This window comes from Hemicordylus capensis, chromosome 4, assembly GCF_027244095.1.
Source record: "Hemicordylus capensis ecotype Gifberg chromosome 4, rHemCap1.1.pri, whole genome shotgun sequence".
NCBI classification, from domain to species: domain Eukaryota; kingdom Metazoa; phylum Chordata; class Lepidosauria; order Squamata; family Cordylidae; genus Hemicordylus; species Hemicordylus capensis.
Window position 1 is genome coordinate 210,165,339 of NC_069660.1, and position 72,089 is coordinate 210,237,427.

At 44.3% G+C, this 72,089-nt stretch overlaps 3 long non-coding RNA genes across 3 annotated transcripts; 2 read left to right on the top strand and 1 right to left on the bottom strand.

Annotated features, from left to right (window-relative positions):
* Positions 1-4,264: 4,264 nt before the first annotated feature.
* LOC128324228 (uncharacterized) lies at positions 4,265-25,936 on the top strand. The gene is made up of 4 exons (XR_008306736.1): positions 4,265-4,394; positions 5,353-5,471; positions 23,799-24,167; positions 25,622-25,936. It is a non-coding gene; the product is annotated as an uncharacterized LOC128324228 (long non-coding RNA).
* Positions 25,937-26,587: 651 nt separating this feature from the next.
* Positions 26,588-42,025, top strand: LOC128352828 (uncharacterized). The gene is made up of 3 exons (XR_008320647.1): positions 26,588-26,698; positions 41,166-41,330; positions 41,786-42,025. It is a non-coding gene; the product is annotated as an uncharacterized LOC128352828 (long non-coding RNA).
* On the bottom strand, positions 37,032-44,641 carry LOC128352827 (uncharacterized). Its single transcript, XR_008320646.1, has 4 exons — positions 44,447-44,641; positions 42,452-42,606; positions 40,547-40,609; positions 37,032-39,272 (listed from the first exon to the last, which is right to left on the bottom strand). It is a non-coding gene; the product is annotated as an uncharacterized LOC128352827 (long non-coding RNA).
* Positions 44,642-72,089: the final 27,448 nt, after the last annotated feature.

A 72,089-nucleotide genomic window follows, 5' to 3' on the forward strand; every position in this document is an offset into this window, starting at 1 on the left:
TTTTGCCCAGTTTGTGAGCTTTCCACATTGCTTTCATGGCATCATGACCCACAGCCCCAAGGAGGGACTTGAAGGTTATAAAACAATAAAAAATATTTATCTTACTATTTTATTTCCATACCTAAAAGGAAACACAGAGGTAGTAAAAATAAGTTCTTTTAAAAACTAGCTTTTGAGGGCAAAAGAAGAATGAAGACACTTGAGGCTTTTTATTTTGAAATGGAGCCATTCTACAGCTGTGCAAAAAACAAAGCACCTGTCCAAACTCAATAGTCTATAAGGTCATTCAAATGACCAAACTTACCCAGCCTTCCCAACCTTCCTCCACATGACCGGTGGAGATCCCAGGCTTCTCAGTGCCACACAACTACACGACCAGTGAGTGAGAGCTCTGGGAGCGGCAAGGGGGCAGGGGGAAAGTAGGCTGTGGCTTCTTGCATCCCACAATGCACCACACAAGGAGCGTGGTGCATTGGGGGATTTCCCTGCTGCCAGGCACTCTTCCCACCTGGCTCTATGGATGCCTGGGCTGCAAGCAGTCCAAGTGTTCACATGACCAGGGAGTGGGGTAGAAGGGTGCACCCGTGCCCTTCTACCTCACTAGTAGACCAGGTAAAAAGGCCCGGGTCGGGCTGTACAAGCCTGGTCATGTGAATGGCATTTATTTATTTATTTGTTTGTTTCTTATTTTATTTTATTTTATTTTATTATGTATGCATGCATTTATTTATTTGTCAAATTTGGACATTCCCCAAACTTTCGTCTCTGGGGGTTGATTACAGTGATTCTTTATTGCAGTGATTCTTCCAAAGAAGAGGCTAGAGTTCAGTGATGGATATGTAGGGGAGATTTTTTGCAGTGGTTCAGTTTGCACTAGCTGTAGTTCATATGATGCTCTTGCTACCATGATTAGCTCATATGGTTTGCATCACATCATTGTTATATTCTATCTAGTAATACTTTATGTTTTGTTGTTGAGAAGTTTGTCCTAGTGGGGATCCTGTAGAGAGTATGTAGGTGGAGTCAGAAAGGAAAAGGGGGAAATGGAGTTGTTGCAGAATAAACTTATAGGTAAATCTGTGAGATTACTTTGTGTTTATGAGGGAAGCAGCTATAAAACATTTGGTAATAAGATTTTGAACCAGCTAAGTGTGTGAGCCTGCAAAGCTTGTGAATGCTCCTGCAACTTCATTGCATTGCATCGCATTACTGGGCCTATATTCCTGAATTGCTTTCTCTTATAGCTGCTGCTGATTGTTTCTCCAGCTTCCTGACTTCCACAACCTCTGAGGGTATTTTCCCTTATCCATCCTGGATTCTGTTGTTCACTGGATGCCCACTGCACCATGGCTCAAATCCCAGGCTTTTCAGACAGCAGGCTTTACTCTGGGTTTACCATGAGGCTTTACTGCAAGTTCTTATCTTAAGAAAATCTTAAGAAAATTCTGACAACATAGACTTACTATCTCTGCAGAGAAATGTCAGTTTTGCCCATCCTCGGTGATGTACTTGGGACACACAATATCTCAGAGTGGCATACATCCCAAAACAGACCTGGTGAAAGCTATTTGGGAAGTGTCAGAGCCACACAACAAGGATGCCAAACTCATTTTTAGGACTCTGTGAGCATTACTCTAAATTTGTAAGACAGTTTGCCTTCAAAGTTGCTCCATTGCATCTTTTAAAAAAGAATGTAGCATTTAACTGAGAGGCATCCTGTAAGACTAATTTTCAGACTATCATTCAGACTATCATTGCTGAAAGCTCTGCTCTCATTTCTTTTGACACCGGAGGGCACACTGTTGTAATCACTGATGCTTCTGAATATGGTTTGGATGCTGTCTTGACCCAGCAAAAAGGGGACAGGGAAGTTACAAAAGCCTTTGCTTCCAGAGTGCTTACTGCTTCTGAGAAGATGTATTTTAATAATAATAATAATAATAATAATAATTAATAATAAATAAAGAAGCAGATGAAACCGTGGACCACCTAATCAGCTGTTGTAAAAAGATCACACAGACTGACTACAAACAAAGGCATGACAAGGTAGCAGGGATGATACACTGAAACATCTGCAAAAAATACAAGCTACCTGTAGCCAAACATTGGTGGGACCATAAAATTGAAAAAGTTGAAGAAAATGAAGATGTAAAAATATTATGGGACTTCTGACTACAAACAGATAAACATCTGCCACACAATACACCAGATATAACTGTAGTCAAGAAGAAAGAAAAACAAGCTAAAATAATCGATATAGCAATACCAGGGGATAGCAGAATAGAAGAAAAAGAAATAGAAAAAATCACCAAATACAAAGATCTACACATTGAAATTGAAAGGCTGTGGCAGAAGAAGACCCAAATAATCCCAGTGGTCACTGGGGCCCTGGGTGCAGTTCCAAAAGACCTTGAAGAGCACCTCAACATCATAGGGGCCACAGAAATCACCATCAGCCAATTACAAAAAGCAGCTTTACTGGGAACAGCCTATATTCTGCGACGATATCTATAACAACTGATAATAAAATTCAGCCATCCCAGGTCCTTGGGAAGGACTCGATGTCTGGATAAAACAAACCAGTCAATAACACCTGTCTGACTGTGTAAACAAGAAATAATAATAATAATAATAATAATTAATAATTCGATTTCTATACCGCCCTTCCAAAAATGGCTCAGGGCGGTTTACAAAGAGAAATAACAAACAAATAAGATGACTCCCTGTCCCCAAAGGGCTCACATTCTAAAAAGAAGCATAAGACACACACCAGCAACAGTCACTGGAAGTACTGTGCTGGGGGTGAATAGGGCCAGTTACTCTCCCCCTGCTAAAAAAAGGGAATCACCACGGTAAAAGGTGCCTCTTTGCCCAGTTAGCAGGGGTTTTGTTTTTGTTCAATTTTGTCATGGAATAAGAGGCTCTAGAATGTTTCTGGGTAGTGAGGCACTTCAGGACTTACTTCTGGGGCAGAAAATTTACTTTACGGTCAGAACATAAACCCCTATCTGCTTTATTTACTACTCGGGGATCAAGTCGAGTGACTCCAAAAATAGCCAATTGGATCACCAGACTCAACTTCCAGGCCAAGAGGAGCTCCCAGTAGATGAGGATGAAGGAGTCATAATTGTGCAAATAGCTTCATCCACTCATGGAGTGATCACATCTTCTGAATGGAAAGCTGCCCTCAGTGCTGATCAAGTGCTTACAGAACTTAAACAGAACTTAAATTAATGGATGGCTATGCAAAAACAAGGTACCTGAACATCTACAATCATACATGCATGTAGCAAGTGAGCTGTCTCTTCTCAATGGCTGGTGCTGAGGAATGAGCATTTGGCAGTGCCAAACTGCTTACAAGCAGAAGTGCTCAAAATTGCCCTTGGTCACCTGGGCATGAGCTTGATTAAAAGGCAAATCAGAGAAGGTTTTTGGAGGCCAGGTATGGAGAAACACACTGAAAATGTAATCAGGCTCTGTATGGCTTGTGCCGTATGTGACAAATCGCAGAAGACCACCTCCTTGATTCCAGCTGAGTATCCCAGTGGTCCCTGGGAAAAACATGCCCAGGATATAACAGAGCCATTTGATAACCAACCCACAAATCAAAGATTTGCTATAGTGATGATAGATTACTGTTCAGGAGGCCAGAAATTTCATTTGCTGACAACATCACAGTACTACAAACAAGGTGATCCAGTTCTTGGCTGCCATTATTGCAAGAGTAGGTCATCTTAAAGATTAATGATTGATAATGGGACACAGCTTTCCTCATTTGAAATGAAGCAATAGTTGCATAACCATGGGATAAAACACAAGACTATTTCCTTGTACCATCCTCGAAGGATGGCTTAGAGCAGGGATTCTCAACGTTGGGTCCCCAGATGTTATTGAACTTCAACTCCCATAATCCCCAGCCCCAGTGGCCTTTGGTTGGGGATTGTGGGAGTTGAAGTCCAAGAACATCTGGGGACCCAACGCTGAGAATCCCTGGCTTAGAGGAAAGAATCAGGGGCGTAACTACCATTAGGCAGGGGGAGGCAGTCGTCTCGGGGCCCCGCTGCCTTGAGGGGCCCCCCAGAGACACCTCACATGACTCCCCATTGCCCCCTGCCCAGCCCCAAGACCCTTCAGCCACTTGCGCTGTTTGCCCTCTCTCCTGCTTGTCGTCCTGGTCGGAAATCAAAGCAGCAGGCCAGCTGCTTTTCTCCCTGGCGCCTCTCAGCTGATCGGCGGGTGGGCGGGGCTTCCAGGGAGGCCTCCGTGTAGGCCTCAGTAAAGTCTGAATTTGAGTAGGCTGGCAAGCCCCAGGAAGAAGGCTGGCAGTCAGAGTGGCCACTACAGCTCTCTGCAGCAGACCCTCCTCCCAGGCCAGACAGCTCAGCCTTTGCCAGGTAGAATATGAATTCCTTTTTGTGGTTACACTCCCCCTACCCCCTATATAGGGATCTACTTGCCATAGGGCTTTGATGGGGGCGGGGAGACTGAGAAGTCTCTGAATATTTATATTTAATTTAAAACTGATTGGAAAATTTGCTGGCTTAAAAAAATCCCTCTAAAAAGTCCTATAAGTGGCTTGTTTCATGGCAGGAAATTACAAAAACTTCTGGAACAAATTTATTTATGTATTTAATTCATTCATTCATTCATAAATACACTTATGTTCAAGTTGTTTTGCAACCCAGGTCTGAGTGAGAACTGAGACATGAGTGAGAACTGTGACGCATGTGTTGTGCTTTTATATTTCCCCCCCCTTAGGGTAAATCTGGCCAACATGTGAATGCAGCACCTCCATTCCAGAGGAGATGTGTGTTAAAGGGCTTTAAAAGCCTCTTGTGAAAAACCTCCTGGAATCAAACTTGACTGAATTTGTTCAGAATTCTGAGAAAACAAACATAGGCTCACCCTGCATGGTTGAAAGTCTCCTTTGCTAATCTGCAGCAAGGGGCCCATTTTAATAGTTAGTGTTTCTAGTGTCTTCTCATTTGCTCAATTTTGTACATCTGTTTTTTGTATGTTTTGAATGAGGACAGAAATGTGAGAATAAAAGTCCCCTGCTAACTGGGCAAAGAGGCACCTTTTTCTCTTTGTAAACCGCCCTGAGCCATTTTTGGAAGGGCGGTATAGAAATCGAATTATTATTATTATTATTATTATTAAAAAATTTCTCGGCGGGGGGGCCCATTTAAGAATCTTGTCTCAGGGCCCACTCCAACCTAGTTACACCCCTGGAAAGAATGAATAGATTAGTGAAAGAAAGTTTACAGCTAACCACTACACAACAAAAACCCTGCAAATAGGCAACCTGCAAAATTCTATTTGCTTATTGAACTACTCCTCATTCTACTACAGGAAAATCACCTTTTGAACTACTGAGAGGATGCAAAGCTACCATGAAATTTACCCAGTGGAAACAACTGATAGGGCTTTCCATGCCATCTCACTCTGAGGATGCAGAGATTCTTGATCAGGTAAGGGAGAAGCAATAAACATACACATTGTATGTGAATCAGAAATGGGATGCAAAACAGCAAACATTTCAGGTGGTAGACTTTGTCTAAGTATAGCTTATAAAGTGAGAAAGGGATGTTCCCGATATTCTGGACCAAAACCAAATAAAAATCCAATAAACAAATAAAAATCCACAATCAAAGTCCAAGGAGATTCTGTCATATTGGATAATGGATAGAAACGGAACAGTTCGAGACTTTCCAGCATGCATACTATGAGACAAGAGGGAAAGGAGTCTGATCTGGAGAGGAATTTGATCTTGGTACTTAAGGTACCAAGAGAGGTACTGGAGAGAAATTTGATCCTGCCTTCAGTTTTGACCTCACAGAGAAGGCTGATGAAAGTAATCAACAATCCTCTGTAGCAGAAAAAACCTCACTAATCGCTCCTGTGCCAGAGAAGAACCCAAGACTTAGGAGAAATGTGTGTGACAGGAGACCACCTAAAAGACTTCAAGACTTTGGGGCTATTCTCACAATCTGCAAAAATCGGGCTAGGAGAGCCTAGCCCGATTTTTGCAGATTGTAAGAACCACCAGGCTCGGCTGCAAGCAGGTAACCCACTCAAGAACCCCTGCCCTAAAACTAGTTTTGTAGATCATGAGTAGCTGCGGTGCGATCTCCGCGCCATGCTACTCACTAGGAGACCCCCGGAGGGGAGGTGAAAAGCCGCCTCCTGGCTTCGGGGGTCTCGCCAGCATGCCCTGCGTGATCGTGCAGGGCATGCTGGAGCTTGTGGGGGCCAATCAGCCCCCGCTCCCCCCAGCCCCCGCTGGCTCCATCACAGAGCCAGCAATCGTGTGGGCAGCCGATCCGGCCACCCAGGGCTCCCTCCCCGCTTGTGTGCGGGGAGAGCGGGCTTAGCCCGTTCTCCCCGTGCACTCAAAGAAACCGGGTCTCACTGATTGTGAGACCAGGTCCTTTGTCACTGAATTTTAAATGAATTAAATTATGTTTGTTTTAGGGGGGGGGTGATGTGCTGTATTCTGTCTAGTAATCTTTTATGTTTTGTTGTTGAGAAGTTTGTCCCAGGGGGATCATGTAGAGAGTGTGTGTGGGGCGGGGGGAGTCAGAAAGCAAAAGAGAGGGAAAGGAGAAGGAGAAAAATGAGTTGCTTCAGAATAAACCTTTAGTTAAATCTACAAAATATTTATTTGCGTCTATGAGGGAAGCAGTTATAAAACAAGCACGTGTCTAGTCTTTTCCTACTCCTGTACTCCTAGTTTTTTTCTTTTCTTTTGCAGACTGTTTTTATTTAAAGAGGAAAGGGGATATTATTAGGTGGTTGACCTGCAGGCAGGCAGAGATTCTTGTGAACTTTATCTACTATAAAGTGCCTAGTACATGCTAAGAAACAATAAAGGATCATATTATTTCATGTGTCACTCTTGCAGATATTCGTGACATACGACTGGCGGGTGGGATGGAGGGAGGGCTGAAGGGAAGTCACTTTCCCTCCAGACGATCCAGTCCCGTTGGTGGGATGCACATATCACGCTCCCACACGATCCACGCTGCTTGCATCCTGGCCCCCAAATGTCCCACAATGCACTGCACGATAAGCATGGTGCATTGGGAAGATCTCTCAGGAGTCGGGCGCTCTAGGCATCCAACTCTGTGTATGCTCGGGCTACATGCAGCCCGAGCATACACACAACCCCATGCCTGGAGGGCATGCTTATGCCTTTTAACCCAGGTAAAAGCCCAGGTACAAAGCCTGGGCTTGCAGGGGAGGCAGCACCGAGATTGTGCTCAATCCCGGCGCTGTACATGAGCAGCCCTACCCAGGTAGGGCTTCCCTAACTTGCTTAGGGCTGCTCGTGTGCATAGCCTTAGTATTTTCTACTCTGGCCAGGCCAGAGTGCAGCAGAGAAACCTGCTTTTGAACTATCATTCTGAATCTATCCCATCTTCCCTGCAAATGAAGTTCTGCATAAGATGAAGTTGTGCTGAGCCTCATTTATCCTTTAAAAGCCCCCCTTTTCAGCAATGTACTTGTGCAGTAGTGTACTCCATTGCACCAGAGGAAGTCAACAGCAATTTTTCACCTGACAGATGCTTGGTGCAAATACTGTGAGTGGACATGTGCTGTCTTGGTGCTTGGCTAGAATGTGCTTTTGTAAGGATTCTCTAATCATAAAGGATTCTCTAATCATCTTATATCTATTTCTGAAGGAGCTGGAAATGTTATGATATTTATCGACACATAACCAGAGCACCTGAGGGTGAGAGGAAGGTACCAGCAGACTTGGGGTAACCCACAGATATGCTGGCTTCACAACAATCTGAAGGGACAAAGAAAGGAGCAAAAAAACCAAAACCACAGCTCTCACATATGGAAACAGGAAGTGCTTGTATACATCCTGCACAGGCAGAGGAGGATAAGGAGGAGAGGGAATGAGGAGGCCTGTGGGCAGGGAGAAGAGAGGCAGCAACGGGGGGAGGCAGAGGCAAGCACGCACCATTCCTGGGCCCACACTGCTGTGGGTGGCTCGCATACACCGCACAAAACCATGCCAGTGGTTTGCCGTGGAGTTAACAGAATTTTAGCCCCAAAAGTCTTTCATTAAAAATGAAGTGCTTGTTTATGTAATCAAAATTCAGTCATTACCATCCTTAAGAGGGTCATTGTAAATTCAGATTCGGATAAATACGAGCAATCTCTGCTCATACGAGCCACCTGTCAGAGAGAACTATCATGCTCCTGCTTACATGATAACTTATCCTGAGAAATGAACAAAGAGCTCCAGATCTGGCTGTGACTGCTGGGCGAAGTGGCTCTTAGATCACTTAAGCAAGTAAGCCAAGCTGTGTGTTACCCAGGTCAAATCCCCCAGGATCAGAATTAGACTGAGGGAAAATTCTTTTCTTCAGTTGTAGTGAGCTTAATGGTGATGACACTTCTTGAGTTCCTTCATAGCTTCATAATTCTATATTTGGTCAGATCTGCTATAGAAGGATCTCTGCATTTGGGTCCTAATTTTCTTGTGCAGTAAGGCTTTACACTCCCCCCCCCATTTTTTTATTTTTTTATTTTTTACAGCTGCTTGAATCCACTTGAATTCATTGCCATAGAATTGCAGAGAGGGGATGCTAGGCTAGCTTGGTTAAATAGGTAGAAACGTCTTCCTTAGTCAGTCAGCCACAGCAGCAGCTCTGCATTCCAGTGAACTAAATAATAAAATTGCCCGAGGTAAGATACAGGAAAGGTACGCTTGGGTTTGACAGAGATTGGGCTGTTAGGATTTCACTTCAGAGAATCCAGTCCAAGAGCGACCATCCTTTGTGACCTCAGCTCTCCCCTGAGACACATACTGTGTCTTTGAATTTAGCAATCCCTTTAAAGGATAAGATAAAATAAAGCAAGGGTTAAGTGGCAGAGGCACTCATGGGCTCCCCATGTCAAAGCAGCAATGAGTCTGGCATGTGAAGCCGGGCAGAAGCCTTTAAGTAAAATCATTTTTCAAATTAAAGAAAACAATAAAGGTTCTTCTAGCTCACCTTCTCTGGTAGGCTGCTATTAGCAGAGCTAAACTTCTCCGGTGCTTTAAAAAAAGAAAAAAGAAAAAGACCTACATAATTGTCCCAGTTATGAGCTTTTGTGCACCAAGGTGGAAAACATGGATGGCCCTAATGATCCCCTATCACTGATCAGAGGCTAGGCCACATGAATCTCTGCGGCACTCCAGGCAAATGAGGCTTTTAATGAGAAGCTGTGTTCCCTAAACATGCATACTAACTCAGAAGGGAGGGGAGGAAAATGCACCCATGGACTTTTGCCAAGATAATCACCCCTCCACCCACCCCGCTTATGCAATTGTTGGTTCATCTCAGTTGCCTGGTTGTCTTCAGTTTTCCGTGACTTCTAGTAATGAAGAGCACAGTTCAATGATACATCTGTGACTAAATAGCTCTTCAGTCAAAATCACATGTTCCGCTGCAATTACAGCTAGTTTGGTCATATAAAAAGAGAAATCTGTGCAGTGCAGAAAGGAGAGGGGACATCACTACAAAAGGCACATTTGGAAGGAAAACTTTGAGGCCTGCTTTTTTCAGATGTTCTAATTACTGCCGTTGGGAGCCAACAACTGGAATTCCATGAAAGGTTTGCCATGGAGTTAACTAAGAAACGCAACAACAAAAGCCCTTGATTAAAAAGAAAAACCATCTCCCCCCCCCCACCCGGTCAAACAATACACATCTAAATAGCAGTCGATGCAAGGGCTATCCAGATTAGGACCATATCACAAGAGAACAGGCCCCCCCCTTATGGTCATTATCCAGATCACCCACACGAAGTTGCTATTTAGATAATATAAATCAGGCATTTCAGGGTCAAGTACATTATTTATAATGCATGCTCTCTCTCTGGCTGCATTTACATGTAACACAGAGCTGTGGGGCCAATGGACAAGAAAAGGGCATGTACCACAGAAGTGGGAACCTTGGATAATCAGAATTCCCACTTCCATAGTTACTCGGGTATGATCCCTTCCTTATTAAAACTGAATATATGGCTGCTATGTGTGGCCACTGGGTGTAGAGAAGGATTTTGTGAGGACAGGGCTTATGTGAGTTCTCATAAAGTACCTACTCATGAAGTCAGGGCCGTCCTTAGCCCTGGTGGGGTGAGGGGCCTGGGGCAAATCAGCCAGTGTGTGGCCCCCTTCCAGTTAATTCTAATGGGGGTTAAAAGAGTGGGGCCCAGGGTGCTTGCCCTGCCTGCCCTGCCCTGAGGACAGCCCTGCATGAAGTGGTAGAGCCCAGCAACATGCTTACCACCTCACTTTGTCTGCCAGACAGCACCAATGACTTACCATGTTCCTCTCCAGGTCCACCTCTGGTTCTGGCTGTGTTGTCCGTGTCATTCGCTCCTGCTCAGGTGAGCACTATTTTTAAAATCAAAAGCAGGCAGCCCCAGTATTTTATTCTGCAATGTCGCCACAGATAGGAACATAGGAAGCTGCCATATACGGAGTCAGACCATTGGTCCATCTAGCTCAGTATTGTCTTCACAGACTGGCAGCGGCTTCTCCAAGCTTGCAGGCAGGAATCTCTCTCAGCCCTATCTTGATGCTGCCAGAGAGGGAACTTGGAACCTTCTGCTTTTCCCAGAGGGGCTCCATCCCCTGAGGGGAATATCTTCCAGTGCTCACACTTCAGATCTCCCTTTCATATGCAACCAGGGCAGACCCTGCTTAGCTAAGGGGACAAGTCATGCTTGCTACCACAAGACCAGCTCTCCTCTCTGATAACTCCTTGGAATTGTTACTTCCAAAGATGTTTGAAGTCTTGATTTATGAGGAATGCTAGGCCTCAAGCCTTACTGGGAGTAATATATTCTCATCACTCAGTCCCTCCCCCCAATTCCGTGTATGTGTGGGATGCTTGTGGTCTCTCGATCCTGAGAGAAAGGCATTCTGCACCTGTCTCCAAAGGGCTTGCAATCTGAAAAAGAAACATAAGATAGACACCAGCAACAGCCACTGTAGGGATGCTGTGCTGGGGATAGACAGGGCCAGTTGCTCTCCCTCTGCTAAATAAAGAGAATAACCACTTCAAAAAGGTCCCTCTTTTGTTCAGTTAGCAAGGAAACTGGGCGGGTCATCCAATAATCAGGGTCCTACAACTCAAATAGGATTATTTGATCAAATAATCCTATGTTGAAAGAAATGTCCCTCATTTGCAATGGGCAGTGGTCTTTACACGTCTTGTGTTAACTATATAAAAGCATTCACTAAATGCTTTTTACGCTACAGGGTTTTTTTCTGGCATGAAAGGATACTGCCATACCTAAAAATAATAATGTCATACCTATAAAATAGTAGCAAAATGTGTAGCAAAGATTCTCAATCAAATGCTCAGATGTTAAATTTTGAAGAGGGCTAGGCTGTGCAATGCTGACCTGCCCTAGGGTTACCCAGTGAGCTTCATGGCTGAGTGGGGATTTTGATCAGACCCCCTTCCAACCTCCCACATCCAAACCCAATGCTCTAGCCAGATTTCTAGCCATCCAAACCCACGTACATCTCGCCAGATTTCTAAAAAGAAACTGCTTAGCATAAGCATCCCTGTCCAGGTTACCCACAAGGCAAGGCAAAGCTGAGACAAAGCAAGGCAGAAACAAGGCCACACAAAGACAAGCCTGCTGGACCTTGGAAGGGTCCGAGGAAACAAGTCAACAGTGCCTGGGAGAGGACTGAACCCCAAGTACTCTTGAGTCTAGACTGCCCTTCCCAGGCTCTGCCTCGCTGCCTAGGGAGTTGCAGGCTTAAAGAGGTAGCCCTCTGGAGCCTGGCACCACTGTGACTCTGTGCTACCTGCTCCTCCTGAGCTTCTTGGCAGTGCTGGCGTGCAGACACTGAGAGGTGTGATGGTGCAGAAGAATCACTGGTGGCCTGGGGTTCCAGGGATGCTTCCCCAGGGAGCCCAGGTCCCAAGGAAGCCTCCTCAGGGGACCCCAGACTGGAGGCTTCCCCAGGCATGGTGGGGTGGCTAGAGTATTGGGTTTGGAAGTGGGAGGTTGGAAGGGGGTCTGATCAAAATCCCCACTCAGCCATGAAGCTCATTGGGTAACCCTAGGGCAGGTCAGCATCGCACAGCCTAGCCCTCCTCAAAATTTAACATCTGAGCATTTGATTGAGAACCTTTGCTACACATTTTGCTACTATTTTATAGGTGTGACATTATTTTTTAGGTATGGCAGTATCCTTTCATGCCAGAAAAAAACCCTATAGTGTAAAAAGCATATAGTGAATGCTTTTATATAGTTAACACAAGACGTGTAAAGACCACTGCCCATTGCAAATGAGGGACATTTCTTTCAACATAGGATTATTTGATCAAATAATTTACTTGTATTGTTTTTATGTCTGTTTTTTAATATGTCTTTATATTTTTTAGCTTGGTGTTTTTATTGCTTTTTTATTGTGTGTTTTTAATTTTTGTAAACCGCCTTGGGGTTTTCTTTTAACGAAAGGCGGTATAGAAATGTAACAATAAATAAATAAAATAATCCTATTTGAGTTGTAGGACCCTGATTATTGGATGACCCGCCCCACGTTTCCTTGCTAACTGAACAAAAGAGGGACCTTTTTGAAGTGGTTATTCTCTTTATTTAGCAGGGGGAGAGCAACCGGCCCTGTCTATCCCCAGCACAGCATCCCTACAGTGGCTGTTGCTGGTGTCTATCTTATGTTTCTTTTTTAGATTGCAAGCCATTTGGGGACAGGCAGCCATTCTATCTATCTATCTATCTATCTATCTATCTATCTATCTATCCTGCTTAATAAAGTTTTTTTAAAAAGTGGTATATAAATATTTGTCGTATTCGTATTCCCTAAGCAGGTTTACCTTCGATTGTCTGGTGACTTTGTGAATTTATGTTCTGTGTCCCAGTGAAACTTTCATGAATTATATTAAATCGATCTCATTGATTTCACATTTCTAGAAGGAAGGAAAAGCTGATTTTTATTTTTATTTTTTGGTTAAGGTTTAGAAAATAATGCTCTCAACCATTTTTTGACATAAATCTTGATGTTAAGCTGGTCTTTCTCTTGTTTTGCCGCTTGAATCATTTATTTAAGTGGTCATAATAAAAGGTGTCAGCAATTCAGTTGTAAGCTCTGGAAGATTTCTGTGCGCATTGACCTTTAAGTGTTTGGATCTTGACAGGTGAGCTGTTCTTAACGTCTCTCATGAGATATGGTGGGGGCAAAGGGTCAGGCACGCTAATGATAAAATTACCATTTACCTTTTACCTCACCAGCCTCAGTGCCTGACATTATAAATGTAGGTAACCTTTAACCTGAAGGCTCTCTTTCTTCTGCACTGCTGGAGATTATGGTGAATGGAACATACCTGCAGCTGCAAAAGATGTCTTAAGAGAGAGGGATTAAGTGTATCCACTGAATTAAGTGTATTCCCCTCGAACGTATTGCATATCTAGAGGACAAGTGCACATTTTAGCAAAAGGCAATACATATAGAAGCCCTTCTTTTCAACTTCCAACTTCCTGATTACTTAGGGCCACTTTGTACTTCTGTGTAGGACATTTTGTGAAGAAATGAACATTAAAACCATGTGTTATATATAGAAGCCCTTCTTTTTAATTTGTAATATGATCTTACATATATTGTGTGTGTGTGTGTGTATACTGAGAAGCTTTGGCTTGTCCGAGGCTTACTGCTTAAGTATGCCATGTATGTACATGTATCATCATAGGTAAGAAGAGGTCCTTGCACACCAACACAATGAAACTGGTCATTTCCCCATTTCCAGTACAGTATATTAAGTAAACAGTGATAAAGTTTATCAGTTACATACATGCTAGCTAAACTCACATCCCTGAATAGTCATACTACTATTTACTGCTTATTAGTCATAACACTGTCCTACTGACCAGGGGCGTAACTATAATAGGGCAAGGGGAGACAGTTGTCTGGGGGCCCACTGCCTTGGGGGGGACCCCAGAGGCAAGTCACATGACTGTCTCCCCCAGCCACACACCCGCCCGGGCTTCCTTCAGTTGGATTCATCCTCCGAAACTGCTGTGAGTGTTAAGACCTGGAGCTACCAGAACAGCATGTCTTTCTCTAGTACCATTCAGTGACTTGCATCGTCCACAATTTATGAAACCTTAAAAAAAATAATTTTGGATGTTCTATTGTGACACATAGGTGTGTGTGTGTGTGTGTGTGTGTGTGTGTGTGTGTGTGTATTACTATGCTTTTTGTTACCACTATTCAGCCTCATTTAAGATTTCTTTACTTCATGAGCTGAGCTTCGGGGGGGGGGGGCATTTTAAAATCTTGTCTCTGGGCCCACTCCAACCTTGCTATGCCCCTGCTACTGACTATGCAGAAGTGACATGGTCCTGGGCTCTGATTATTCAGTCATCAGTAATATTTAATGGCTGACACCCTAACACTGCATCTGTTCTGCAAAAGGATGCCTGGCCACAGTGGTAGTATCCCTACTTCAGAAACGTGGATGCTAATGCACACGGATGTGTGGTGTTCATAAGGGATATATTCCTTGATCCAGGCTAGCACGGGGTGGGGGTGGATTTTTGCCATCTCCCCTTCTCCCAGAAGTACCCTTTGCAATCTGAAAATACAACGTGTGCCCTCAAAAATATGCCCTCAGGGAGATATTTCCAGGTTGCAAAGAGTAGTTCTGGAAGACTTTTAAAGTCTTTAAAGACGCATCTTTTCACCCAGGCTTTTAACTTTTAACTGATATTGTTTTGATTGTTTTAATGTTGTTTTTGGAATAGTGTTATTAAAATGTTAAATTGTTGTGTTTTAAATGTCTTGTTTTTGTTTTTAACGAATGTTTTACTTTTGTTTTTATCTTGTTGTAAACCGCCCAGAGACGTAAGTTTTGGGCGGTATAAAAATATGTTAAATAAATAAAATAAATAAAAAAGAAGGGGAGATCAATAAAAAGCTCTTCCTCCCCATGCAAGCATCTATGCTTCTGAAGCAGGGATGGTAGAGGCCAGGTATCCTTTCGCTGTACAGAAGTGGTGTTAGTCAGGATGTAGGTCACTCAATCCAATGGGAAGTGTGGAAGTGTAACATCAGGCAGCAAAGGCCACATAAATATAGAAAGAGCACATAAAATGCCATCTATTAGAGCTGGGGAGAGGATGTTCTTTATCTCCAGTGGCCATGGAAATTAATACATGCATAGGAACACTAAGTTATCTAGCAGTGCAAAGCCTACCATGGCTGCTGCTGAGGTACATTTTAAACTGTTGGTGATTATGCATTGCAAGAAAAGTAATGTTATTGGGTATTTCCAAAGCAGAGTATATTTTAGAGGAGATGCTCCTTCTCTCTAAACAGGCTACTACAGGGCTAGAGTCAGGGGTTGGCTTCATTCGGCATCTGCCATGACTCAGGACTCTCAGAAGGGCTGACTGCTGATCCCCAAGACCACCTCTGTGCATGTAGCTTTTGTGTGATGGTGGTGGTGGAGCAACTCTCTGAAGGCCCAGCTAGGTAGGAAGGGGGCCATGGTGGGCAGTTTGCTGAGGGCCTCCTAAAACCTGGATCCAGCTTGGCTTGCCAAAGCTTTCTCCCAGGTCCCTGAAGCTCTAAGATGTTGCTTGTGAGATGAGTCACCCATTGAACACCCGCTGTGCTGCAGGGATTAAAAAATGGCCTCCAAAACACTTGTATGGTCCCCAGTAGACCTACCAAATTTTCATCAAGGTATGATAAAACATTTGCGCACTGTTTGGCTTGGAAGGAAAAGAATAATAAGAAAGAAAGAAAGAAAGAAAGACTTCAGGTTGTAAGAAACAGAGATATTCTATACTTCGGTATTGTATTTATCTTATTTTGCGTGTAACTAATGTACGTATTTCTGTATGCAATGTGATGCCTGAGCCTCCTACTGTTTTCACAGCCTGCTACTGTTCCTCATTACCAGGGGCAATTTCTGTTTTCTGTCCCTGTCCCAGTAAATTATTGTCCCTCGTTTGTTCCTAATTTTGTCTTTTGAGGGATGTCTTGCTACAGTTCTGTAAGTGTGAGTTGCTAGTGTTATCATTCTTCAGGGGTCGGCTCCCTCCCCAGGCCTCTAGAGGTTGAATCTTTGAACTGGTGAGTGGATGTACTTTATCTCCAGTGGCCATGTAAATTAATGCATACACAGGAACACTTAAGGTGTTTCGCAGTGCATAGCCTGCTGCTACAGCTGCTGAGATGCATTTTGAACTGTTCTTGATTATGCATTGCACAAAAAGTGCATTCTCCTAGTATATCTTTGTTCTTTTGATAATCAGCTTCTTGGCTTTGAAATCAATTAAAGCAGGCTGTTGCAGAGTAAATGACTGCAGCACACAGCAAGCAGTGAAGAGGAACCTCAACAAGGTGTAGTAGCGGAGCTTGCAAAGTGATCCCTGGCACTGGTATTCTCCAGATTTGTAAGTCCCTTGGGGCAGGGACTTGTCCTCTGATTCTTTCTAAAGTGTAATGAACATGGATGGCACATACAACACATACATACACACAAACACATACATACATACACACAAACAAACACATACATACATATTGAGTGCACTGGTGCAGTGAGAGAGCAGCCTAACATAATTTCCCAACGAACTGCATGATGCTCAGCATTTCAGCAACAGTGCAATCCATGCCTGGGCTGCTGCTATTCACAACTGTTAAAATAACGGTGCTAGTGCTGCTTGTACAACCACTCATTGGCTGTATTCTCACGTAATGTGAAACTGGAGTTTAAGGGGCTAGAGGTTGCCAAACCTGCATGTCTGAATGCAGGAAGCTCCAGTTCCATGAGGTGACCAACCTCCATGAGGAGGTTTTCTTTTTGGAACTCCTATTCAAACCCTTGGGTTGTAGTGAGTTTCATTGCCCTAACCCGAGGTTAAATGCAGCCTGTGTGACGTCTAAATTTGGAACTGCAAGCTGCATTCCCTGTGTCTGGAGTTGAGGGAGGAAGCAAGAAGGAAGCCTGCACAGCCAGTTTCTTCTCCTGCCTGACTGCAGAGAGCCTGCTTTTTGTTATGTCTGAATGCAGACAGGAGAACAGGGTGGGGATGGGGAGTGGTTCCGCATTCAGGATCCACAGCTCTGCATTATGTATGAATGTAGCCATTCTCAACAGGGTTGGAGTTGCCTTATGAGTCCAGAGCAAACCCGGCACAGATTGCTCTGTTTCCAAAATGTTCCACATCATGCCATCCACTGAATATAATGGCCCTGAAAATACAGAAGTTGGCCATATTTGCTCTACACAGATAATGTTTTTCCAGGGTTAAAAGCCACATTTGCCCAGCTATGACTTGTGGACCAAATGTTATCCATCCCTGTTTTATAGTATTTTACTAAAAGGTGTTCTCGTGGGAGCAGGAACAACTGGGAGCAGGGGTTAATTTTGTATGGTTTTTTTTGCTGAACAGAGCTCTGTGTCCTTTTTTACCCTAAAAATACAGGGGGGGAGGGGAACCATTTATTGCAGAACAATTCAGTGTCCAGGAGCCAAAAATCATTGGCTTTCTGTAAAACCACTTACCATGAAGAAGCAGCACAGTTAAGCCAAATGTATAATTTTAATGGCGTTCATATAACGACTAGGGCTGCTTCATAAATCATGGTAATTTAAGACTAAAAATGAATAGTCTGAACATAAATCTTCATATTAGAATTTTTGAAATTTTGCAGAGCATAAATGTTATCAGTTTCTGGCTGTGGGTAAATGGATTTGAAGTCACAAATCTTGCTGCAGTTACACTGCTATATATAATAAGATTCTCTCCTTTAAGAAAGAAGAAGGTAGAATTGGTATTGAAATGGGCCTTGGATGCAATAAAATATTCTCTTATAATTAGATAGCTACGAAGAAATTGTCCTGTATTAGCCTAATTAGAAGACTTGAGTAGGGCCAGAATATTATCAGTCCTTGGACAGATACAGAGCTATCAAAGCCATAAATAGCTGAAGCATCTTTTTAAAAAAGCAGCCGAGTGTTTTAGTGATTTTAGTGCCTTTTTATTGCATTAAATGTGATTGACAAGGAGCTAGTACAGAAAAAAAAGAAGGGCTAAATATATAGGGGGGAAAACCCAGAATAGCATTGCTTCTTTAAGAAAAGTGAATATATGCTTCCCCTTCCCTTCCGCCTTCTTCAGTCACCCCCCTTCACCCATCATTGAATTTGGTAGGGCAGCGAACCAGGACAGAGTGCACAGGGAAACCTCTTCCCCTGGGAAGCTTCTGCTCAAATCAAATGTGTTGAAAGGGCACTGGCAGAGATGTCATTCAGGCTGGATGAATTGGCAGAGTCATTTCCAGGCTTATCAGATCATGTTCCACTTGTCTGAATACTCTTGTTTTACTTCTGTGCATTAACACAAACTCAGCTGCCAGCATGGAAAGAAAACAAGACTTCCAGACCCCCAGTACAAAGGACTCAACTGTGCATTGGAAAATGCACCACTCCTCTTACAGTACCTCTGCCCCTCTTTTTTGTCTGAAAGGAATGTCCATTCTCAGAAGTGCTCCTAGGAAATTTTGGAACCTGGGCCCCACTGCCGCCACCCCCACTGCCACCAGATAAGCTGCAATACACTATTTATTTTACATCAGAAAATGTTCAGGGAAAGCTGAAAACTCTTTAAAAAATATTATTTATTTTTAGAAGAGATTCTGAATAAGATACTTCCCACTGACTTGCAGAGAGATACCACATTTTGCGTGAACAATCCTGCCACTTAAATTAGCCGAATGCTAATTTAAGTGGCATTATTTAAGTGGCATTATTTGATTAAATTATTATTTAATTTAAGTGGCATTATTTGTTACACCAGAATATGCTCAGGGAAAGGTGGGGTTTGGGGGGGTATTTTTAGAATGCATTCTGAACAAGAAACCTCCCACTGCACATACCACATTTTCCCTTTTCCAAATTGCCCACATTTCCTTTACAAAGTAAGTAAACTCTTAAAAAGGCAGGGGCAGCACTGCTGTTCTGTGCTACTAACGGTGGAGTGTAGAGCTTCAGGTGTCAAGGCTTGGGGAAGTGGCCTTGGGTTCCTTAGAAAGTCAGAGATCACCAGTTGGAGCAGTGCTTCTTCATAAGGGGTGCTTGTTGCCTGACTTGTCAAAGACACAGAGGTGATCCCGTGAGTCACTACAGTGTCCAAAAACCCGTGAGTAGTTTGGTTGAATGACAAAGACATATGATTGGCCCAGAGATGGAGCCACCTTTTGGCTCATGGGTCTGTCTCAAAACTGGTTGTGTAGCTTACACAATGATGAGTCATTCAGATGACAAGGCAGGGGCAGTGGGAGAAATGTGCCAGAGGTGGCAGGGACCAGCTTACCAGGAAGCAAGTCTTCTTCCAAATCTTCTGGCTGTATTGGGCAGGGCAGGCAGCACCGCAGCCAGCGCTCACTGCCAGCCTGGCCGTCACTCGCTCAACTTCCGCTGGCAGGCTCGGCCCCCTGGCATGGCACAGGCAGGCCACTCAGCATTTGGAGGCCGCCCAGTCTTGTGGGGGACTGGAGCTCCGCCCAGAAGTCCAGTTCAAAATGTGCCACTGTCAGTTCTGCAATCACATCATCTACTGTATACATGCTGCTATGCAATCCAAATTAAAGTTTATCCGTCCTGTTTTTTAAATTAGTGTTATTGTTTATCATTTTTATAGCACTTCTGCACTTCTGCAATCTTTAGCACTTTTGCAATTATTTGTCCGCTTAACCGTCCTATAAGGTAAGTAACTATTCAGGGAAGGATGGCATTTTAGGTGGAGGGAGAGGATTACAGTAGTCATATTTTTCAGGGGCAGACTGAGAAACAGTGCCCTGAGGCTGTCCAGTGAATTCATAGCTGAACTTCAAGATGGGGCCAAGTTCAACATAGTACAAAGCAGGATGTCGTTCTATCACATTGCAGGCAGTTATCGTGCCGCTGCCTCTGGCCTTTGGGGAGTACATGGGGGTGTTTCTGGGTTTGCAACTTAGCTGTGATTGCATGGATTATATGAATCAGTGCATCATCCACAAAGGGACAGACAAGCAGATGCTGATTAGCTTTGCTGAAAAAGGACTGGGCCAACTGCTTCTGCGGGCCTACTGTTTTGGTGGTGGAAAGATTCCTCTTCAGTATCCATATTGGCAGCCGCCATCTTCCTTTACCCAGAATTCGATGCCCTGCCTTTGTGTCGCAGGATACAACAAAGGGGGTGGGGACACTGCATTATAGAGAAAACAGCATGCCAGCCACCAGCATAGCTGCTGAAGAGCATTTCTAGCTACTGCCATTGCCACTAAGGTAACCCCCACAGGAGTTTAGCAGTGATGGCCTGCAGATCTCTTGAGCAGCCCCCTTTAGCAACAGGGAGGCAATGCAGCCACCTTTCTTTATCTATAATGCAATGCCCCATCATTGTTGTTGTGTCCATTAACACGTGGCAGGGCTGTTGCATTTTAAGGAAAGGAAGATGGTGGTCACAAGCCCAGCTGCTCTGCCGCCCTTGATTCGGAAGGTGGTGGGGAGACACAAAAGCACTTGGCTGAGGACCCTAACAAATTTGATGCTGTTGCTGGCAGCGACCAGCATGTATTGTACTCTCCAACATTAATGGAAAATATTTATTTATGAATCATTTCTTTAAAAATTCATTTTTCCCTTTGTTGCCTGAACACTAGATTGAGTGTAAAAAAAATTAATACAATTTTAAGGCCTCTGTCCTACCTCACAATGTTTGAACATGTCAGGAGGTTTATATGACAGCCTATTGACTACTTTTCAGGAATCTGTTGACCTAAATCTTGCTATTAAAAACAAACCAGAACCCTTCTATTTCTTTGCTTGCATGTCAGCTGTCTGAAGTTTTGCATGATTAATGTTCTTTTGAAATCTCACAAAATCAATAAACAGGTTCTAAAGCAGAAGGTATTTATATCTAGGTTCCAAAAGCTATCCTTTTAAGGGATGTTTTTTTAAAAAATTGTTCAGATGTTGACTTTTCTAGTGCAAATGGAGATTTTGACATGGAGTTGGGTTTGCTGCTGAATTCTATAATCTTCTGGAATCCAGTGACTGAGTTGGTTATCTGGCCTCTCACTCCCTGCGTACTTACCCCAACTTATCCCAACAGTTTGCTTCTATGTCTTGGCCCTCAGGCCAAATGTTATCTTTTCTGACTTAGGGAAAATATGCTTGTCCAATATGTCCCCGAGACTTGCAGGAGCCTTAAACTTCCTGGTACTACGTAATTCCTGTTATAGATCAATACAAACAAATCAACTGAAAAAATCTAGGGCAGGAGCTAAATTTTCAGAACCAGGCGTAGTAACCTTAAAGCAAGTGACTGTTTTAAATGCTGTTCTCTTTCCTATAATATAACGAGGCTCTTCTCACACACAGCCAAGACCAGGCTAAGGCAGCCAAGCCAGGGCTTGGTAATGCGTGAAAACCGCTGGCAGCTGTGCGGCTTCCGGCAGCACCTCAGCAGCAAACCCGCCTGCAGATCCAGCCTCCTAAATGAGGCTAAGGGAGCGAGCATCCCTTACAGAGGCGTAACTATAGGGGGGGCAGGGGGGGCACGTGCCCTGGGCGCCATCTTTTCTGGTCACATGGGGGGCGCCGACATGACAAAATTTTTTTTTAAATTTTTTTTAATTTTTTGTTAATACAAATGTTTCCTGCTCAGTGCAGCAGCGCTGCAGCAGTCAAGGGAGCGCGTCGGCAGCCCATCCCCCACGAGCGGTCCCTTCCGCACTGCCTGCGCCCCCCCCATTGCTTTGCTGGCGCCTGGCGGCCAGTCAGTGGCCTGGCTTGGCGGCGGCGGCGGGCGCTTGTGAGGAAAAACCTAAGTATAATGTAGTATGTTGTGGTGCGGGGGGGGGTGCGCGGGGGGCTCCATTTCAGTGCTTGCCCCGGGCGCCATTTTCCCTAGTTACGCCTCTGATCCCTTAGCACTGTTTTCCTGATCGTCTGCCAGTGCCAGCTGCTTTTAGCCACCACTGGGGGGGATCCCCACACTTGCACGGTGCATTATGGGATTTCCAGGGGCCGGGATGTGTCCTGGCCCCCAACCCTCTGCACTTCCGGGGCAGCTCAGGGGTGTGCGATCTGCCTGCCCAACACGGATCCAACGGTCATCTGTAGGGGAAGTAAGTTTCAGCAGCCTTCCTCCCCGTGTGACCAGTAGCCTTTCTCACTGATCGTGAGAAAGGGCCCAATGTCTGGAAAGTAGCTCTTGATGCATTTACAATTATGCTTGCCAATTTTAAATATATTTTTTGCTGGCTAGCCCTGGAACTGTGTCTCAACCTACAGACTTTAGAAAGCAGAAAATCATATCTCCATGGCATGAACACCTTCACTGGTTATTTCTGCAGATCAAGCTGCTTTTAATAATTTAGAGGTAGACCAGGCTCTTCTTTTCTGGCCAGTTGGCAATCTGATTTACATTTGAGACCTGTTTGTTGTGGAATTCCATTTAAGATCTGCTTAGTATTTCTTCTCAAATGAGAAGTATTTCTTCTTCTCATTTAGTATTTCTTCTCACTTAAAGTCAAGATCATTAGGCACACTGCAGGCAGATGCACAGAGTCAGTGAGGTCATCCACACAATCAAAAACTGTGTTCTACCCAGGTTTGGGAGCTGTGTGTGCTTCCAATTTTCAGCTGTGTGGAAGCAAAACCTGAGTAGAAATGAATGTGTGGAAGCAAGGTCAGAGGAAATACTACTCAGGTTTTCCTCCTGCCTTGCTTCCACACAATCACTTCTACCAAGGTTTTCTTCTAACTTGCTTCCAGTTCCTCTTTGGCATGCCTCCTGCACACCCACATGGGCAGCCCTGCTCCATGCAGGTCCCGTGAAGCATAGAGCAGGGCCAAGGGATCTGGGGCCAGAACCTTTTGTTCCGGCCTCTGGGTATCCCTCAATGCAATGCGCAGCACGTGCATTGCATTGGGGATTCCCTCTTCAGACGGGCACTCTATGTGCACTCTATGCGCAATCCTTCTACTGCAATATGGCAGGTGATGGACTCACAACCGATCACATTTATGGGCAGTCAGTGCTAGCACCCTAATGTGTATGCATTTCAGTGTTCTTTGCCTGCAGAATCAAGGCACTGGAGTCAGCGTAGTACTGGGATTCTTAGGTTTAGCCTCTTCCCTTGTAGCAGCCTTGTTTATTGTGAGCTGATTTCATTTCTACACGTGCACTGCAGTGTGCAAGCCTAAACAGGTTTACTTGGGAGTAAGTCCCACAGAGGTCAGCAGGGCTTATTCCCAAGAAAATGTTCAGAGATTGCAGCCTTAATCAAAACAATTTTCTCATCCCAATCTTAAATTGATTTACTTGGAAAGAAACTCCAACTGATTTTAATTAGACTTACTTGCAGGTAAGTATGTTTTAGTATTTTAGATACAAATTAGATAGATTTTACAGAGCTTCTTATTGCTCTGCATTTTTAGAGCTGGGAATAATCAACATTATTTTTTAAAAATGAACTTTATTCCAAAACTTTAAACGCTGGACTCCTTTCTTAGAAAAATAAAATGTAGTGACAACTTCCCCCCCTGGCATATGCAGAACAATCTGCTTTCCTAAATTCCCCTGTGCCTAGCAGACAACAGTGCTTTGAAAAGACGCCATTTGTGCTGTGCAGACCTGTTAATATTTAGTCACAGAATTTTAGGCACACGTGTGCAGGTTTTCGTTTTCTTGTTCCCCTGGGGATGAACATTCTTGTAATCAGCCTTTGTTTGTTTGTTCTCTTGCTGTAGTTTCAGTGACAGTCACCTCTTAAATTCAACAGGCAACATGCTCTCTTCTACTCTGAGAGGATTCAAACTGGGGCAGGAGGCAAAAAAAAGCAAAGTTGGCAGAATAGCAGAAGCTAAAGTGAAGAAGGTCAATAGCAAAACCTGCAAAATCAAGGAAAATAGCCTTTCCTGCCTCATGCCTCTAGGCATTATGGGAGCTTTTCACTGAAATATGGGTACATCTTGAGTGCCAGGAAATGAAGAGTGAATTATGATAGAGTGGGCAGGTCCAGATTGGCAGAAAGAGGACATGCATCACCAAAAAAGAAGATACAGAGGACATTCAGCACCAGAAAGAGGACAAAAGAGGATGAAAAGAGGACACAAATGGTAACCTTAAAAAATACAAATGGGCATCAATGCAGAAAATGTCTGGGAAATCCTTCCCCCTGCCCTCACTAATTGGGGAGACAGACCTTTTTAAGCAGACACAAAATTGTTTTACAATAATTACAGTTATTTTCAGTGCCTCTGAGTAAACAGCTTATAGAGGGTTTGCAGCCAACTTTGTCCACTGGAACAAACAAACAAAACATCAAAACAATAGTCAGATAGTTAGCAATAGCACTTACATTTATATACCGCTCTATAGCCGGAGCTCTCTAAGCGGTTTTTTACAATGATTTAGCATATTGCCCTCAACATTCTGGGTACTCATTTTACCGACCTCAGAAGGATGGAAGGCTGAGTCAACCTTGAGCTCCTGGTCAGGATTGAACTTGTAACCTTCTGGTTACAGGGCAGCAGTTTCACCACTGCGCCACCAGGGGCTCTTGGTAGTTAGTTAGATAGTTAGATAGTTAGTTTATCTGTATAGCCAACGGCCATTACAAAAACATCAATGGATGATTATCAACCAACAAGCCAAATGTTCCAAAATAGATAGAACATAAAATATTATAATTTTCAGTTTTTAGCTTTTTATTAATAACTTTTGTTGTGTGTGTTTTTTTTAATTGTTGTGTGTAAGTGGGATGGTTGTATATGGGAGGGGGTCCATCTTATGTTTGTATTGCCCCCCCAAAAGAAACCCCATAGTTGAGCCCTGCTGAGAAGACTGACTGTTATCTCACCAATTCAGTTAGGACTATGCTATGCTTTGCAGATGACCTATGGTAGGTTTTGACCATAGGTAGATGACTTATGGTTTTGCAAGTCAAACTCATTCCCACTGAATTTAATAGGTTATTTATAGTGTAGTTATTTTTAGGATTAATATTTTCATTATACTACTTTAATTATACTTCATTTTACTACTAAGTAACAGATACAATCAAAGAAAAGAATAGCTTGTATCTGTTCTGATTAATGGGCCTTAGTCTATATCAGATTTTAATCTGCAGATGTCTGTTTTTTTCTTGAGTCACTGAGGCTGCAATTAACCCTGTTTGAAGTGTATCTTTCTATACTTGGGAGGTCTCCTTTTGTAGCACGATATCAAATCCCTATGCCATTTATTGACCTATGTCTGAACAATAAGCACACAATTAGAACCTAATGATGAAATCAAATAATGACGGAGAAATGAAGAGAATCAGTGTGGGTGGAAGATTCCATTCCAGTGTGGGCCAATCAATAATGATATGAATTACAGTTTAAAAATTAGATGTGTTAGATAGTTATTAAGAGTGTAATTATTCATAAATGTGCCTAATTATTCATAATTATTCAGAAACCTTATTACTTCCCTGATTGCCATAAGTGATCTCCAAGGCCAATTACTATTTGATTATGGCCATAGGACTCTTATGTTAATATTCTTTGTTCTTTTCTTTTTGTCCTAGAAATGAAAGCAGAAAAAAACTAGAAGAAAATTGTCTATGTTGACTGGTCCCCTGAAAAACGATAGAGACCTCTGAAAACCACAGGGAGAGCAGTCTGTTGTACATAAACACATAAAACAAAAACCAACCTTAAAGGACACATTTATTTTACCATAAACTCTTGTGGACTACTGCCCACTTCACCCATGCAAGAAGTTTCATTTCCACATCTGTTCTTTCTTAGGGTGAAGACAGACATAACATTTTAAGAGAAGTAGGAGTGGTGTGAAATTACCCTCATCATATTAAATTCAAACATACTCGTTTTAGTCTTGTGATTATTTTGAAAAACAAGGTTCTGAAAGATTTTAGCACAGTTCAATTTGACCTGAGGAAAAGACAGCCGTGGAGAGAACCTATTGGTTCATGCATGTGCCATCACCAACACAAACATACTTCCTCTTAAGAGCATAAGAAAAACCCTGCTGGATCAGGCCCAAGACCTATCTAGTAGGGGTGTGCGCAAAACTGTTTTTTCCAGTTTGGTTTTGTCCCCCTCCAGACCAGGGCCTGACTCGGCTAGAATTCAAACCTGTTTGGACCCAGTTTGAGGGGGGCAGGGGGCTTCCCTAAGTGTTATATCCTCTATAATAAAACCCTTGTGTGATCCCGTGCCACCTGTGTCTTTCTCGGCGGTTCTGGGCATGCACTCCGCACATGCCCAGAACTGCCGAGAAAGATACAGCCGCCCAGACATGGGCGGCCATGTTGGCCAAATTGTTCCAAACAATTGCCGATGCGGCCGCCGCCCGCCCGTCCTCCCAGCTGCCCGAGTCCTCCTCAACCCCGGCCCGCGTCAGTCGGGCGATCTAAGACCATATTCTGAGAAGGAGAGAGGAGCTCGCAAACAGAGCTTCTCTCTCTGCAAAGCCTCTGCCCGAACTGGCGCTTTGGGCGCAAAGGACTCCTGTTGCGTCCTTTGCGTCCATAGCGGCAGTTCGGGCAGAGGCTTTGCACAGAGAGGAGCTCTGTTTGTGAGCTCCTCTCTCCTTCTCAGAATATGGTTTTTCATCGCCCGACTGACATGGGCCTAACCGGGTGAGGAGGACTCGGGCAGCTGGGAGGGCGGGCGGCGGCCACGGCAGCAATTGTTTGGGCCGATTTGGCCCTTAATCATGTGGGGGGGGGCGGAAGAGGAGGACTCGGGCAGCTGGGAGGGCGGTCGGTTGGCGGCGGCTGCGGCGGCAATTGTTTGGGCCGATTTGGCCCTTAATCATGTGGGGGGGGCGGAAGAGGAGGACTCAGGCAGCAGGGAGGGCGGGCGGGCGGCGGCGGCAATTGTTTGGGCCGATTTGGCCCTTAATCATGTGGGGGGGGGGGCGGAAGAGGAGGACTCGGGCAGCTGGGAGGGTGGGCGGTTGGTCGGCGGCGGCGGCCATTGTTTGGGTCGATTTGGCCCTTAATCATGTGGGGGGGGCGGAAGAGGAGGACTCGGGCAGCTGGGAGGGCAGGCGGCCGGTGGCGGCCATTGTTTGGGCCGATTTGGCCCTTAATCATGGGGGGGGCGGAAGAGGAGGACTCGGGCAGCTGGGAGGGCGGGCGGCCGGTGGCGGCAATTGTTTGGGCCGATTTGGCCCTTAATCATGGGGGGGGCGGGTGAGGAGGACTCTGGCAGCTGGGAGGGCGGTCGGTTGGCGGTGGCTGCGGCGGCAATTGTTTGGGCCGATTTGGCCCTTAATCATGTGGGGGGGGCGGAAGAGGAGGACTCAGGCAGCAGGGAGGGTGGGCGGGCGGCGGCGGCAATTGTTTGGGCCGATTTGGCCCTTAATCATGTGAGGGGGGCCGAAGAGGAGGACTCGGGCAGCTGGGAGGTTGGGCGGTTGGTCGTCGTCGTCGGCCATTGTTTGGGTCGATTTGGCCTTTAATCATGTGGGGGGGCGGAAGAGGAGGACTCGGGCAGCTGGGAGGGTGGGCGGTTGGTCGGCGGCGGCCATTGTTTGGGTCGATTTGGCCCTTAATCATGTGGGGGGGCGGAAGAGGAGGACTCGGGCAGCTGGGAGGGCGGGCGGCCGGTGGCGGCAATTGTTTGGGCCGATTTGGCCCTTAATCATGGGGGGGCGGGTGAGGAGGACTCAGGCAGCTGGGAGGGCGGGCGGGCAGTCGGCGGCGGCGGCCACGGCGGCAATTGTTTGGGCCGATTTGGCCCTTAATCAGGTGGGGGGGCGGGGGCAACTGGTGGCGGCAAGTGAGAGAGCGGCGGGAGGGGTAAGTAAACCCTCCTGCCGCTCTTAAAGGTACCCCCCACCCAGAGCCACTAGCGCCCGTTATTATAACGGGCTGAAAAATACTAGTTAGTTAATAAAATTGAAGTACTTATTCCCAGCAGCGGCCACATCTGCCATGAGGGGGTACTGTGGCAGCCATATGGGGAGCTGTGGTGTCTCCCCCTACCCCTGCTGACCTCTCCCTGAGTTTCCCAGGCACATTTCAGTCAGTTTTGGGCCAGTTTTGACCCTCTGTGAGTGTATGGTGGCCTTCGGGCATTCGCACGGGCCATTTGCGTGACCATGCAATTGCGTGATCATGCAAATGGCCTGTGTGCATGCATGGAGGCCAAAAACATGGCCACACGTGTGTGCAGAAGGCCAAAATAGGCCGCTGGCGTTGCTAGTGAGAGTAAGTACTTGGATTTTACTAACTAATATAATACTTAGGGAAGCCCCTACCCCCCTTGAAGTGGGCCCAAACTGTCCTGAGCAGTTTGGCTCGATCTCAGACCGAACCTGGTTCAGTCCAAGGTTGAGCCTTCGAACCAAACCAATTCGTGTGTGGTTTTGGGCCTCTGCTTGTGCGATTTCAAGCTGGTTCACAAATCTCTATAATCTAGTCGAAACTGTTTTCCACAGTTGCCCACCAGATGCCTCTGAGAAGTCTACAGGCAAGAGGTGAGGGCATGCCCTCCTGCTGTTGCTCCCCTGCTGCTGGTATTTAGAGGCATCTTGCCTCCGAGGCTAGAGGTCACTTATAGCCATCAGACTAGTAGCCATTGATAGACCTGACCTTCATGAATTTGTGTAGGCCCCTTTGAAAGCCATCCAAGCTAGTGGCCATCATCACATCCCGTGGCAGAGAATTCTATAGATTAATTATGTGCTGTTTTATTTACTTAGCATAAACGTAACCCCCAGACTACTTTTGTAACTGCTTTAAAAGTTTTTGCTATGTTTTTGATCAAATGAAGGATGAACAGATCTGCTGCCCTAAAATATTAAACAGAGGCTGCTTGTTGCCTGTTGCTGCTTGAGGCTACTTGCAACAAGCTGCCCGGCCCCACCTCATCTTCCTGGCCCCTTCCTGGAGGAAGGGATCAAGTGGTGTCCCACAGGGCTGGCCTGTCCATCCCCAGCACAGCATCACTTAAGTCGCTGGTATCAGTCTTATGCTTGTTTGTTAGAGTTTGAGCCCTTTGGGGACAGGGAGTCATTTTATTTATTTATCTGTATGTTTGGGAACTTTTGTTGAAAAGCAGTCTATTCATCGTATTGTTATCCTGGGCAATATTGTCATAAATTAGGAGGAGGATGTAGAGGGGACGTTTATCAAATCTGCAGATGACACAAAGCTGGGGGCTGGGGATAGCTAACACTTTATAAGACAGAATCAATATTCAATTGAATTTGGACAGGCTCAGTAACTGGGCATAAAAACATAAGAACAGCCCTGCTGGATCAGGCGCAAAGCCTATCTAGTCCAGCATCCTGTTTCCCACAGTGGCCCACCAGATGCCTCTGAGAAGCCCACAGGCAAGAGGTGAAGGCATGCCCTGCTGTTGCTCCCCTGCAAATGGTATTTAGAGGCATCTTGCCTCTTAGGCTGGAAGATGAAGTTCAATGTAGACAAATTTAAAGTCCTAAATTTGGGTTTTACATAAGAACATACAGTAATCCCTCGACCTACGAACTACTCAACTTACGTTGTTTTCGAGTTACGAGCGACAAAAAGACTGGAAGTAGTTGCTTACCGGAAGTAGTTGCTTACTCGACCTACGAATGTTTAGATGCGGCTTCCTCGAATTACGAGTGCTTTGAGACTTCCGTGGTGCACTCCTCGACTTACGAAAATTTCGACCTCCGAACTTGCGTTCGGAATGGATTATTTACGTAAGTCGAGGGACCACTGTAATAAGAACATAAGAACAGCCCTGCTGGATCAGGCCCAAGGCCCATCTAGTCCAGCATCCTGTTTCGCACAGTGGCCCACCAGATGCCGCTGGAAGCCACAGACAGGAGTTGAGGGCATGCCCTCTCTCCTGCTGTTACTCCCCTGCAACTGGTACTCAGAGGCACCCTGCCCTTGATGCTGGAGGTGGCCCACAGCCCTCCGACTAGTAGCCATTGATAGACCTCTCCTCCATGAAGTCATCCAAACCCCTCTTAAAGCCATCCAGGTTGTTAGCTGTCACCAAGTCCTGTGGCAAAGTGTTCCACAAGTGGATCACACGTTGTGTGAAAAAGTAATCAAAGGAGTACAGCATCTGGGTGACCTGGCTAGGCAGCAGTACATGTGAAAGGATCTAGGTGGACAGAAAGTTGAACATGAGCCAGCAGTGTAATATAGCTGCTAGAAAACGGAATGAAATCTTAGGCTGCATTAAGAGAAGCATAGTGTCCAGATCACGATAAGTAATCATTCCACTCTATTCTGTGCTGGGTGCTTTTCAGATTAGACCCTACAACGGGGTCAGGATGAATCTTGGAAGTGTGCTTCCACACTTCATACGTCATGACTGTGCTGTCCCTACACAGACAACAGGGTACTGTTCACATTTCCAATGCCTTGTTGCAAATTTAATCACTGCAATATAGAGCACGAACGTCATATATCTCATCTGACTCTTGCTGGTCTGACTCTTGCTGCCACCGCTGCAGTGACATGCGCTTTATCTCTTGCTCTCTCTTTCTCTTCCCCACCTTCCACCAAACTTGTCCACTTGGTCTCCTCTTGAAATAGAGGAAGTGAAGTGGTCAAATTTGCTGGAGGGAAGAAAGAGAGCATGAGCTGCAGCAGTGGCAGTGGCAGTGAGAGACAGACAAGCTGGTGAAGGTGGATGCTTGCTGCTTGCTGAAAGAAGCAGTGGGCACTGAGTGGATGGCACAGCACATAATTGAAGAGGCCAGTGAAGGGAAGAAGGGCAGCAATCAGCACTGGGCTTTGGGCCCAAGAGACAGGGTGGTGAATTGGGTGGCGGGGGGGCCAGGGCTAGTGAGGTGGGGGTAGGGCCAGCAAGGGGGGGACAGAATCCAAGAGCCAGACGTCAGCAGTAGAGATGAGGCAGGGTAGTGGCAGCAGGCAGGTGGGATGACACCTGGGGGGCGGTGGGTCCACACCCCATGGCACACTTGCCCCGTTATTTCACTTGGACTCATGGAGGAGCTGCCCCTGATAAAGGTGGACAGCATTCCTGAACCTGAAGGTGAAGGATAGGACTGATGGCTGAAACAGCATTGAACTTGCTGGTATCTATGTGTATATTTATGTGCAGAAGGGGCTAGATTATAGCTGTTCTGTGCATTACCAGTATATTCCTATAAAGTGGAGGTGGTTTAAGTGCAGAAAGATTGGGTGAACCTTTTCCCCACCTGCATTTTCATCCCAAACTGCCTTTGTCCATCTGTTTATCTCCTGTTTGGGGTCAGAGGCCAGAAGTAACCTCCATAGAGAAAATAGAGGTGAGGTAGAGGAATGTGGGTTTTTTGGGTGGTGCGGTGTGTGTGTGTGTGTGTGTGTGTGTGTGTGTGTGTGTGTGTGTGTGTGTGAATGAGCATATGCAGGGAAACCTCCTTTTAGCACCCCTTTCTGCATGCTTCTTTTGCACTTTAAATTGCTCTCTAGCTGATGCTTTATAGGAATTTGGCATGACCCCCATCTTAACTGCTAGTTCCTTCTGCCATACCATGTAGTTAGAGCCTAAGGCAAGCTGCAAAGCTGGGATCACTGCAGGTGAAGAATCCACTGTGACCACTGTTAAAACGTTCCATCTATCTTTTTCACCTATAATAATATCAGAGGTTGAAGAAGGACAGAGAAACTATAAATACATGTGTTTGTGAAGAAGTCAAGAAGTTCCTTAGGCTGTGGCATGACCACGGGACTGTAAAATAGATCTGGATTCTCTGGTAGATGCCAACCTGGTCACAGTCTGCACCTGTATTTAATACATGTTCTGGTTGCCGTTAATTCCATACATATAGACAAGCTTTGTAAAGAAAGGAAGCACCATTTTCTTTTCACATTCTCCTTCCATTAGCATCATTAAATTTCAGGACAGTATTAGCCACTGATAAATTAGCATATAGATGAGTTTTTGGGAGCAGGGAGGAGGAGGTGATGGGTTATGAGAACTCAGTGCTACAATGTAGAAATATTTGAGTTTATATGCACCCCAAACACATGGCATCCTGAACTTAGGAGAACTGAGGACTCTATCATTTCCAGGCATTGGAGGACCTGGGTTTCAGTTTTCATAGTAATCATAATTGCTTGGAGTAAACTGCACTGAAGAGTACAGGGAATTACAACAGAAAATGAGTTTCTATAAGACGTGATTCTGTTAGGAACAAGGCAGAATACAAGATAGCAATAGTCCTGGAAAGTGTAGAGCATGTTGAATTTTGATATGGGAGGGGATGTGTATTATGCATACATTACATCAGTGCACAACTTTCCTATAACTCCAGATGGGGACGCTCTACTCTTGCTGACTTTAGGATCATGGCCAACATTAATCAGACACATATGCTATATACAGGGGCATAGGGAGCTCGCTGGTAGCCAAGGGACAAGGTTCTGCTAGTGGCTCCTGCTGAGTGTTGATCACATTTGCGCTTGCGTGCACCCAAGCCACACCCCTTGCATCGACTTCAGAAGCAGGGGGCATGGTCAGTGCTGGGAACAGGGCCACTCAGCCCCGCTGTGGAGATTATCCAGTTAGTGGTTAACTGAATCGCTGGCAGGGAGCTCCTTATGAGGAGGCAGAGAAAGATGCTCCCTGCCAGCTATTCAGCAAACTGCTGACTGGGGAAACTCTGCAGCAGGTCTGAGTGGCCCCATTCCCAGTACTGATCACACTCCCTGCATTCTATGAAGGGGGGCGTGGCCACTCCCCTCCTAATCCTCCCCAGTCAGCATGTCATTGAAATGCTGACTGGATGCGCGCACACACACACACACACACACACACACACACACACACACACACCGGACACCCCAAGCCTGCCAGTGTTTCAATGCAACACTGGCTTCAAGGAGAGAGCTGAGCCTCCTGCTCCCATCTGGCGAGCGCTTCGTTCAGTGATTGGGTGTGGGAGGGGGCAAGGGGGGTGCCTTGGCTGCCCCCCCAGACCCTGGCGGCCAAGGACACTTGTCCCCTCTTGCTCCATTGTCCCCACACCTCTGGTTACATAAACTGATACATTGCCAATTTGTCATTTTAGATTCATCTCAAGGCTAGCTAGGACTGGGACTGGGAAAGCAGACATGTTTCTGATATAATTCTTGTTGGCCGAGGAGGAATCGCTACATACAGGCACTACATTTGCAGTTCTTAGGGCTGCTCTTCTGGTGCTTAGTGATAGTGCTGGCCATCTCATCAAGGGAAAACGAGGGAGGAAAACTGAACTCAGACATCCTCCTCCTACTTCCTGAAGAGATGATGGATATCAGTGCTATGCTGTTTCATTTGCAAAAGTGCAGACTGCTTGGCAAGGAGGGGCAGGGGTGACCCAAGGTACTGTAGTGTCTCTGAGGCAAGCACTAAATGCTGCCTTGATCCACAACCTAGGTGGGGGCCAAGATATAACCTTAGCCATCAGCATCTTTGGCCAGTTATATGTGAAGCTCTTTCCATGGAATTTGGTACCAGTGTAGTTCAATTTTATAAATTCAGTACATCTGTGTGCAGATCAACTTGCACATAGATGAACAAAGTATACTTTTGCATACCTTATTCTAATTTTCCATATAGGTTGGAATGTGGAATATTTTGGACAGGAGAGAAGGAAGGAAGGAGGGAGGGAGAACTGACTGTAGTGACAGACACCAAGGACATGTAACTATGGGGAAAAGACAAGAAGCAGTGCAGAGAATGAGGGACATACATCTTCACCCAACCCAATGGAATCTATAGGCTTTAGCATGCTTAACTCTGTCAGATTGTGATCCTTGCTCCTGCAAGTCCTGCTAGGTTCAATTTATATGATTTCAAGCTTTTAATAATACTACACATCCAAAATATTAATCATATTAAATTATGTCAAGTTTTCTTTTTAGTATATAAACAAACTTATTTTCAAGATGGTAGATGGACTGCCACCTAATAGCGCAGCGGGGAAGTCACTTGCCAAGGGAGCAAGAGGTTGTTGGTTCGAATCCCCACTGGTATGTTACCCATACTATGGACATACATACTATGGACATACTATGGGAAACACCTATATTGGGCAGCAGCGATACAGGAAGATGCTGAAAGGCATCATCTCATACTGCATGGGGAGGCAATGGTAATCCCCTCCTGTATTCTACCAAAGACAACTGCAGGGCTCTGTGAGTGACAGGAGTCGAAATCGACTTGATGGCATACTTGGATGGACTGCAGCATGCAGCTTTCCATTGGTCCTGTGCATGAGCCCGAACACAATAAAGTACATTCAGCCCTTAAAAACTGGTAATGGTGGTGAGAAAATGAAACCTAAGACATGAAACAGAAATAGCCAGCAGACCAGCTTTTCAGCAGAAGTCTATCTGAGCAGTGAGAGTTTGGAACATAAGCAGCAGTATCCTTAAAGATCCACAAATGCTGGTCTATAGTTGCAGAGGATGTAGAATTTCAATTTGCCCTGAGTGTAAAAATTACTGTTTATGGTCCTGTTTCAAAGTCATATTTTTACATTGCACCTATTCTTAGTTCCTTGTTTTAGCTTCCCAGCTTTATAAAGCTGTTATCTTAAGGGAGTCCAGATGTGACATGAGACGCATTGAATCCCATGCTTGGGATTCCCAATTTATTTTAATTTTTTTACCAAAAGCACCCACGGGACTCCTTGATCTGGATTGGGACTGTGGTGCCATGGGAGGAGGGCTTCCCATGTGCTATTTTCCCACTGAAAATTGCAACCTCAAAGCTGCTATTTGCTGTGAGTAGCATCTTCAGAGCTAAATAGCAGCTTCAGAGAGATTCTTGGCAGTAAAATGGTGCAAAGGAAGGGGTTAAACCTCCTGCTTCGGTCCTGATCAGACCTGGGGGCCCTCCAGGGGTGTAGCTAGAGGAGAGGGGACCTGTGTTTGCCCCTCTCCTTGGAGGCCCCTTGGAGTGAGGGAAATAATGAAGAAACTAGGAGGGGTGGTGCTGGGGCCCCTCAGGAGCTGTCCCCCCCCGCCCCCGGTTCTTTGAACCCATCTGCTCTATTATTTGCGCTATACCCCTGGGGTCCTCCAGTTGCTTTTGGTGAAAACAAAAACTCTCACACATTGGGAATCCCACACATAGAATTCAGCAGTGCAGGGGCGTAATGAGGCTGGAGTGGGCCCAGAGACAAAATTTTAAAATTGGCCCCTCGCTGATACACACACACTTCACATGTGACTTGCCTCTGGGGGGCCCCTCGAGGCGTGGGGGCCCCCAGGCAGCCGCCTCCCCTTGCCTAATGGTAGTTACGCCCCTGCAGCAGTGCATTTAATGATACATCTAATAATAAGGCCAACTTACTGGAGGGATTTGAGTTGACTGATCATTTGGGAGCCACTCTCTTAGAAACCCTTATGGATGCTGGTGAATAGACAAAGCTGTTATTTTTTGTTACTTCTATTATCAAAGCTGCCTGTGCGAAGTCTGGTTTCTTTTTTCTTATATCCTACCCACTGTAATCCAGGTTCTCCCCAAACAATTATTCTCCTGGAAGAACTGTAATTTATAGTTCTGTTACCTTCTTTTCTTATATTAATAACTGTTTTACAGATAACATTACAAACAACGTAAGGAGTCCTGTACCTTACAAGCAATTGCAAAGAGAATCAGACTGAATAGTGAGGCTGTAATTCAGTCTCAAGGCTGAGAGATTCACTACCACATACCCAAACCCTTAAGCTATATTCTTACAGTGTGGGACATTAGCAGGATCCCTCAATTGAATTACAGTATTGTATTCCACCTGGGACTCAGCATTGTAGTGTACTTAACATTGTACTACATAAAGAGGTCTGGGAGTAATGGCTTTTTATAGTAATAAGATTTTTTTTTGTTAAATCAAAAGTAGGATAATAAAATGCCAATATCTATGACATAAATGGAGCTTTAAAATATAGCTTTGGGGGGGAAATATACCTGGGTAAGGCAACATTGTTATGTCTTTTTGTTAACAATTACAAATATGTAAAAAACAAACACAGAGATATTTTGTGTGTGGAGGGGTGCAAGTTTTTCCAGCACAACTTTGGAATTATTATTCCCTGCCCTTAAGTGGACAGTGGCTGACATCCTAACTAACAAAGTGTGCACTTTAGAAGGTTCTCAGGGGATGTGGTGGGAGCCTGCACATCACTCCACACACACTGTTGTGTCAGAGGGTGAAACTTCTCAGCTCTGCCCGCACTCCAGAAGTGCTGTGTGTGAGAGGAAACATGCCACTGCAGAGTGCCATATGCTGCACTGGTGACTTAAAGGGGTCTGATCTTACTTTTGGCTCAGCCCGCTCTCCCCGCAGACGAGCGCCCACATGACTGCCGGCTCCGTCACGGAGCCAGTGGGGGCTTTGGGAGTTTGGGGGCCGCGCGGCCCCCGGTAGCAAGCACGCAGGGCATGCTGGAGAGACCCCCGAGCCAGGAAGCTGCATTTTAGCCTCTCGGTGGGGGATCTACGGTGGAGTTGCTGCGGTGTGGAGCCGCACCGTGGCAACACACAATCCAAAAGCCACGGTTAGCGGAGTGCTCGCTAACCTCGGCTAAGGGGAGGGAGAATTAGTGGAGTCTGTTGCCGGGAGCCGCACGGCTCCTGTCGCAGCACACAATCCACTAAAAGTGGGCTAGGCTCCCTTAGCCCGCTTTTAGTGGATCATGAGAATCTTCTCACTGTTGTGGATTTTCTAAACAAATGAGCAAGGACTCAAGGATTCCATGTGGAATACATCTAAGTAAAGAAACACAAATGGGTGTTTGATTGTGAAAACTTGCACTGAGTGCTGTGCTTGATTTTTCCAGAGTGAATATTTTCTTGTTGGTTCCAAGAAACCACTTCTCCAGTAGTGTAAGACCCCTATTGAACCACTGTCCACCACAGTGGTTTGGGGTGGTGTGTTGCCCTTTTTTTTCTGCTCACGAGCAGTCTTTATGTTAAAGAGAAGATTGGTGGGGAAAGCCAGACACAACAGAAATAACTCCCTCCCATATATTTTTCTTTTTAATTAATATTTCATGATCAGTTAACCAGCAGTCTGTTATCTTCCTAATAAAGCAAAGGTATTACAGCCAATAAAAAAATATTTATGGCCACATTTTTATGTTTTAATCAAGGGCAAACCTCTCAACATATTCTTTTTTAGCTGCTTGACATTGCACATGATTAAGTTAAAAAAATAGCTTTTTATGCTAAAAAGGAAATGCTCATTGAGGTTAGTTAATTAACACATTGTCCTTTAGAAATGCAATAAATCCAATGCGGTGGAAAAAGAGCTGGAAAGAATAGCTGGATAATCTTACTTATAAAGTCTGAACTGGACACAAATTCTACTTGGTTCCTGGCACTCCCCCACCTCCATACTAACAGGGTTCCTATGCCCTAGCAGGCAGAAATAAATTCAACAGGTTCTTCTTTCCTAGCATGAATGGATATATATTTTGCAAGGTAAAAATAGTATTTTTCATAGTTTTTGTCTTATACAAGACAGCTCTGTTCATTCTACACAATGAGTAATTTTACCAACTGTGTTTTTCTGAGTTTCTTTCTCTAATGTTAGCTTATATATTGTATAATATAAAGCATATATAATATATTATATATTATATACACTTATATTATATCATTACCTCAGCCCAGAATGGGAGATATGCATTTGGAAACAGCACACGAGTTTTAAAAAAATTATAAAGATAAGAGCTTCTTCGTAAATATGCATCATTCAATGGTCCTGAAGAGATCCAACCATCCTGTAGTGCAAAGTGTTTCCTCACGTCAAATGGTACAAAAAAGGGGGCTGATTTCTGTGGCATTTTCACTACTGAAAAACAGATGAAATAGGGACAGAATTCCTGCCATCTAGTGGTGCCTCCTCTTGTAAATACTGATAGGTTTCTGGAACTCTTTCATTATGTCCTTATTGCAACTCTCCCCACAATAAATACCTCCCCCAGTTCATTAGACTTCTTTCTGTTTTATTACTAGATGAGGATTAAGCAATAAGGCATGGCTACTGTATCTCCATCTTACTCTGCTTGTGAGCATCCTAGTAGTGTCTAGATGTCCACTGCAGGACACAAGTGCTGGACTATATCTAGAACCCCTGGACTGATTCAGCATAGGTGGTTCTTAATGTTCTTATTAATAACTTGTCTGTAACTGGTACACATTTCAGCATGAGGGTTTGAGAATGATTGGGTTTGATTCCCATTTGCTCTCATCTTTGCTACCTGTGGGATTTTATGGATTTAAGGTTGCAATTCCATTATAATAAGTTGTTACCTGCAAGATTGCATCACTGGCCAATTGTTTGCCAAAAGGCCTTTAGAAGGGTGTCCATGTAAGTAATCTCCAGCTATATTACTGCCCTATATATAGTCCATATATAGTCCATATGCTTTACAAACTGTGATGGTTGCTGTTATAACAATGTCAGCGTACCATACTGGATTGCCACAAAATCCTGAACTTGCTTATGTCACTGCTGTGTTGCACCAGTCCTCAGATCCACACAGTTGTATGCCTGAGCAACAGCTCAAAGGATAGGCCTTTTAGTCCCTTCTTGCCTAGCCTGGTTTAGAATCATGATGATCACTTTCAAAGACCACTGATTTGAGAAATGGTCCATATAATAAGTGCTGACTGCATAATTACTAGACTAGCAGGCTAGTTGTGTAGATGTTTGCTCTGCTAATTGTACTTAATTTACTGTGACTTTCCCCCAGAGGTTCCTGTTGATTTGAGTGTATTAGAATACTGTGCTGAGATATTCCAGTGGGAGAATGTATCAATTAAAGCACCCATGAGAATCATTACCAGAATGCTCTTTACAATGAGCTGCTGATCGGCACAGCCCACACTATGGAAACTCTGAGCTTTCAGTAGGGACTTTGGAAATCATTATGATTCTGGAAGGTACCTTGGGATCAGGGCCACTGCTTATAGGAAAGCTAGCATTATCCCAGTTCCTGAAAATAGAAAAGGGGTAGTTATGCCCTGTTACTGGGGCTCTGTAAAAGTGGAATTTGGGTATAGTGCAACACTGCAGCTTGAAGTCCACAGGATAGCTTCCAACCATCTGCTGATGTCAGTACATAATATCACCATCTTTGCCCCCAGTGAAGGGAAAGTGTCCTCCTAATTGGAAGTATGGAATATTCCAGAAGGCCTTCAAGTCATGGAAACTGTTCTGTGCCCTTTTCATCTTCTTTCCTCTAGCTTTCATGCCTGAAAAAGAGGAAGAGAAAAAAGATACTGTCATCAGGCACTGGAGAGTATTGTTGTCTTAAGTCCTGTGAACATGTTTGGTTCTCTCTTGCTGCCACCTTCTCTTCCCCTTCTGCAAGTGGAGCTCTGCATTGCCACCCATCTGCAAGAAGCAGTAGCAAGCTAGCAATGGCAGTGTAACCAATCACACAGAGCAGCGGGATTCTGGAACCTTCCTGTAGCTATCATATGTTTGCTGGCGGGATAGGCATTCAACAATGAAGGGGAGCATTCTTCACATATCTTTGCGATCTTAATTTCAAGTGGCATAAATGTGCCAAGGAGAAAGAGAGAAAGATGTATATATTTATTACATTTCTGTGCTGCAGTGCTTTTCAACCAAGGTCCACAAGGGTACTTTACAAAAACATAGTTTTATTTAAAACAATTCCTTTCTGGCAGTGGCAGGGCTTAAATTCCCCACCTCTCTGCCCTCACTCGCCACTACGCAGTGATGGCTCAATGCTGCTTTTAACTCCAACCATCACTGATTATTTGCATCCAGTCTGATCATATGAAGCTGCCTTATAATGCCATCGGTGCATCCATTGTAGCACCATTTACTTTGATTGGCAGCAGCTCCCCAAAATCTCAGGCAAAGGGCATTTTCAGCTTTGTTACACAAGATCGTTTTAAAACTGGAGATCCCGAGGAATGAACCTGGGACATGGACAGAATTAATATGATTTAGCTTAGAGCTCATGGTCAATCAAATGATTGTAATGAGATGTAGAGGAGAGGGTCTCTTGGATACATTTATGTCCAAGCTATTTAGAGTTTATTGATCAAAATCAGCACCTTAAATTCTGCCTGGGGAAAAAGAAGAAGTAATAATAATAATAATAATTTGATTTCTATACCGCCCTTCCAAAAATGGCTCAGGGCGGTTTACATAGACAAATAACAAACAAATAAGATGAAACCCTGTCCCCAAAGGGCTCACATTCTAAAAAGAAACATAAGATAGACACCAGCAACAGTCACTGGAAGTACTGTGCTGGGGGTGGATAGGGCCAGATGCAATAGTAGATGCAATAGTAGATAATAGTAGATGCAATAGTAGATGCAATAATATGCATCTACTATCTTGCTTAGTGAAAAAACATACTTAAGTATTATTTAGTTTAAATGTTAAAATGGCGTCTGCAAAATAGCATCAATACAAATTTTCTGCAGCAACTGAAGTTTCAGAGTCATAAGGTCTACCACACGGAATTCAGGGACAGTAATTTTACCTTACTCTTAACTGATGGACTTGATGGTTGATATGATGAGGAAAATTACTCAAAGAAGTCCCACTGAAATTAAAAGAAAAAGTTAGGCATTACTTAAATTGTCCTTTTAATTGCAATGGAATGACTTTGTGCAATTTTACTCATCATGTCCGTCAATGAATTTAAATTAACCTCACTGAAATTCACCTGGTGCCTTATGGCACCAGGTGAATTTTAATTTGTGGAATATTGACCAAGTCTAGGTCATTGTTAAAAAGGCTTCTTTTTCACACTTTGAGGTAGATGTCAAAAGTCATTAAACTGGTTTGTAAAGCTATGCCTTTTGCTTCTCTGCCTACTGCCCGGTTCATATTAATTCTCACTGCCCAACAATATAGAGGCAGATTACCTGCCTGTTATGCTTTGTGCCTGTGTCCTTGCAATAGAGATCAGTATAAGCAAGGGAAAGAAAGAAGATGGATTTTAGGTGGGCTTGTGAAAGGCATTTTGATGTGAAACCAGGTGTCTTTAATGCCTGCCATAAGATTTATTACAGTCCTCTTCAAGCAACTCATGCTGAGCATTCCTGAGTAATTAGAATTCAGCATATCAGTTGATGGGTACTGACCTCTCCTTGCAGGTCTCTCTGAAGTGTTGGAGTGTCTGTGTTCCACCCCTCCACCCACTCAGCCCTATCTTTGCTGTCATATCCTTCCTGGTAGATATTTTATGACAATTTGCCATGGCATGAAGACTGCACAAACTGCATTACACTATATCAAGCCTGGGGCTACCGTAAGAAACAGTAAGTATTTGAAGTTTAAGCTAAATAATATGGCCTTAATGAGATCATGTGGACGCACATCAAAAGCACAAGCGAAAGGTAAAAAGTTCATCTTGTGTAAACAATATGGATGACCAAAACAAACCTTCCAGAGATTCTCTTTTCATTAGGTCTACTTAAGACCCTTTTTAAAGTTTCACTTTTAGATTTAGATTAGGGTTGAGACAAAACTACTCACTATTTTCCATTTTCAACAATGGCAAAAAACCACAACCCTAACTTTGCTCATTACTTCTTTGCACACCTTGTGAAGATGTTTGTTTATTTGCTCACAGTGCCCTCACTTTCCCTCAATCTCAGTTTCCCTCACTTGCCATCAGAAATGGAATAACTGATTGGTTGTATAGTATCATAACATAATTTTATTCACTATGTGCTTTCTGATTAAATGGGATTAACTATCTGAACTAATTCAGGAGGAGAAAGAAGCAGCAGCCAAGGGAATCAATGCCATAGAACAGGATTGAAAATAAAAGATGAAAAATCACATAGGATAAATTTCCACGCCATTCAATCAAAAGTTTGAATCTGAAGATCAAATGAAGACTATTCATCACAGCATCCTCTAAGTAACACTATATTAGGCAAATTGGATCTCTTGCATATACTGTCTTGATTTGCAGCACTTATTTTAAATTGGATAATTTGCTTTTGTAGATCTTTTACTTTTCTTCCTGGTTTTATTTATCACGGACTACAGACAGAACATTGGAGAACACTGGATACATAGATATAAATGGATGCAGACTGGAGGCCATGAGAAAGGACAGGGACCTAGGCAAGTGAAGTAGTTTTGATTACATGAAACCCATATATATATGGGTCAAGGCTAGTGATGGACTCAAGGCTAGTGATGGACTCAGTGTTTAGTCTATGAGTATTTAGTCTAAAGATTATATATATATATATATATATATATATATATATATATATATATATATATATAATCTTTAGACTAAATACTCATAGACTAAACACTGAGTCCATCACTAGCCTTGAGGGTTACAAACTTGTTCCTTTGAAATAAAGGATTTGGGAATGCATAAACCATCAGGTTGTTATATAACTGCAGTGTTCTTTACCTTGAATTATGAATGTCATTCACCCTTGAGATTAAACACTGAAACATGTCAGTGGGGTTGGACTTCCCTTCTCACTTTGGATGGTGTACACTGTCCTTTTCAGCTAACATAAGAAGAGGGCTAAGGTCTCGTATAAAAATGAATGTGTTGATTTTCTGTGAAAATGCATAAAATTGAAGAATTAGCATAAGCTGCAGGATCAACAGTTTTATCAACAGTTGGAAACCATGAAAATTACTTTTTTGAGAACTGTGAAAATCCCCTTCTGCTGTCTTTACCAAATGGTTCTTCTGTATAGAGGTTGACCATGATCTTTAGGACTGTCATGCCAAAAGACTAAAAAATCATGATGTGCATCCTCTCAAATTATCATATAGCCTTTAAAATATTATGTTAAAATATATTTAAGAGCTTCTCTCCCTATCAGATTTTGAATTCCCTGGATTTGGGGAGGATAGATGTGATGGTGAAAACTAAGCTGTTTGAAAACAAACTAAGCAGGCAGCCTATTCACACTGAATTTTGAACTAAAGGAGTGTAAAGGTAAAGAAGGCTGAAAGCTGGCAGTGAATAAACCACAGCGAAGGTAGCAGCTTCAACCGTTTTCACTAAAGGCAGAACTACACATTGTGAGACAGAATGGCTGCATTGTGGCGAAGTCATTTGCCTAGGAGTGTCAGCTTAACCCCTCTTCCACCTGCTAATTCTCCCTCAAAAATGCACCCTTGATCATTTTCAGCCTGATTCCCCCCCCCAAAACTGGGATCCAAAATTAAGCTTAGCTGGAGTTAAAACAAACAGGGGGCATTTGCAGGGGGTGGGTGGGGAATCTATGGTCACAGAAAGTGTTAAGCATCTCTTTCCCACATGCCAGTATACAAATGCAACTACCATGTGTTATACCAGCAAACACAGGTCTGGGGACACATGTTTGATGAGCAAATACATAGTTCCACCCTTGGCAGAAATACAGAAAGTGAGCATTTGAGCATTGTTGTTCAAGTTCAAATGATTAGAACAAAACAAGGGATGGGGAGGGGGGACAGATTGTGTCAGTAGCTTTGAAAGGGAGACTCTCAGCAAGAGAAAGGACATTCAAAGAGTAAGTTAGGTGATAAGCTAATTAAGAACATTATTATATTGGTTGCATTTGCTAAAGAATACAATCCAGTCAAATAGGGCATGTTGTGGTTCAAAGGCAGGCCAGTTTTCCTAAACAATTATTTTAGCTTGCTAAGCAAAACATTATTATAACATGCAGATATGTGTGAGAAATGGAAAGTGCATATTGGTACAAAATCTGCTGTTGGTATCTACTCATTCTTCTTCCTGTCAGCTGTAAAACAAGTTTGCTAATTACTCTCTTGCTGTCTTCTGTGTGAATGTCAAAGGCATTTAACTTTGAAGGGTAAAGGAGGTTCTTAAACACTTCATTGAGCTCAGGATTCCACACAGTCAGATTCAGATGTGCTAATTTACCTGCTACAACTCATTAACATTGGGATCAGGCAGGTGTCTGATGACTGAGTTCAAACTGGTGAAAGGAATTGTGTGCTGAATCTGAACTTTTCTTGTTTATAGTGAATTTAATTGAACTTGTTTTCTTTGAATTAAAAAAATGTTCAAAAAAAGAATGAGCAGCAACAATATACATCCCTCTTAGTGCTATTCTGGATGAGCTTACTTGGGACATGTAGAGCAGAATGTAGCTGCAGAAAGCACTAAGGAACAGCCCACATTAGGATGTTGATTGTTTATCATTAATAACTGATATGTGGGCTTTAAAGTGTTCTCTTATAACTTCCCGCCCATTTTGATGGTGTATTTTTACAGATAAAACTTCACCAATAAAACCTTCATATCACCTCAGACACAATGACCACATTCAGACATAACAGCTAACCACAGTTAAACCTTGCCAAGGTTGTAACTCCATTATTCCCAAACATGTGAAACCGTGATTACAGCCCGAAAGCTAAATCTGGTTTGCCTCACCAAACTCCAGTTGTAACCTTCAGTTATCTCTAAGGTCCGCCACCGCTAACTGTGGCTTTGCCGCTGAGGCATTACATTTGATTTCTAGCACAACTATAACTGCGGTTTTGCTCCAATTTCAAACTCCAATCATAGAGGTGGCTGCTCTATGCATGCTGCAACTTCTTCTGGCCGGCTCTTGGAGAACAAGCCACGCCCACAGAATCCTCCCCTACCTTCCCCGTTCTGCCTGGCAACAGTGACACATGCAGGCAACTTTAAAGAGACAGTACTCTTTCCACTCCCGGCTGCAGGCCACTGCCAGGGGGGAAGATGTTTCCTTGGGGCATGACTGGGAGGTTTCGGGATGGGGGCAGTGCATGGTGGGGAGGCACTGGTGACCACAACTACATAGCTCTTGCTGCCTGACCCAAGCTGGCCGCAGTGTGTACAGAGACATGAGTGGGGTGGGGTGGAGTGGCCAGCAGGCCAAAATACACAATACCCTCGCAAGGTATTGCCATGCATTTTTCTTGCTATCAGCCAGCAAGGATGGCCTGGCATGTGAAGGAGCTGCAACCACAGCAGGCACAGGGCATATATGAGGTAGCGGGCAGGGGGTGACAATGCACCCACACCGAGGGCTCTCTGCTCAAGAGCAAGATCTGGAGGAGATGCACATCGCTCCTGCTGTGCTGACACCTCTTCTTCTCCTAACTGGTGTTATGCCCCCCAGACTGCCACCTTGCAAAAGTGAGGATGCATAGCATACACAAATTTCCACAGTGGAGATGTACAGCCCAATAAGAGCGCACCTGTCCTTTACCCTGTGAGCAAACGTGACAATGGAGTACATTAGATTGATCCTGCGTGAAAATGGAGTACATTAGTTTGATTCTGCGAACAAAGTGACAGGGATGGTTTGTGTAAATATTGAGAGGATGCTTGTTTTGAAGCACTGTCCTCCACATGAAGCAGCCCTAGCCATTGTCTGCAAGGTTAATCATTCACTCCACAGCCACAGAGGATGCTTTTGTGAGGGAGGGAGGGGAGCAGATGGAGCTTATCCTGCCACAAGAACTGCCCAGAGACCTGCAGATGGAGTCCATCCTAGGCCCTTCTTGGCCCTAGTACCCTTCACCCGCTTGTTTCCAAGGAACAAAAGATGAATCTGTCAGTGATGCCCACTCCATCCATAATTGCCCTTATCTACTGCCCTGCAGACGGCATATTTTCTGATGTGCCCCAGACCCCAGTGTGCTATCAATTAATGTTTCAAGTTGAAAACTCTTGCTTGATCCTCGAGGCCATGAGCCTCCTATGTCCCTACAGCTGGCCCTATGCCCACACGTGAGGACTGCCTGCCCAGACACCCACACATCCAGTTCTGCACAAGTGTGCACAAGTCATTCATCCCCAATACATACACCCACCCCTGCCCACAGTCATGTGCTGTTTGGTTGCCAATGACCTCAAGTTTGGAGCTGAGGCCTAGCTATGCGAATGGATTCTCAGCTGCCTTTTTCCCCTGGCCCTTCAGCATCTGTGGGTGCCAGTGTGATGGGTGGCAGCCAAACTGCTGATCCATCCAAGAAGGTCAGGGTGAGGTCCTAGAGCCATGCAGAGACGGGGACGTTTGTCAACTCTGGACTAGCAAGAGGGTCCAGGCCCAGTTGCAGAACAGCTTCTGAAACAAAGCTTCTGCCATTGGACCAGCCAGCTGAGCCAGCCCTGTCCAGTGAGCTGCTGGATGAGCCAGCTCCCACACCTTATGCCTCACACAGGCCCCTGACAAATGCGGAGTGTGTGGCCCGGCTGCATAACTGGAGGAAGATTGACCAGCTCCAGCTGGTGAAGGACCTAGTGGTGCAGCATGCTGAGACCTCACAGGACACATGTGAGGTGTTGCACGAATTGGATGAGAGGGAGGGGGGATGGTGGGAGGAGGACCAGTGGTTCTTCAAGACAGCCATATAAATGACTGTGCGCACCCATAACAACATAGTGAGGAGCTCTGACAAAGCTGCAGAGAAGTGTTTTGAGCGCTACATTCGGTATCTGGAACATATGGTTGCAACCATAGAGCTGCTTGCAAGCCAGCCACAAGCCTTTATCCCCCAGCAGCCAACATACCCACACCAGATGATGGTACCAGGTAGATACTTGACCGCACTCCTGGTGCTCCCCCCACACAGAACTGGGGTAGGGGATTCCTCCCCACTAAGAGTTTGCAGCAGCCTTACCCAAGCCTTACCTTTACGCCCCCATCCCAAGGAACCCCAAGGGAACAGCAGGAGGGATGTGTCTTGTCCCCGCCTGAAAATCCCCTTCAACGCCACTCACCGGGCACACATGCCAGCCCTGGTTTTGTTTCTGGGCAGCTGACTTCTACCCCCCACCCCCCCACATGCACTGTGGGCCGGTCCCTGATGCAAGATCCTCTTGTCCAGGCACCTCTGGGCATGGGTGGAACTGGGAGGGGCAGCCAGGGCACCTGCCCTAGGCGCCACTGAGGAGGGGGGGCGCCACACCAATTCCTGCCACTCCCACCCCATTGCCCACCTGCCCAGTCCCAGGGCCCCTCAGCCACTTGCCATCCTGCTTGCCTCGCCCTCGGGCTCTGGCCTAGGATTGGAGTGGCCTGCAAACTGCAGAGATCTCTTCTTCTCTCCCTGCCTCTCAGCTGATTGGTGGGTGGGCCAGGCTTCCAGAGAGGCCTCCCTGTAGGCCTCCCTGAAGCCTGCCTGAACTTGGCACAGTAGTCCCCAAGCAAGCCAGGAAGGAGGCAGGAAGAGTTCTCTGCAGCAGACTCTCTGCCCAGACCATCCAGCATAGCTTTTGCAAGGTAGACTGTCAATTCCTTTTTGTGGTTACCCCACCCCCACCCCGGGTATATAGGGATCTGCTTGCCATAGGGCTTTGATATGGGGGTGGGGGAGAGACTGAGAAGTCTCTGAATATTTAATTTAAAACAGATTGAAAAATTTCTGGCTTTAAATTTCTGTCCTTTTACTATCTAAAAAGGCCTATGTGTCTTGTTTCATGGCAGAAAATTACAAAAACTTCTGGCACAACAGTATTATATTCATTCATTCATGTATAAATGCACTTATGTTCAAGTTGCTTTGCAACCCAGAAGGTCTGAGTGAGAACTGTGAAGCATGTTTTGTGCTTTTATTTTATTTTATTTTATTTTATTTTATTTTTCTTGTGTGTGAACTGCTCTCCAATAACTCACAGGGACTTCAGGGTAAATCTGGCCAACATGTGAATGCAGCACCTCCATTCCAGAGGAGATGTGTGTTAAAGCGCTTTAAAAGCCTCGTGTGAAAAACCTCCTGGAATCAAACTTTACTGAATTTGTTCAGAATTCTGAGAAAACAAACATAGGCTCACCAAGCATGGTTGAAAGTCTCCTTTGCTAATCTGCAGCAAGGGGGCCATTTTAATAGTTAGTGTTTCTAGTGTGTTCTAGGCATTAAAAGTAGCACAAATATATAGTACTCAATGTATATCACTATATATTGTGAAGTGTGCGTGTGTGTATTCAGTGAAATGTGTTTCCAGGCAGCAGACTTATTTTGAAATATCAGACTTAAATCCTTGGGGGCCTGGGGTGTGTGGAGGCCCTGGACTTTGAGGGGCTGGGGGCCCATTTAAAATCTCATCTTGGCCCATTCCAACCTTGCTATGCCCCTGGCGGTCATTACACATGGGTTTCTGCACAACACCTGCACAGAAGAAACTCCCATGTAGAAAATGTGTCTCTTATAAATTGACCCTGAATTTTCCATCCATGACTGGGATAGCTGAGATTTAGAGTCAATAATAAAAGAACAGCACACTGCTTGTGATGGGAAGGGGCAAATTACAATGATTTCTTAGTCTGGCAGGGGCTGGTTTTGGCCCTGGCAGAACTTGGCTGTCTGCTCCTGTTGCAAATTCCTCTGTCTAGTGTGGCAAACTAATGTATCCTCCTCCCTCCTGGTGTCAAAGTAAGCACTAGAATGGTGAATGCACATACCGTATTTTATGGACTATAAGACGCTACAGACTATAAGACGCACCTTAATTTTAATCCAGTTTTTCAGAGTTTTAACATATTAAACTGTTATCAAAACTGTACCGAAAAGTCCTGCTAGCTCCAGGAAAGGACTCTCAGCCTTGCTTCAGTTTGTTCTCCTTTCTTCTTGCCTCAGATAAGTCCTCTTTCAATTGCTCCTACTCCACTCCTTGTTTTCTCTTCAGCCTCGCTTCTGACCCTATTAAAAAAAAAAAACCTCTTTCGTTTTTGAGCTTTCCTTCTCCTCACCGGAATGCACATACCAGAGGAGGGAGCAGCCACCACGTCGGCTTTCCTACTTCTTTGCATTTTCTTCAGCTGAACATGTTTGCAGAAAGGCAGCTGAACATGCTTGCAGAAAGTAAAACAGGAGGGAGAGCTGATAACAATGGTGTTGCTGGTGGTTATGTAAAACTTGCACGATCGGGGAGGAGGAGTCCACAGCCCAAGCGGTGGAGGGTGAGCTGGAGCGGCAGTCCCCAGGCTGCACGGGGTTAATAGAGGGTTGCCCCCAACCCCCTCCTTTAGCATCGGTACAGGCTTTGCCAGGGGATAGCCCCCCCCCAAACCTGTGGGGCAGGCTTACGAGTAAAAGACGCACCTGAATTTTGGTGGATATTTTTCGAGGAAAAAAGTGCGTCTTATAGTCCATAAAATACGGTATATCCCATCATGAGCCAACAGTCATCACAAGACAAAGGCTGGCAGGAATCATTCACTGGTTTATAGATTCCCCCGCCACCTTCTTCTTCCTCTATTTTGCTAGTGGCTATTTGGGCAGGTGATCCTCTAGTCTAGGACAAAGTCATGTTTTTTTCTAGACAGAGAAAATGACACTTGGAATCCTTGCATAACTCCTGACTGTTGTTCTAAGTCTTTTACAGAGATGGCTCATGTTTTCAGGTTTTGATCAACAACTATGTCCAGATGGCACAGTGTTCCTTTTAACAGGGATTTCCAAATATTGTTGACTACAAGTCCCATCATTCCTGTTTGGACAGGGGTGCAATTTCAGTGCTTGCCCTAGGAGCTATTTTCTCTATATACACCTCTGCCTCTGGGCATGGGGGAAGGGACCTCAACAGTGGTCCAGATGCCCCCTGCATGGAAAGCTGCAGCAAATATTAAGCACCAGCAGAACACACCGCTGTGAACCAGGAACCATACATACAAGGTTCTCCCTGGATGTGGATGGGGAGAAGGGGGTTCCTGCAGACATGCGCCACCACCCAGCACTTTTCCTCTAGAAAGAGGAAGCTAACAGTGGAGGATATTCAGGAAACATCATGCCTGGACTGCCCTGGCGAAAAGGTGGGGGGAAGGGGAGGCTGAGGGATCTAGCCATGCACAGGCCACTGCTGAAGAAGGAGAGGCTTCGGCTGGGGATACAGAGGACTACCAAAGACTAGATTAGCCATAGTGCCTCTGACACAATGGCACAGGCCCCAGCAGGTTGCAAAGCTGCGGACACTGTGAAAGCCAAAGTATCAGGTGCCCTCTTTGCTTAAATGTAGTTCCCGAGCACCAGACACCTGCTAGACTGAGCACAACCCCACAACTCTGCCTCTCCAGACTCCACCGAGCACGTTTTTCAACACACATGAACCCAAGTTTGAAACCCCTCTGAGGCTTTCCTCCTCTGAGAATTTTGAAAAGAGGATGCTGTTCTTTTGCCTGCTGTTCTTTTTACCCTCTATTAATAAAACCTTTCTTTTCGTTGTTCAATCTGGTGTTTGACCCCTTCATTGAAACTCCGTGGTTTGTAAACGCAGGCCAAAGAGAGGGTGGCAGGAGGTGGGTGATTGACACTCAGTGGGAGAGGGGAGGCACAAACCCACACCTCCATGCAAGTTACCTGGGTGCGCCCAGGAACAAATAGATGAATGGGGGAGTAAAGCCTTAGACAGCCTTGCAAGGTTTTAAACAAGGCGTAAATGTGCGAGAAACCTTGCCCATCCATCCCCCCCCCCATTTCTCAAAGGGCTTGATTGTTGGAGAGGAGTAGCAATGCCCATTCTGGGGTTTTTTTCATGAGGGAGGCGGGGTGCTGCAGCAATGGCAGGGATGGAATGTCTGAAAACTTTGAAAAAGTTGCAGGGGCAGTGCAATCATTACTGTCCATAAAGTATTCACCCCCTGGCACCTCATCACTGTCCAGCCAGAGGGTGGGCATGCCCGGCACAGGGAAAACTGTCCAAAGCCAAGCCCTATGCCAGGCAGGAAGGACAGTTCTGCCCCCCAACCCTCCTTCCAGCAATGCCCCTCCGATCCCAGGGGTGTGCGATAAATGTGGGCAGGCACTACTGTTCACCCCCCAACCCCAGTGTCCAGCGTATGCCATTTAGGCCACCACAAGGGCGTTCGCCATCACACAACCTCCATCACGGCCTGAAAGGAAGGTTTTTGCCATGGCGGGCACAGCATCAGACATCACAGTTGATACCGTCCTGCATAATCCTCCATGCCATGGAGGAGGAAGCCACCCAGAGAGCCCAGCAAAGGGGAAGCATCCTCCTGTCCCTGCAGGCTTTGGGGCCTCATGGTGTGGCCATGGCCCACATGGAAGCTGCAAGTTTCCTGGGCTTCTCCGTGAGATGCGAGGGCCTGATGGCATGCTCAAGGTTGGCTGTGGAAGCAGGCCGGAGACAGGTGGGTGCCCTCTCTGATGCTGTTGGGGCCCTGGACAAACAATGGTCCGATGAAAGGAGGATGTGGGAGCTGCCCAGGCATGACAGCACGTGGAGAACATGGATGAGTGGGAGGATGATCGTTTCTAGGATAACTTCAGGATGTCCAGGGCTACCTTTGACTACCTGGCAAGCGAGATGGAGCCTTATCTCCTCTGAGAAGACACGGTGATAGGCCCCACAATTTCCATGTGGAGAATAGTCACCATTGCCGTTTACAAGCTGGGCTCAAACTCCAACTATCTGAGCATCAGCAACCAGTTCGCAGTGGGCAGATCCATTGTCTGTGGGATGGTGAGGGAAGAGTGGAACTGATCATGGATCTGTTCACAGGTGAAGTTATCTGTGTGGGTGACCCTAGGGAGGTGATGATGGGCTTCAAGGTGAAGGGGTTCCCGGGTGTCCTTGGCTGTATCAATGGGACTCACATGGAAATTTTGGGTCTCCTGGTCAGCAGGACCAGTACTTTGGGCAGAAGCACTACTATACCATATGGCTGCAAGGTGTGGTGGACTCCACTAGATGTGGATGAAGATTTGGTGCCCAATGTGCTTGTGGCCTGCTGCATCCTTCACAACATCTGCAAGGCAAGGGGAGACATCCTGCTAGAGGAGCCCGTGGACCTGGCCACACATCTGGAGGGCAATTAAGGAGGTGGGGGAGATGGAGATGCTGGGCGGCCATCACTGGCGGCACAACCCCTGAGGGCCGCTGGTGGGAGCATCTCCTCCTGAACATCTGCGAGCCAGGCAGCTGCATGGTGCCGGAAGGGCTTGCCGCCCCTTAAATTGCTGATGGGTGCACAGTCTGCACCCGCAGCAGCAGGCTGTTTTGTAGATAGCAAGCACCTGTCCCCTGCTCAGTTCATGTGAGCCATGCCAGTTCGCTGTTGGGTTATAATAAAGTTAAACCTTTCATTTTCAAAGCTCTGTGTTCCTTTCCAATCGAAGTGCGCAGGTTCCTCACTCACACATGGTCAGTGGTGTGGAGGGTGGTGGGGAGTGGTGCATGAAAATTCTGGGTGGGGGTTGGGGAAGTAAGAGGAATTGGATCCCCACTGCATGTGTTGTTGGGGGTTCCAGAAAGGTTTGTGCGGCTGGGTGCTGCTGGGAATGCACCTACATGACCCCCCCCAGGGAGATGGAGAGGGGCTGGGTGCTTAGATGAGGAGCGAAGATGCATGGGGTCCCCCTTACATGCATGGCATGGGGCCATGAGTGTTTTTGGATGGGGTGTGTGCACGCTGCTGAGAATGCTATAAGGGCCCCCTCTGGGGGCAGTGGGGACTATTGAGGGAAGGGACATGGCGCTTGGCTGGTGGGTGCATGGCTGTAAATGGCACCAGTTCATCCCTTCCAGAGCAGCCATGGAGGGAGGGAGGCAAGTGGCACATTGTGGTAATCAAGCCTGGGGGGCACACCCATGCCGTGCCATGCCCTTTGGTGGAGCTGTAAAAGCAACAGTGCCCTCCACCCCTGGCCAGAAACCCCCACTCCCCTATGAGGATGTGTCCTCCACCGCTGCCAAATATTAGCCCCACGAGCCACTTCTCTGCTGCAAGTTAATTGAGACAACATAGCTGGGAGTGCGGTGTGGAAGGGGCTAAGCTGTCATCGGTGCGAGGATGCTGGGCAGTGAAGCCGGAACTAGTCGAGCATGGAGCACATGGCCCTCTGGAGTCTGTGGCCAATTGTGGTCAAGCTGCTGATGTTGTGGACTTTGCCCACAGTCAAGCAGTAGAGCAGGCTGGTATCAGCCTCGGAGCCAGAGCAACAGGGAGGGGCTCCCTCTGTGACATAAACTGGAGTTAAGAATTGGAACCTCGGCCACCTTTAAATGCTGGATAATAAAGTGATGGGAGTTTATTTGTTCATTTATTTATTTAACATATTTTTAAACTGCCCAAAACTTACGTCTCTGGGCGGTTTACAACAAGATAAAAACAACATTAAAACATTAGTTAAAAACCCCCAAGAAATTTAAAACACAACAATTTAAAAATTCTTTAAAACAATGTTCTAAAAGAACATTAAAAACAATCAAAACAGTATCAGTTAAAAGCCTGGGTGAACAGATGTGTTTTTAAAGACTTTTAAAAAATTGTCAGAGATGGGGAGGCTCTTTGTCAGAGACTAGGGAGCACATTCCAAAGCCTTGGGGCAGCAATGGAGAAGGCCCATTTATGTGATATATGTATGAGTCAGCTTGGACAGTTTGTCCAGAGCTATAGATTAATATTTTGCATGCTGAAATATCTATAATCAACGATTGTTGGATAAAAACCTGAACTCACATCAGCATCTGATTCTTAGGGCTGTGCATTGGTTTTGATCTGTTAATTTTGCATTGTACTGATGATACATGTGAGGATGCATCAAATCAAATCTGTGATAGCTTCCTGAATCCAAGCAACAGACTCCCTTTTATCTTCTAACTGGAAACCAGCTGCCTGATTTAAGATAAAAGAGAGCTTGTTCCTTGGATTCTAGTAAGCCTTCACCCCCAACCTCAACACAGTTCAATTTGATACAATATATTTGTATTGTATCAAAATGTATCTTTTTATTTTACTTTTTAAGAATTTGACCATATCCGATGAAAAACTGTCTGATAGGCTTGCGTGATGCATAGCCCTACTGATTGTTAGATGTTCAAGGATGAATGAGGATGAGGATGAATGAATGAGGATGAGGATGAATGTTAGATGTTCAAGGATGAATGAGTTCTACATGGCCTGATGCACTGGTAATGTGTCTGAACAGGAATCACATGGGTTGTGGTGCAAGTGACCGGGAAGATCACTGGGTAATTGCTTTTATAGAACTCAGAAGCAATGTGGGGTCTCCCAAAGGTAAAAGGTAAAGTTAGCCGTTGAGTTGGTTAGGAGACAAGGCTAAATGGGAGTGAGACTTCCTCTGCTCTACTCAATGGCATGAAGGAGAGTTTTCTGAGATTTGTAAACTATGCTTGTATTATACTTGCAGATCTTATACCTTTGGTTTGCTCAACTTTATGTTGCATGACAGCTGTGGTGAGGTGGTGTTAAGGGGCACTGAATTGTTAGAGATCAGCTGGAACATAAACAGAGACATTAAGCTATGTTTTAAAATTATTTAATTGCATTGTGCTTTAGGGAGCAATTGCGTAGAATATATCGCATATTATTTTCTTTATTTCTCCTCAAATACAAATAAAAAATAGATACTTAAAAAAAATTAAAGCTGTACATTTGGGGAGAAGTCTTGAATATCCAGGAGGGGGACCGGCTCCCATGTAGCTATGGTTCTGAGAGACTACCAAGGAATTTGTAGGGGTCTACCAGCATGTTGCTATGTATAGCTTTTGAAGACTGATTGAAATGACACTGATCACAAGATTGTGTGTATCTGTGGGAGACTTCCTCTGATCTGTTTCAGAAACCAATAAGGACTATAGCGGAAATTATTTTAATCTTAAGAGCCAGTACAGTCTGGATGATACAGACTGTACAGTCAATACAGTCTGGAGGATAGATTTTGGAATTGGGAGACCTGTGTTCAAATCAATGCCCAGATGTGAAACCATTGATTGGCCTGGCCATCCCTCCAGCTGAAATCTGCCATCTTTCTAATGGGAGTACGGGTGGCCCTTGTTATTTGTGGTGATTCTGTTTCCGCCAATTTCATTGGATAATGAAACCGCGGATAAAGAAACCTTAACCCTATGTGGATTGGGGGGTTAGGTTCCTAAGCACATTGAACTGTACTGAAAATCACAAGAAAAAGCAGGGGATGGGAAGCAGAAATAAGCACAGTACATTCCTCTCTAGTTGTCTAGCTCTTCAGCAATGACTCCCAAACGTCAATATCCTCAGATTTTTGTTCCTTTTTGAGGTGTTTTTATTTTGGTAGAAGAGTGCCACAAAATAGCTCAGCACTACAAAATGGCAGCAGGAAATATCCATTAGAAGTCATTTCCAGCCACTCAAGAACCGCAAATAGGCAAAAATAACCCTATTTTTGCCCCATGAATAAAGAAACTGGATCTCTATGACCCAACTGTGGAAACTGGATCTCTATGACCCGACTGTGAAACTGCGGGTTCCAGGACTGCAGGTAATGAGGGCCATCTGTACAAATAATCTGCATCAGTGAGTTGTTTGAGGATGAATGAGGATAGGACTGTAAAGCTCACTATAAGGGCCATAATAAATAATAATAAAACATTATTGCTATGTAGTTCTTCCTTGACAATAGAATACTATAATAATTTTCTTTGTTTTCTGAATGCTTAGATGAGTGAAGAACAAAATGATTTCCTCAGTGGGTCTCAAATAAGAACAAAATGTCCAAGCGTATGTCCTCAGTGAGTAGTTTGCAGAAGACTTATCAAGAAAAGAATATGGAAATGCTTCTGAAAAGAGATTTCTAAAAATTCTCTCTCCGTCCTTTAAAAATAACTAGAAATTACAACACAACTAAAACTGCACCCTAATACTGGCTTAGCTGCTCAAGATGTACAATGGTTTTCAGATATGGCTGATAGGTTTCCAACTAGAGCTGCAAAAACTCCTCCCCCCCCCCGCTTTTCTCATATTGAAATGTGCATTTTCAACAGGGTTGACTTTTTTTTTGTTGAAATGCTGGTCAAAATGTGTGAGAAAGTGCTTCTTCTTCTTCTTCTTCTTCTTCTTCTTCTTCTTCTTCTTCTTCTTCTTCTTCTTCTTCTTCTTCTTAACACTGTTTTACATCCCACCCACCTCCATCCCCACCACCCATTGCTGCTTCTTGTGGTGTTTTTGATTAATCCATTCATTGATGCAAGCCAGCTTTTGAATGGTGCTTTAGTTACTTTTATTCCAGTCCTGGAGTAGAGGCGGGGCTAACAAACAGCCAGCAGCAAGAGCACTGAAGGCAGACTGCACTAGTCTCTCTGTAAATAATATCTATCTCATTAAACCATTAATATTCCTGATTCAACTCTACTGTCTTGCCCTTGCTTACCACAACTCTTTCCTCTGGATTCTACACTTCCCACCCACAACCCACCTTATATTCGGTCATGATTTCTGCATAAGATCACATGCAACAGTATACCCAATCATGTGCCAGTGGAGATTAGATATGCTTTTAAATTTTGGTAATAAAAATCATTCAGTTCAGCACAGCCAATCAGACACAATGGGCAGCATCCAGACTATTCTGTTAATGTAGGCAGTTGTGCTGACCGTGTGTCTAGTCTGGATGCTGTCTACTGCTGTTATGTACGGAAGCTATATGTTATAATGTCACTGAGTATGATGCACTGCCATACAGTTCAAAACAAATGTACAAAAATGTTTCAGACAAGTACCAACCCCACCCGAGGCAGTGGGCGGTGGCGAGGCAGTGGGCTCAGCCTCAGAGGCGAGGCAGAGGCAGTGGTGGCTGCGGGCCCAGCTGCAGGCCTGGCCACGGAGGCGAGGCGGCGGGCCTGGCTGTGGAGGTGAGGTGGAGGCGGCTGCGGAGGCGGGCCTGGCGGTGGCGGTGGCACTCGGCCTGGCAGCCTGGGCCCGGCACGGGCCGGCCAAGACTGGGGCAGAAGGAGGGGGGGAGAGGTAGCCGGCCCCAAAGAGCGCACAGATGCTCTGTGAGGGGTCAGCTAGTTATTATTATTTATTATTATTATACACCAGAGTGGTGTACTACATACTTCAGTTTCTCCTCACAACAACCCTGTGAAGTAGGTTAGGCTGAGAGAGAAGTGACTGGCCCAGAGTCACCCAGCAAATACCATGGCTGAATGGGGATTTGAACTCGGGTTTCCTTTATCTGAAAGAGTAAAAAATTCAAAGTTTAATAGTCTAGCCATTTGCTTAAGCCAATAAAGAGTGTCTAGTGTAAAGTTGGAAGCAAAGAATTCATGTTTCTTAGTACCTGGCCCTGGGACTCAAGCTCAGACGAACTGTAATGAATTTACAGACTATTCAAATGTTACTACTCCAGCAGAGATACAGTCTTATTCTCTGGCTTTTATTAAGGTTTAAACGAAGTGTTGACTTTTTCCATACTTCACACCGAGGAAAGAGGGAACAAACTTCTCTCTGTTGTGACCTTTAGAAGCCATTTTGTAGCCGCAAGCCTGGTCATTAACGTAGCAGCAAGCAGTAATGTTTATGATAGGATGTAAAAAAGCTTGCATAGAAAACAGAATCCTTTGCTTCCTTCCCGAGTCCCTAAAAATTCTTTCTTGTATGATTAAATGGTGTGTATGTGTTGTATAAATTTTTCATGATGCCTCAACTGGCAGCATAGAAAGTGAACAGGTCTTGTTTGGGAAGAAGAAGAAGAAGAAGAAGAAGAAGAAGAAGAAGGCTTCAGTGCCCTCTTTACAGCTTTTCTAATACCTCCATCCAAATTTCTGATTATGTTTTTCTCCATCTTTTTTGTGCAGTTACTTGCAAATGGTAAAGACACAAAGAAAAAGGGGGAAATGATATTTTCCTGTCAAACATTTGCTTTGCTTCATAAGATTGCATCTTCTACTCTTCTTTGTATGCGTGTGAATTTAAGGGCTGAAAACAGTGACCCTGTTGCTTAGCAACAAGAATGTTTAGGCCTCAACCCTGGTGGGCGAGATGAAAAAAAGGTCAATTAATGTGGCAGGCCTGTCCTTATCAATATGCTATCGTGGCACCAACTTTTATTTCTTTACAGTAATATATCATAATAAGTTTTGTAGCTCTTTATACTTGCAGTTCTCCTCTTTGAATAAAAGCATAACTAAGACTTGAGGGTATGTCTGATATAACAGAAAATGTAACTATTAAAAAAACCACCCTCAGAATAGAAATCATCTGACTGCTGACTATCCTGCTGAGTTGCCTGCGGCAGTTACATATTTCCATTGAGTTATTTTATGATCAGGCCAGTATGTTATTGAAATATTATCTCTTTAGCCTTTCTCATTCTGATAAGAAATGACAGGCTCTCAGAACACATGGAGAACAAAATATGGGGCTGTGGGGACGATTCAGTTGGGGCAAAGAACAAGGGCATAGTAGGATTCCTGTTGCAACTGCCCATCCATGTGGATGTTGTATTTCAAACTTTGGCCTTTTTAAATTAATATATGAACTTTAGAATATCCTTGTTTGGGCAAAATAATCTAACAAGGCTGAATATCCTCTATACTTGCTCAGAATTGTCCATCATTTGGATGTTATTGCTTTCGGGGGAGATTCAGCACCATACTAGAAGTTAATTGAGATTGGGCACCTAAGTGTCCTATCTGTCTGTGAAAATCTTCCTGTTAATATATTGTTGCAGCATGTCCTCATTTGTGTGAATAGCCTGGGGTGGAGGGTGCCATCCAAAATATCTGGACAAATGGGTATACTGCATGTCCAAGGTCTACATTATTATCGGGATTCCGTTAACAAAAAACCTTTCTGTTTAATTTGTTGTGTTATGGGCTTTACATGTTCAAGCTCCAAACTGCCAGGAGATTACAAATGGTATGGGCCACACCTTTAAGGGATGCATTATTTAGGTAATAAATTGATATGACCATCAGTGGTAGAGTGGTGGACCTAAGCTCTAGATTTGTCTGTTAGGGAACATGGATCTGTTAGGGAACATGGATCGCCTTCAGACGTAATGCAGAACACATTCAGACACATGGGCCACTTTCAGACATAATGCGGAACTGCGGGTCCAAAAGACTCACTGTTCCACGCCACCTCCACCCACTCTCCCGTCCACATTCCGATGTACTAGAAAGCAATCTTCTGCAATCAGCGAGACTGCAGAGAGGCAGATGATCTGGCTGTACAGGTTTCCTTCTTGACAGAAGGAAAGCCCGCACAGCCAATCAGGCTGGAGTTGAAGGCGCCCAGATTCCATTCAGAACTGAAGGTTCAGACTGGGTGGGAAACTGTGGGCCCCTTTCCCCCTTCAACTCTGGTTTCCTGAATTCAGATGTGCAGGGGGTGAAGGGACCTCCGGTTTCCTGTTACGCCTGAATTTGGCCATGGAGTCTATGCAACTGAAATTACCATTCCAGATCTCAAGTATCCAACTGGCAACCAATAGCATCCACACAGAATGATAGCATTAGAACGCCATCTAGTCCATCCCCTGATCAGTACAGTGAACAGATAAATCTGGAACTTAGATCCACCACTCTGCCACTGACTGCAATCCAGCTCCAAGATAGTGGTGAAGCTGAAACTAAGCATAGCATAAGATACCATACCATATCCATATTGCCTAAATAATGCATCTATCAAGAGCATGGCCTTTAACAGCCACAGTTCCCCAGGATTTTGGAACTTGAGTCAGCAAGGAAAGCCCTTAGCGTAACATGTCAAAATGAAAGGTACTTTGTTAATGTTATTTGATTTCATTTTGAGAAGTCTATGCCTAAAAGTTCGTGATCGGGCAAACTTGAAATTAAAAATGAGAAACTCAGTGGACTGATCTACTTCCAACTGCAATTCTATCATAATGGATTACAACCATGAAAATTTTGGTGGTTCTCCCAAGCCATTCACAACTTATTTTGATGGAGACTGGTGCTTGTCATCACTATGACAATTGCAATCCATACACATTGAGGCTGTGCACACGAGCAGCCCTACCCAGGTTAGGGCAGCCCTACCTAGCTAGGGCTGCTCATGTGCAGCACTGGGATTGAGGCCAATCCTGGTGCTGCCTCCTCCGGTAGCCTGAGTTTTTGACTCGGGCTTTTACCTGGGTTAAAGGGTGCAAGTGTGCCCTTCACCCCAGGTCTGGGGTCGTGTGTATGCTCACTCGGTCTACATGCAGCCAGAGCATACACAGAGTCGGGTGCCTAGAGTGCCTAAGTCATGTGGGATTCCCCCAATGCACCATGCTCATCGCAGGGTGCCTTATGGGATACCTAGAGCTGGTTTTCCCAGCTCCTGCAATCCATGCTGCTGGGAGCAGTGTGGATCACATGGGCGTGTGACAGTGCGCCAAAGAGGTAACAGGAAATCGTCTGGGGGGAAGGTAGGCCCAACCCTGTCTCCCCACCCGCCTTCCCCGCTGCTGCCTCAGTGATGTGCACGGCCTTATTAGAGTTTAGTAATCAGAGGTTAACCATTAGTTGCTCCACCTAAGTATGGTTTACTCTGACAGACAACATCTCAGAAAGAAACCAGGAAAGACACTCAGAAATTATGCATTTCACAGTAATAGCATTAAGTGTGTGCTGTTTGTGAAAGTGCAAGTAACCTTTTTTATATTAACTCCCCCAACCACACACACAAATAATACACACACCCTACCCAAGTTCTCTCCCCACAAGTTGCTATTACTGTTGTTTTTCCTGCTGACATTGGAACAGGTAAGGAGAGGTGGATGGCTTTTGTGGAGGGGATGGAGAACTTCTCTGATCCATATTGGATTGGCTTAATGAATTATCTGAGTTCTTCACAAGTCTGGTAGGAAGTTTGGTAGGAAGTTTGGATTATTTCTGTGTTAATCTGAAGCAAGCTCCCACCAGTTCCCCCATCTCTATTCAAGCTACTTAATTTTGATTATAATTGTGTAGTATATAGTTGTATATAAAGGGGCAACTGGCATCTCATTTTCTCCTTATTGGACCTTGATATTGATCTGGAACGCAGCATGATTAATAAATTTGTGAGAACAGCAGCACACAGCAGACATCTAATAACTATTTATAGCTAACCACACAGAAGAAAAGCCTAGCACATGAGCTTAGATTGGAGAAAAGAAAAGAGAAAAACCCAAAACTTATCTGCAGTCTCTCATTTCTTGTCCATTCGGAGTAGAATTGTTCAAGCATCATAGACTCAACTATTCACACAGGCGTCTGTTACAGTGCTGAAACTATGTATTTAGTTTTCTCACATGGCCTTTTCATTCTGAAGCCTTCTGGGCTTGTCTCTTAAAGAGGCAGTACCAGTGACAATGGTGGCAGAAACTGCTGTACTACTGCTAGCCCAGCAAATAGAGGTTCCTTTGAGTTATGAAGACTCTGCGCAATCATTCACATTCATAAAACTCTAAACAAAGGCATCTTTGTGACTGGGCTAAAATAAACAACCTTGTAGGACCAGTTAGAATTCTGTTGACTCCTTGTGTCACACAAGCTTTTCTGGGCTGGTAACTCCAATACCACCCTCTAGCAATTTGTAGCACTGAGTAGGTCAGCAGCACCCTCCTCTGGCAAGCTACCATAGAGTGCAAAGAATCTGGTAACTGGGATCTACTGCTAGAATCCTAGGTTTGAGAACCCTACAGCTATAAAGTAGCTTTGTCTTATGGCTGGGGTGGGTGACAAGTGGAATTGCCCTCCAATATCACTATTCGAATCAACAATGCTTCATTTTACTTTGAGAAGAAAAGCCATCTTTTAGCTTTTGCTTGATGTCACAGTATTATATTTCCATTTGTTTCTGTTCAGCAGCTTATAATCGAGCACAAAGGGAAGGAGAAGGAAGCCTTGATTTGTAACTGGTAACAAGGAAATAGTATTTCGCATTGCTCTTGTTAATATTCCAACTGTACACACTGGTGTAAACTGACCACTTCATTTGTTGGTAGTAGCCCTCTCATTTGCTCAGGCTGATCTGCTGGAGTTATGATACTCATGTGTGTTTTGTTTCTTTTCTTTTTAAAAGAGCATTAATGGGGAAACAGATGTTGCCATCCTCCCTGCAAATGCTATACAGTGAATCATCTTAGCCTCTTCGTAAAATTTTAACTTAATGGAGTCCTGGCATTTGTGATGAGCTGAGGAACTTAATTTTATAGAACAACCTATTGAACAAGCTGTTCTTGGACATTCCCATCTCAACTAAATGTTAAAAGTATTAAAATTCACATTAGCGCAAGAGGAAATTTTGCATGGGTAATCCTTTAATACAGTGTTTTATGGCTCTATTAGCTGCACAGCAGCTGGTGACATGATGAATTTAATCCATTAAAAAATTCAGTAAGAGGTTTAAAAGTCAGCTTTTTAAAACATAATCTTGCTGCAAGGAAAGAGAACTTCTCCTCGGGGCCAGAGACATGGTGGGTTCACAGTGTGGCAGGTATAGCTATGAAAGGCACCTGCATGACTGGCTTCCATATGCTTATGACTTCACACCTAGCAGAGAGAGGTTATGGTGATGAGAAAGAACTCAGTGGAACAAGCAAATTCTAAAGAGGGCAAGCTTAAGTCATACATATGTCTAGCTTTCTGTGGCAAATGTAATTTTATCAAATTAATAATATGTGTGCCTCTAGGTCAGGCCTACAAAACCTGTGACCCACCAAGCTGAATGTAGTCCACCACTCATGCCCTATGGCCTGCCAGATGCTTGACAACCCCTCTGTTTTTGCAGTCTCAGACAAGAAACAAAAAGGGGAAGTTTTTAATAATAATAATAATAATAATAATAATAAGAAGAAGAAGAAGAAGAAGAAGAAGAAGAAGAAGAAGAAGAAACTGAATTGAGTGACACTATGCTGGCCCACAGTTTGCATCTTTAATGGAGAGTTCAGATGACTACAGCATATCAGAATCTGGGCTGACTGGAAAAAAATTAGCATGCATGAAAAACAAGTAGCCAAAAGTTAAAGTTAAAGTTAAATCTATTAGCAATTTGGCCAATGGCAAATTATGATAAATAAAATATACAAGTATGCTACAGTAAAGAGCATCTTGCAACATCAATGTCCTTAAAATATTGGTGGTATGAGCCACTTGTGTGAAGGTCTTCATGGCAGCATAGGGAGCCCAGTTGGATATAAACACTATGTAATGGGGGAACAATAGCAATTGAGTACAAGAACTATCTACATACACAACTCTAACCCCTGTAAAAAGATGGTATGCAAAGAAATGAGGCAAGCAGCAGCAGAAGGAGATCCAAGGTGGCAACCCCAACTTCATCCTCTACCTCGCTCAGCTAAGAAGCACCTGTGTAGGGAAGAAAGAAGGTGGCAGCACTATTTCTCACCCCACTTCCCAGAGGTCTGAATGGACAGATTTCCCTATATATCACAGTGATGAGAGGTTTATGTTTATTTTATTTTATTTGCACACCACCCCAAACTTCTGTCTCTGGGTGGTTTACAGCAACATAAAACAAATTAGAACATAAATTAAATCCTTAAAACGATTTAAAACCACAATTCTAGTTAAAAAGCTTGGGTGAATAAATGTGTCTTGAGAGACTTTCAAAAGTTGTCAGAGATGGAGAGGCTCTTATTTCAGCATGGAGTGCATGCCAGAGTCTCTGTGTACTCTGTGTACCCACCGGACAAGCTGGTGGCAACTGCAGATGAATCTCTCCAGATGATCTCAATGGGTGATGGGGCTCATAGTGAAGAAGACATTCTCTTAAATACCTTAGGCCTAAGCTGTTTAGGACTTTATAGGTTATAACTAACACCTTGTATTTTGCCCAGAAACTTATTTTGGTAGCCAATGTAGTTCTTTTAATATAGGAGGAATTTGTTCTCTCCTAGATGACCCAGAGACCAACCTGGCAACATACAAAGGTAGCCCCACATAGCGTGCACTGCAGTAGTCAAATCTGGAAGCTACCAGCATATGTACTGCTGTTCTGAGGTAATTTATCTCAAGAAATGGACACAGCTGGTGTATTAACCAAAACTGATAGAAAGCACCTCTGGCCACTGCCTCATCCTGAGACCCATGGGAGAGGTGTGGATCCAGAAGCACTCTCAGACTGCGTACTTTTCCTTCTGGGGAAGTGTGACCCTATCCAGAACTGGCAGATCAAAATTGTCTCCTGAGGTCTGACCCTGCACAATAATCCATCTTATTTGGATTCAATCTCAGTTTCTTATCCCTCATTCAGCCCATCACTGCCTCCTTGCAGGTATTTAGGGAGGTTATACCTTCTCCTGATGATGTTGACATGGAAAAATAGATTTGGGTGTCATCAGCATACTGATAACACCCTGCACCAAATCTCCTGATGATCTCTCCCAGTGGTTTCATGTAGATATTAAAAAAGCACTGGAGGGAGTATGGAGCCCTGCGGGGGGGGGGGGCATATAAAAGTTCACATTTTGAAAGGCAACAGTCTCCAAGAGACAGCATCTTGAATCTGACTGAGTGATAGGAGTGGAACCACTGCAAAGCAGTGCCTCCAACTCCCAATGCCCTCAGACCTTCCAGAAGGATACTATGGTCAACAGTATTGGATGCTACTGAGAGATCCAAAAGCACCAACAGATTCACACTCCCTCTGTCAATTCCTAAATGGAGATCATCCATCAGGCCGACCAAAGCAGTCTCCACCCCATAGCCCACCCAAAACCCAGTTTGAAATGGTTCTAAATAATTAGTTTCTTCCAACACTGCCTTGAGCTGGGAGGCAACCACCCTCTCAATTACCTTGCCCAACCAAGCCTATAGTTGCTTAACTCTGAGGGATCCAATGCAGGTTTATTCAGAAGAGGTCTAATGATTGCCTCCTTAAGACAGGAAGGCAACCTACCCTCCCTCAGAGAAGCAGTTATAATATCTACCAGGTCTTCTACCACAACTCCCCTGCCAGATAGTATAAATCATGTCAGACAAGGGTCAAGAGAACAGGTGGTAGGCCGTGTCATTCCAAGTAGCTTATCCACATAATCAGGAGTCACAAACTGAAACTGATGCAGCCTAACCACATAAGAGGAGTTGCTGGACACCTCCACATTAGACTCTGCAATAATTGTGGGGTTTAAGCTGGCCTGAATATGAGATATTTCACCCACAAAGAACTCATTAATTTCTTCCACAATGAACTCATTAAAAACATCACAATGGGTAATTGATGGTTCCAAATTCTAATTCAAGGGAAGAGGGGCATGTACTAGGCCTCTCACAGCTGGATGAGAGCTTGTGGATGCAATACAGGCAGAAAAGAATGGCTTCTTTGCTGCACATAGGTCTTCAAATGTGCTCTATGTTGTAATATGTCAGAATATGCACTCCAGTTGCCTACCTTGCCACTTCAGCTCCCGTAGTTCTTCCGTATATCAAGGAGCCAATTTTGAAGCAGGTCGGAGAGGATGCTTAGGAGTGATCATGTCTACTGCCCTAGTTGCAGTTCTCCACCAGAACATCAACAGGATCACTGGCAGAGCCAACACTAAATCCTTCCAAGGCTTCTTGGAATCCTATTGGCTCCAATAACCTTCTCAGGTGGACTATCCTAATAGTCCCCTCACCCCTGAGTAAGCACATGAGTGTCTCATGTGCCAGGGGCAAGGGATGGTATTTGTACGATTGAGACTAGACATGAAGGAAAGAGGAAGGGGGCCAGATCCCTTAGGCTAGGGGTTCTCAAAATGGGGTCACCAGTCAGATGCTGTTCTCACTCCCACAAAATCCATTGTGGCTGGGGATTATCTATCTATCTATCTATCTATCTATCTATCTATCTATCTATCTATCTAATTTGTACACCGCCCCAAACTTTCGTCTCTGGGTGGTTAACAATAGCATAAAACAAGTTAAAATATATACAAAAAACTTAAAACAATTTAACAATTTAAAAATCATCCACAAATTAAAACCTTAAAATTTTAATTTTAGGGGAGTTGAATTCTAATAACATATGGGGACCCAAGTTTGAGAATCCCTGTCTTAGACCATCACAGATTCAAAATACATAGAGTCACATAGTGGCAAAATTTGTTTCACTCAAGTAATATATTCACATCCAGGAGTGAACTGTTCATCAGAGTTTCTCTTTTGGCCTAGCACAGTGAAGCAGTGAGCAGGATGGAGAAAGCATGAATCAGGTGCGGCTAATAATGGGATCTGCTACTTGCCTGCACTGTGATCACGTGGCTTTCCCACAGGCCAATTGGCACTTGTTTTCTCTGGTCTGTTCCTGGACTATAAATCTGGATCCTGGTCTGAATGTCAGTCAGATGATTCCTATTACATTGGGCCGGGTGTGTGCTGAGGGGTTGGGCTCTCTACATGCCTCCTGTTACAACCCCACCCTGACCTATTTAAGATCTCATTCCACCTCTGGCCCTTGATGGACTAAGTTGTTCACTGGGAACTATCCAAGGTGCTGCAATTCTTCCTCTCCTTTCCCCTCGTGCGTTCCTAAGTTGGGGACAAGACATTTCCATGGGGGAGGGCAGGGTGGCTCTTAAGAGGCCTTGGAAGTTCAGGTTTATGGGCCAGCCTACTTTGAGGGTTGGCATAGCAGACACAGCAACAGATTGTGGTTGTGGACAAGAGGTCTAGCCTACACTGTTGTTTGCTTCTAAGCTTCTCTTCATCCCTGAACAGCCCCTTCCCAGCACATGAGTTGGAGGGATTCTGCTGCCAGTCTGTCAGAAATAATGGGGTCCCTGCTCACACAACACCAACATAAGTTTGGAAGCTGTAATCAATAAAGCTGTGGCATGTTCAGCACAGCCATGTGCTCTTCTTGCTCAGCTCTGGTGCAGGCACCAATTGCAACCTCATCCAATACCTTCATTGTTTTTCTGCCTTAACTTAGACTTGTGGTGATAAAGTGATTTAAAGAAATTAGAACAAGTTGTCTGATGGACTATACAACCTCTGTTCTCATGGAGGAACTGGTGGATTGTACCCAGTATCTTTTATATTCTCATGTAATGAGAAAACACCATTCTGAGGAAATACATTTGGGACTATTGGAACACAGAAAATGGATTTTGAGGGATTATTATCTGTGGATCCAGAAGAATCAAATACAGCCACCTCAGGCCTGTACCACTTCATAATGCTGTTGGGAGAATTCATGTAATTGAATTTCTCCCCTGTGAAAAACTGTATGTAGAAAACTAGTATGGTAGGGAAAGGGCTAGCTATCTCAGGCATGCTGATTTTGCACCTGTAACTCACATTGTACAGCCCTGTCTGGCTTGTATACAACTAATAAGCTGAACTGGTACAATTCCAGGAGAGCTGCATGCACTTATTCTGAATGTATAGATCATCTCTAATGTTTGCACAACAAATATTGTTACACTTTTGCCTTATTTTACAGGAGGAAAGATACTCCTTGATCAATTTAAAATTAGTTTTAAAAAACAGTTCATAGACTGCTTTGCATCTTAAACATGTAGTTTTAAAGTTTGACTACAGCTTTTCATATACACAATATTATTTTTTCCTTGTGATTTGTATGACAGATGACTGATTTAAATGCATTTGTCAAGTTGATTTTGTTTCAACATTTCAACAGAAGTGATCCATGCAACCTGATCCTATGCCAATTTTCTCAAAAGTAAGCCTCATTGTGAGGCCCGGTTACTAAGTAAAGGTGCATAGAATTGCAGCCTAAGATGATTTTATTTGAAGGAAAAGGACTGTGAAGATCTTGGGTGTATAGAATAATACTTTTGTTTTCAGGCAGAACAATACAGTACTTCACTTGAGCCTTAGGCCCCACTGGTGTGCCATCTTGAGGGAAAGCTCAAGTGAGTGAGAGAATGATGCAGAGCTGCTCTTTGCCCAAGCAGCCACCCCCTCCTGCTTCCTATCTGGGTTCTCCGTCTGGGTTCTTCCTCTGGTAGGACTTGGGTCCAGCAGATACAATCCTTAGTGCAGCTGTCCCTCCCTGAGAGAACGAACAAGTGGGCAGAAATGGCAGCTCACACTCTCAGTCAGAGCAGTGTCATGGAGCCCAGTTCTCCTCACCATGCCAGAGAGAGAAAGAGAGAGAGAGAGAGAGAGAGCACACACACATCTGAGCCACTGCCTCCGCCTATTTGTCCACCTTCTCTCTCTCTGCAGCACAGTGAACTGTACTGACTGGAGAGGGCCTAAGGTATGTTGCCAAAGGCAACCTGAAAACATACTTTGAAAATAGCAGCTTCCCTCTTCTCTGACTGCAGCCTCCCACTGAATTAAATGGTGGTCCCAATGAGATCTATGGGAGTAGGTTGTTGGTGTCCTTTATAGCTCTATTAATAGCAGTTAACTAACTTCCATAATGTCTATCTATGCTAGGCACTGTTGTTGTCCTCAGAATGCATAAAGTGAAAAGATAATGGCAATTAGAAAAGATAAGTACTCTGTGCTCTTAATTATTGATACACATGGTTTTAAATGTTTACTGTATAATATAAAAGATATGCCTGTAAGCTCTGACTGAAAACATGCATTGTCTTTATTATTATTACAATAGTAAACTTTTATTATTTCATTTTATGTCTGGAAGAGGCTTTGTAAGAACACAGCACTTTTAAAGACTTTTATTCAATTCTCTTCTCATAAAGTCATTGAAAATAACTTTTAAAAAGTCTATATTTTAGAGCTTATTACATGTTAAATCTGAACCAGCCAATTCTCCTGGAAATATTTTGGGATCTGTTCTGTTGAACTCTTAAAATGATTGCTAGGGTCACAGCATTATTTAAGACAACATTTATTGGGTTATTCTGGGATTGTCTGGGTTTGTATTTAATTGAATAACTAGATTTTAGTCTGAAGTTAAACTACAGTATTTTATTTCAACCCAATTTTTTCTTATTGATGTCCAGGGGACATCCACCACTGAATGAAGTTAGAATATTTACATTAAATCTCATTTGATTAATTTAAATTCAAGTATTCAGGCTTAATCGGGCTATGTATTAGACTTCAAACTAACACCAAGATCTAGCTAATGTCTATATGTCCATGGAAGCAGGGTTTGTTATCTCTGTGTGTATGGGGAATTGTGTACTTAACAATAAGTGAGTGCTGTATGCATGATTGGCTGGACCGCTGGTGTTGGGACAGCACACAAAAATGTGGAAATCCCACCAGTTGCCTATGTGGGAGGAGAAGTGCTGATGATGTTCCCATCCCCTGTCAGACTGCTAAGTAGCTAAATTTCAGCTTTCCAAAAATGGCTGAACCTATGTGGCCCCAGTCACTCCACACACATTCTATTGGATTGAAGTGATTAGCCTGGCTTAGATGATCCAACAAGCCATGGCTTGTGGAATCATGAACTCAGCAGGAGGTTTTACAGACAGGGCTCCCCAACCCCCCAAAATCCAATCCTGATTGGAGTGTGCCAGTCCATATATTAGCTGGATTTAACCTGACCTCCCTGTGGGCTATCAGGGACCAGGATAAAGCTTTGTTTTTCTCCAAAGGGAGGCTGCGAATTCTGGCTTAGCCCGAGTTATGTCAGGGGTAAAAAAAAAAAAAAATCCTCTATTTCCAGCAGCTTTTGAAAAAAGCTCCGGGGCTTCTGCTTTCTCTGAAGGTGTTGATGGAGGTGCTGATGGCTATGTAAATCATCAATCTAATCTCTCAAATTAAAATGCCTCGAATCTGCTGCGAAGCAGATTTGCTCTTCAGATACCCCGAAGCATAGAGCCATGTGTGAAAAACCTCCAGGAAAGAGTGCTGAGCCTGCACAGTCCCTCCCCTTTCCACTTCCCTTCACACCCAGCTGCAAGGGAGAAAACTGGAACTGTGGCTTAACTGTGGTTTACAAAGTAGGATATGAAACCAGAATCTGATGATCTTGGTTTCATATCCTGCATTGTAACCTGTACCTAAGCTACAACTCTCAAGTCTGGACAAAAACGTGGAACTGTGTTTTGACTAACCAGGATCCTTGCATCATAGCTCTATGGTGAGGAAGGGGGAGGAAGAAGGAGGGAGCATGTGGGTTGGCTCTTCTTTTTACCATTTTCATAAACTGGTCTACTTTGTGTCTTATTTTTATTTATTTGCTTGTTTGTTTTTCCTATCTTTTCTCTAAGGAGCTTAGGGTGGCGTGAATGGATCCCCTCCTACCATCACGACCACCCCATGAGGGAAGTTCAGTTGAGAGGGCCTTGCCCAAGATCATGTAGTGAGCTTCATGGCAGAGTGGGGATTTGAAAAAGGGTCTCAGTAATTGTAGTCCAGCGGTTTAAATACTATACCACACTGGCTCTTACATGCCATTACTTTGGCTTAATTGGTTAAAGATTAAGATTTGCCATTTAACAAAGGAAGGTTTACTAAATAGAAATCAAGCTGCTGAAGTCAATAACCCTTGTCATATGATTAAAGTTAGCCTTAACATTAAGTATCTCACATAAACATTAATACATTTTCTAATTACTTAGCTTTGGCCTAGTTTAAATGTAATTTATTTTGTTTCTGGAATACCAGGATAGTTTGTGGATTTGAATATTGGTCTTGAGACTTGTGGTCTCAGCTGTGCCATAGCTTTTAGCTTCCAGCAGAGCCCTAGGCAAGTTGCTGTTTATCCATTACTGTCCCTGTCTATCAAATGGAATATCAGTTTCCTAAAGAGACATGGATGTGCCCAGGAAAGGGCAACATTTGGAGCATTTATGCTTTCTGTGTTGGCAAAGCTGTTGTCTTCCATTTGCTAACAGGCATGCCAAATGTAATATTTGAAGAAAAGAATTTAGGCTATGCCTCTTACACCAGTTTCCTAATTCTAATTAGTATGTTTATGACTATGAAAACCACAGACATATTGGATATTTGATTTTCTGCAGAACTAGTCCTTTAATGTTGTACCACCAGCCTGCACAATTTCTGACCCACCAAGATGCACACAATCTGCCAGCCATGTGTTGTGACCTGTCAGGTGCTTGTTAGTCCCCCTTCTTTTGCAGTCCCAAGCAGGCAGCAAATGTGGCACTCCAGATCAGGATGATTAAAATCAAATACTGATTTGCAAGAGCACACTATACAACTCTGCAAAGGGTTCTAATCAGTCAGCAGACTAGAATAATTAAATGAAGTCTGCTTTCTTGCACCCTTCCCTTTTGAGAGTTGCCCGCTTCCTTTGCAACTTGTTCCTTAAAGGGGCAGTGTATTAACAGTCAAAACACAATATCTATGATGAACAAAGACCAAACTCTTCACAGGTGTCACACAGAACGGAAAGATTTATGGAGCCCTTACCAAGCATCTGTATGCGGCCAATGGACTGTGTTCAGTTTAGTGAGTCACAAGTTGTGCAGGCCTCATGAGATAATTCCTTGAACTTCAGGATGCTGGCATCAGCCTTATACAGCTAGAGAGTGCTTGAAAATAGAACCGAGCTCACTCTTCTGTATTCAAATTCCACTATACTTTGTCAGCAATATGGCTACCTTGTGAGCTATGAATAGGATGAGACTTTTCTGAATTTTATTAATTAGATGGTGAAATATGCTAGAACAGACCTTTAATAATCTGTGTTTTCCAAGCACTTCTTTGCAGCAGTAAGGAATAGCAATACAATTATTTCAATGTAGTTTTCATGGAAGCTGTGGTGGTATTTTCATAGCTTTGACCTTTTAAAGTGAGGATGGGATATTTATCTTCCCTAACCTCAACTGCCGTCAGCAAGGTGTCCCCTAGCTCTGAAACTTTTTGCAATCTGACAAAGGCTCTTTCTTGACATGTCAATTCTTGTTATCTACTTCATCTTCTTGACATATGACACATTTGTCAGCTCACATTCTTTTCAGGCCTCCCTTTGTTGGCCCTGTTGCAGGTGGGAGATATTAGCAGCTTGTCGGGTACACAATATTTTCCTGACCACTGCTGCTTTTCTGGATGGAAAATTTTCTCTTTGTATTATGCTTACATTCTGGTCCCTAACACGACCATTGTAACACATAGAAGAAAACATCTGAATCAAAATAAGTAATTTTCTAAAGACTTCATTCTCATTCTATGAATGTCTCTATTCCAGTAACACCCATGTTTGGTAGTTGGAGTTTCTAATGGAAAAGTCATAATATTGGCTCATTAATTCAAATTTCTGACAAACTAAACATATTAGCTGTCTGATAAGCAACAATGAGAAATGTGGTTGTTCCATCCTGGGTGCTTGGATGGTTAGAAGTTTTGCAGGTCAGAAAGTTGTTGGTATTAGCTGTTTTATATGAGGAAAGCAGGAAGCTGTGCGTTCGTTCTTTCACTGGGAGGAGCTATAGGCCCTCTCAAGAGC